At 43.8% G+C, this 72089-nt stretch overlaps 1 protein-coding gene across 1 annotated transcript; it reads left to right on the top strand.

Moving 5' to 3' along the window:
• The first annotated feature begins 18617 nt into the window (after window positions 1-18617).
• On the top strand, window positions 18618-49687 carry LOC120052606 (major facilitator superfamily domain-containing protein 3-like). Its single transcript, XM_038999657.1, has 6 exons — window positions 18618-18650; window positions 20202-20967; window positions 32592-32739; window positions 38717-38817; window positions 43359-43468; window positions 47469-49687. The coding sequence occupies exons 2-6, from the start codon at window positions 20277-20279 to the stop codon at window positions 47658-47660; spliced, it is 1242 nt and encodes a 413-aa protein (XP_038855585.1). The 5' UTR covers window positions 18618-18650; window positions 20202-20276; the 3' UTR covers window positions 47661-49687.
• Window positions 49688-72089: the final 22402 nt, after the last annotated feature.

The following is a 72089-nucleotide window of genomic DNA, read 5'->3' as shown; positions in this document are numbered from 1 at the left end:
AGTGCACAATTGGCCCAGTGTTGCTGGGGTAGACTGTCATTGTGAATAAGAATGTGTTCTTAACTGACTTGCCTAGTTAAACATAAAATAAATTGCTTTGATGACAGCTTTGCACACTCTTGGCATTCTCTTCACCAGCTTCATGAGGTAGTCACCTGGAATGCATTTCAATTAACATGTGTGCCTTGTTAAAAGTTCATTAGTGGAATTCCTTTCCTTCTTAATGTGTTTGAGCCAATCAGTTGTGTTGAAACAAGGTAGGGGTGGTATACAGAAGATAGCCCTTTTTGGTAAAATACCAAGTCCATATTATGGCAAGAACTGCTCAAATAAGCAAAGAGAAATGCCAGTCCATCATTACTTTAAGAAATGAAGGTCAGTCAATCCGGAACATTTCAACAACTTTCAAAGTTTCTTTTAAGAGCAGTCGCAAAAACCATCAAGTGCTATGATGAAACTGGCTCTCATGAGGACCGCCACAGGAACGGAAGACCCAGAGTTACCTCTGCTGCAGAGGATAAGTTCATTGAAGTTACCAGCCTTAGAAATTGCAGCCCACATAAATGCTTCACATAGTTCAAGTTGCCTAGTTAAATAAAGGTTAAAAATATTTTAAATTAAACAGACACATCTCAACATTAATTGTTCAGAGGAGACTGCGTGAATCAGGCCTTCATGGTAAAATTGCTGCAAAGAAATCACTACTAAAGGACACCAATAAGAAAATGAGACTTGCTTGGGCCAAGAAACACGAGCAATGGACATTAGACCGGCTGAAATATGTCCTTTGATCTGATGAGTCCAAATGTGAGATTTTTGGTTCCAACCGCTGTGTCTTTCTGAGACGCAGAGTAGGTGAACCGATGATCTCTGCGTGTGTGGTTCCCATTGTGAAACATGGAGGAGGAGGTGTGATGGTGTTGGGGTGATTTGCTGGTGACACTGTCTGTAATGTATTTAGAATTAAACAAGTGCTCAGCATATGTGTGAACTCCTTCAAGACTGTTGGAAAAGATTTCCAGGTGAAACTGGTTGTGAAAATGTCACGAGTGTGCAAAGCTGTCATCAAGGTGAAGGGTGGCTTCTTTGAAGAATCTAAAATGTATTGTCACGACTCCGACCGAGGCAGGCTCTCCTTCCCGTTCGGGTGGCGCTCGGCGGTCGTCGTCACCGGCCTATTAGCTGCCACTGATCCTTTTCTCCCCCTCCTTATGTGTTTATTGGTTACACCTGTTTTGTATTAGGTTTGTAATTAGTTGGGCTTATCAGTCAGCCGGCCCGCCCGTTTCTTTGTGCGGGATTGTTAGTTGGTAAGAGTGGTGTTTGTTTCGATCTACGTTGTTACTGGACTGTTTTCGGTCCCCCCCGTGTCTGGGGTTGTTTTATGAGAACACCCAGTGTATAGAAGGGTGGCCTAGTTTCTCAATGTTCATTAAAGAACATTTGTTATTGCACCTGCTGTTTCCTGCGCTTGACTTCGCACTCCGACACCCAGTCCTTACACATATTGTGATTTGTTTAACTATTTTTTGGTTACTACATGATTCCATATGTATTATTTCACAGTTTTGATATCTTCACTATTATTCTACAATGTAGAAACTAGTAAGAATTAAGAAAAACCCTGGAAGGAGTAACTGTGTCCAAACGTTTGACTGGTACTGTATTTCAGTCCAAGTCAAGCACTGTTGCTGATCCCATATCTTTATTTTATTGAACCTTTATTTAACTAGGCAAGTCAGTTAAGAACAAATTGTTATTTACAATGGCGGCCTACCACGGCCAAACCCTAACCCGGACGACGCTGGGCCAATTGTGTGCCGCCCTATGGGACTCCCAATCACGGCCAGTTGTGATACAGCCTGGAATTGAACCAGGGTTTGAGTGATTCCTCTAGCACTGAGATGCAGTGCCTTAAACTGCTGTGCCACTCGGCCTGTCTGCCTCGCTGTCTGGCTTGAGCTGTCACTATATATCTCCAGTGGAGACGTCATAAAATAGGCTACCTGAACACTTCTGTCTTACTCAAATACAGCTATGTCTGTTCTGAGCCCATTAGCATGGGAAACATTGAGGGCCCAGTTGAAACAATGTTACAAGTTCACTATAGTGTCAGCTCAAGCCAGACAGAGAGGAAGGCAGACAGTTGGAGGAGAGATTCATGTTTTTTACTGAACCAACTGCCATGCGTAGCAAATGTGATTCTTTTCATAAGGGTATTTATTTTCATCAGGATATTTTCTTCTTCAAATATAATTTTGGATTTGCCGGTATTTCACATTTTCAGACAGATCCGAGGTTCGTGGCCACCGAGCGTGATCCGACCCCCAGATCTCAGGTAATCAGGTTCGGGTATATCCGTGAAGACCTCTAGCTCAGAGACTGCTGTCAAAGAGACTACACACACACACACACTGGGCCAGGAGAAAAACTAAAATAGAGGAAGAGAGAAAAAGAGAGAGAGAGAACCTTTCACATGAAACAGAGAAGGAAATCAAAAACAGTTCTCAGAGAAGATTCTGAAAACCTCCTGGAGCGAGGGAACGCTAAGACAGCGCACACGTAAACGTTCTGACATTACTATGTGACAGCTAAACTTATGGCAGGAGAATGAGAGGGATAAACAGAGGTTGCTATGATGATATTCATCACATCTATATTCTATATTCCACAGCAGCGCTAACATCAACAGCTATCAGCTACTAATCACTATTCCCCACCAGCACCAGTTTAAACTGTCATACCCCATCAAAACCCAAAATATAAGCTTGTTTTACTCCTTTGTTTGTAAACAGTGTAGGCCTTATTGTAAACAAACACTGTATAGCCTCAAAGTATGGTTAGAACTCTAATTTTGATCTCATGGGAGGGTCAGTCCTTGCGTCCATAGCTCTGTCTATGAATTTGAGAGTGGTTACATTCCTCCAACCCCATCCCTGAGCTATTTACCAAAACACTGGATAGGGTAAAACCTTTGTGGTTGTTTGAACAGAGGATTGCCCTTTTAAAGCCTGCAGGTATGATGTGTTATAACATGTTATAAGCACTATAAGCCTTTATAATGTCTAATAATCTGCAGGTTACTGTTGCAGTTCATCATATTTCCTACACTGAAATAATCAACTCTTGATTCTTTACTCGTGGTTCTGTGTCTCTACCTCTTTCAGTGCTCCCACTGCTTCAAACTCATTCATTATTTAAAAGGGGAGTGCAGACAAACACAACAGGGCTGATTATTCAATTCTATAAATATTCTCAAAGCAACAATTGTCCATTTCAGTGGGGATTTCATTAGGCATCCACAAATTAGAAACTAGTAGAGAGGGGGGTAAGAGAGAAAGATAGACAGAGAGTGGGAGAAAGACAGATACAGAGAGAGAAAACGAGGGGTAAGGGAGAAGGACATAGAGAGGGGTAAGGGAGAAGGACACAGAGAGGGGTAAGGGAGAAGGACACAGAGAGGGGTAAAGGAGAAGGACACAGAGAGGGGTAAAGGAGAAGGACACAGAGAGGGGTAAAGGAGAAAGACACAGAGAGGGGTAAAGGAGAAGGACACAGAGAGGGGTAAAGGAGAAGGACACAGAGAGGGGTAAAGGAGAAGGACACAGAGAGGGGTAAAGGAGAAGGACACAGAGAGGGGTAAAGGAGAAGGACACAGAGAGGGGTAAAGGAGAAGGACACAGAGAGGGGTAAAGGAGAAGGACACAGAGAGGGGTAAAGGAGAAGGACACAGAGAGGGGTAAAGGAGAAAGGTGGAGAGATAAGTAATAAAGGCATCAGCATGCTGGCTGGCGACTAGCCGAACTCGACTAGGTGAACTGAACGAGTGTGCTAGCATACTCCCTTAAAATACATTCGCTTGAAAAACTAGAAAAAAGCTGTTCATCTTGAAAGTTTGTTCATCTTGAGACACCGTAGCCTCAAAATAGTCTGAATTAATCTAAGATAACTCCAGAAATCTGTCATTAATTTTGACGTTTTTGCCAAGGAGATCTTAGTCGGCAATTATACAAATAACTAAGATGTTTGGTGCAGTATTTCTCAAGTGAAAAAATGTGCATGAAAATGATTAATCTCTCGTTGAATGACAACAAACTGTCACGACTTCCGCCGAAGTTGGTGCCTCTCCTTGTTCTGGCGGCGTTCGGCGGTAGACGTCGGTTTTCTAGCCTCCACCGATCTACATTTCCATTTGTTTTGTCTGTATTGTACACATCTGGTTCCCCTTACGTTTTAATTATTTCCCTATTTAACCCTCTGGAGCCATCATGGTTTTGTGCGTGTCTATTGTTGTCAGTTGTCTCGTTTATGTGATTCTGGATTTTCGTTCTCCTTGTTGGAAGATTCATTTTTGAGTAAAGTTACTAGTATTACTCATCTTTGTGTACTGCGCCTGACTACACATTACCCACATCACCGAAACTATGACAGAAACACGCACCTTCAATGGAGTCAGCAGGTGCACACAGCCCTCCTCTACCTAGGGAGGAGCGCGTCCAAACCATGGAGCGATGGGAGAGAGGGATTTTCCAGCAACCCTATCATCATCACCCCAGCTCCCACAAAAACCCACACCGCTGTCCACCCCTCCTTCACCTGGATCCAGTGGGATTCGGCTCGCGCTCCCGAGGGTATACGATGGAACGGCTGCCGGGTGCCAGGGGTTCCTACTCCAGCTGGGGCTCTACCTGGCAACCGTTCACCCAGCTCCTTCGGGACGCGAGAGTGTAAACGCCCTCATCGCCTGTCTGACTGGTAGAGCACTCGAATGGGCCAACGCCGTCTGGGGAAGGGAAGGACCGACGTTGGACAATTATGAGGATTTTACCCTGCCGCTTCCGGGCGGTTTTCGATCATCCACCTGAAGGGAGAGCGGCGGGGGAACGCTTGTATCATCTCAGACAGGGGATGAGGAGCGCACAAGACTTCGCTCTGGACTTTCGAACTCTGGCCGCCGGCGCAGGATGGAATGAGCGGGCCCTGATCAACCACTACAGGTGTGGTCTACGCGAGGATGTTCGTAGGGAGCTAGCCTGCAGAGACACCACCCTTACCTTTGACCAGCTGGTGGACCTATCCATCAGGCTGGATAAGCTGTTGACCTCCCGCGGACGTCCGGATCGAGGTCCGTCAGTTCCATCCCCCAGCACCTCAGATCCGACGCCAATGGCGCTAGGAGGTGCTGCTATGAGGGGGACCGGAGGGGGGGCCATTCCCTGCACCACCTATGGCCGCAGAGGGCACACTGCTGGTCGGTGCTGGGGAGGTTCTCCTGGGAGTCGAGGCAGCTGGCAGGGCACTGGTGGATCATCCTAGGTGAGTTGGCCCCCGACTCACCCAGAGCTTCCTGTTTCGCACCTGTGTGTATGTATAGAATTTCCGAGTTTCCCCGCATTCCCAGCATAAGGTGCTAGTAGATTCAGGTGCAGCTAGGAACTTTATTGATCGTTCATTTGCAATTAGATTAGGGATCCCTATTGTTCCTGTTGATGTGCCCTTCCCTGTACATGCCTTAGATAGTCGTCCTTTAGGGTCGGGACTGATCAGGGAGATCACAGCTCCACTATGTATGATAACGTAGGGGGATCATAAGGAGATAATTAGTCTCTTTCTGATCGATTCACCTGCGTTTCCTGTGGTGTTGGGGCGTCCCTGGTTGGCCGATCATGACCCCACTATTTCGTGGAAACAGGGGGCTCTCAAGGGATGGTCACGTCAGTGCTCAGGGAGGTGTGTAGGTGTTTCCGTAGGTGCAACTACGGTGGAGAGTCCAAACCAGGTCTCCACCATGCACATCCCCCCTGAATATGCCGATTTGGCTCTCGCCTTCTGTAAAAAGAAGGCGACTCAATTACCACCCCATCGACGGGGGGATTGTGCGATAAATCTCATGGTAGACGCAGCACTTCCCAGGAGTCATGTGTATCCTTTGTCACAGGAGGAGACGGCGGCTATGGAAACACATGTCTCCGAATCTCTGGGACAGGGATACATTCGGCCTTCCACTTCACCTGCCTCAAGTTTATTTTTTGTGAAGAAGAAGGATGGAGGTTTACGCCCGTGTATTGACTATCGAGGTATAAATCAGATCACAGTGAAGTACAGTTACCCGCTGCCTCTCATAGCCAGTGTGACAGAGTCATTGCACGGGGCGCGCTACTACACAAAATTGGATCTCAGGAGCGCTTACAACATGGTGCGTATCCGGGAGGGGGATGAGTGGAAGACGGCATTTAGTACCACGTCTGGGCACTATGAGTACCTTGTCATGCCGTACGGGTTGATGAATGCTCCATCAGTCTTTCAATCCTTTGTAGACGAGATTTTCAGGGACCTGCACGGGCAGGGTGTAGTGGTGTATATAGATGACATTCTAATATACTCCGCTACACGCGCCGAGCATGTGTCCCTGGTGCGCAAGGTGCTTGGTCGACTGTTGGAGCATGACCTGTACGTCAAGGCTGAGAAATGTCTGTTCTTCCAACAGTCAATCTCCTTCCTAGGGTACCGCTTGTCCGTGACAGGGGTGGAGATGGAGAAGGACCGCATTTCAGCTGTGCGTAATTGGCCGACTCCAGAAGGTGCAGCGGTTTTTAGGGTTTCCCAACTACTACCGGAGGTTTATCCGGGGCTTTGGTCAGGTAGCGGCTCCCATTACCTCTTTGCTAAAGGGGGGACCGGTGCGACTGCAGTGGTCAGCTGGGGCGGACAGGGCTTTTGGTCACCTGAAGGCTCTGTTTACCTCGGCTCCCATGCTGGCTCATCCTGATCCCTCTTTGGCATTTATAGTAGAGGTGGACGCGTCCGAGACTGGGATAGGAGCTGTGCTGTCTCAGCGCTCGGGTACGCCACCAAAGCTCCGTCCGTGCTTTTTTTTTTGAAGAAGCTCAGCCCGGCGGAGCACTCATAGCCCGGTGCACTATATTCCAGCTCCCCGCATCGGCCGGGCTAGAGTGGGCATTCAGCCAGGACGGTTGCTGCCGGCTCAGCGCATCTGGCCTCCAGTGCGTCTCTTCAGTCCAGGATATCCTGCGCCGGCTCTGCGCACTGTGTCTCCGGTGTGTGTCCACAGCCCAGTACGTTCTGTGCCAGCACCCCGCAGTTGCCGGGCTAGGGTGAGCATCCAGCCAGGAAGGGTGGTGCCAGCTCTACGCTCCAGACCTTCAGTGCACCTTTTCGGCCCAGTATATCCTGCGCCGGGTCTACGCACAGTGTCTCCGGTGCGCTCTCACAGCCCAGTGCGTCCTGCGCCAACGCCCCGCAGTTGCCAGGCTAGGATGAGCATCCAGCCAGGACGGATTGTGCCAGCTCTGCTCTCCAGACCTCCAGTGCGTCTCCACGGCCCAGTGATGATCCATGGCACGAAGCCTCCAGTGATGATCCATGGCACGAAGCCTCCAGTGATGATCCATGGCACGAAGCCTCCAGTGATGATCCATGGCACGAAGCCTCCAGTGATGATCCATGGCACGAAGCCTCCAGTGATGGTCCATGGCACGAAGCCTCCAGTGATGATCCATGGCACGAAGCCTCCAGTGATGAGTCATGGCACGAAGCCTCCAACGAGGGCCCCCAGTCCGGAGCCTCCAGCGACGGTCTCCAGTCCGGAGCCTCCAGCGACGGTCCCCAGTCCGGGGCCCGCAACGAGGGTCCCCAGTCCGGGGCCCGCGGCGAGGGTCCCCAGTCCGGGGCCTGCGGAGAAGGTCCCCAGTCCGGGGTCGGCGACGAGGGTCCCCACACCAGAGACGCCACCAAAGTGGGGTGAGCCAGAGGTGGAGCGGGGTCTACGTCCCGCTCCAGAGCCGCCACCGCGGATAGATGCCCACCCAGACCCTCCCCTATAGGTTCAGGTTTTGCGGCCGGAGTCCACACCTTTGGTGGGGGGGTACTGTCACGCCCTGACCTTAGAGAGCCTTTTTATGTCTCTATTTGTTTGGTCAGGGTGTGATTTGGGTGGGCATTCTATGTTCTTTATTTCTATGATTTGTGTTTCTATGTTTTGGCCGGGTATGGTTCTCAATCGGGGACAGCTGTCTATCGTTGTCTCTGATTGGGAATCATACTTAGGCAGCATGTTTTGCCACCTTAGGTTATGGGATGTTGTTTTTGTTAGCTCTGTGTAGCCTTCAGAACGTGACGTTCGTTGTTGTTTTGTTTGGTGTTCGGTTTTAATAAAGAAGCATGAACACGTACCATGCTGCACCTTGGTCTCATCCTTCCGACGGGCGTTACAACGTGAGGGTTTATATTTCCTCCTGCTCGGTGTGCGCCCAGTGCAAGGCACCTAGACACCTGCCCAGAGGGAAATTACAACCCCTACCCATTCCACAACGGCCGTGGTCACACCTATCGGTGGATTTCGTGATGGATCTTCCTCCATCACAGGGAAACACCACGATCCTGGTTGTTGTGGATCACTTTTCTAAGTCCTGTTGTCTCCTTCCTTTGCCCGGTCTCCCTACGGCTCTACAGACTGCGGAGGCCCTGTTCACCCACGTCTTCCGGCACTACGGGGTGCCTGAGGATATAGTTTCTGATCGGGGTCCCCAGTTCACGTCTAGGGTCTGGAGGGCGTTTATGGAACTCCTGGGGGTCTCGGTCAGCCTCACCTCAGGTTTTCACCCCGAGAGTAACGGGCAGGTGGAGAGAGTTAACCAGGATGTGGGTAGGTTTCTGCGGTCCTATTGCCAGGACCGGCCGGGGGAGTGGGCGGCTTTCATCCCCTGGGCAGAGATGGCCCAAAACTCCCTCCGCCACTCCTCCACTAACCTATCTCCTTTTCAATCTGTACTTGGTTATCAGCCGGTCCTGGCACCGTTCCATCAGAGCCAGATTGAAGCACCTGTGGTGGACGAATGGTTTCGGCGCTTGGAAGAAACATGGGACGCTGCCCATGTGCGCCTGCAACAGGCCATCAGGCGGCAGAAGGCGAGCGCCGACCACCACCGCAGTGAAGTGGAAGGCCGTGTATGCACCGGGGGATTGGGTCTGGCTCTCGACCCGAAACCTACCCCTTCCCTTGCCCTGCCGGAAGCTGGGTCCGCGGTTTGTGGGGCCATTTAAAGTCCTGAGGAAACTGAACGAGGTTTGTTATAGGTTACAGCTCCCTCCTGATTACCGTATTAACCCCTCGTTCCATGTGTCTCTCCTCAGGCCGGTGGTGGCTGGTCAGCTCCAGCAGTCTAAGGTGCGGGAGGTTCCTCCACCCCCTCTGGACATCGAGGGGGCCCCGGCATATACTGTGTGAGCCATTATGGACTCAAGGCGTCAGGCGAGGGGCCTTCAGTACCTCGTGGAGTGGGAGGGGAGAGAGAGATGCTGGGTGCCGGTGGAGGACATCCTGGACCCTTCCTTACTGCAGGAATTTCACCGTCTCCACCCGGATCGTCCTGCGCCTCGTCCTCCGGATCCTCCCTGAGGCCGGTGTCGGCGCGCTGCTGGATCCGCGTGTCAAGGAGGGGATACTGTCACGACTTCCGCCGAAGTTGGTGCCTCTCCTTGTTCGGGCGGCGTTCGGCGGTCGACGTCACCGGTTTTCTAGCCTCCACTGATCTACATTGCTTTTTCCATTTGTTTTGTCTGTATTGTACACACCTGGTTCCCATTACGTTTTAATTATTTCCCTATTTAACCCTCTGGAGCCATCATGGTTTTGTGCGTGTCTATTGTTGTCAGTTGTCTCGTTTATGTGATTCTGGATTTTCGTTCTCCTTGTTGGAAGATTTATTTTTGAGTAAAGTTACTATTATTACTCATCTCTGTGTCCTGCGCCTGACTCCGCCTTACCTACATCACCTAGACACTGACACAAACACTTAATTGAAGAATCCCTACTGTTGACCTATAACCAACGAAGGGGCCGACCTCAGCTACCGTCTTCAGCTCGTGCACAAACAGTGGAAAAAAACTATGCCAAAGACCAAAACGAACTAAATTTCACAAAATGTCATCATAATATATGCATGAACTGTTACAAACTTTTTTAGATGGAATGCAGGCGGACTCAAGATAGAAAGATGGAGAGAGACAGATAAAGGGAGAAAGAGACAGAGAGAATAACAGAGACAGAGAGAGGGAGAGGGAGAAAGACAGACAGAGAGAATGACAGAGAGAGGGAGACAAAGACAGAGAGAGGGTGAAAGACAGAGAGAGAAAGAGGGAGAACGACAGAGAGAGGGAGACAAAGACAGAGACATAAAGAGGGAAAAGGTGGAGAGAGAAAGAGAGGGGTAAGGTAGAAAGATGGAGAGACAGAGAAAGAGGGGTAAGGGAGTAACATGAACAGACAGAGAGAGAGGGGTAAGAGAAACATGAACAGACAAGAGAGAGAGGGGTAAGGAAGAAACATGAACAGACAGAGAGAGGAGTAAGGGAGAAACATGAACAGACAGAGAGGGGTAAGAGAGAAACATGAACAGACAGAGAGAGAGGGGTAAGGGAGAAACATGAACAGACAGAGAGAGAGGGGTAAAGGAGAAACATGAACAGACAGAGAGAGAGGGGTAAGAGAGAAACATGAACAGACAGAGAGAGAGGGGTAAGAGAGAAACATGAACAGACAGAGAGGGGTAAGAGAGAAACATGAACAGACAGAGAGAGAGAGGGGTAAAGGAGAAACCTGAACAGATAGAGAGAGAGGGGTAAGGGAGAAACATGAACAGACAGAGAGAGAGGGGTAAAGGAGAAACCTGAACAGACAGAGAGAGGGGTAGAGAACAAAGGAATTTCCAAAGTTAGCCATCCCTGAGACTGGGTGTGGTATCTCGTATGTCTCAAGGTTGGAAATAAAGTTAGGTAGAGTGGGACTTTAGAAATGAAAACATAGCAATGTATCAACTTGCATATCAACATATCACAATATTTTTCAAATGTTTTGACTGCATGGCAGTGTTTGACGGTATTCTTTGTTTCTGAATAATACAAGCTATAAATATGTTTTATGACTAGTGCATAACCCTAGGATGGCAACAGATTCATTCTAATTGGTTCAATGGTCTTTCTCCTTTCTGATTGTTTTATACTCAAAACCGGTATACCTTGAAATATGATACATCACCCAGCCCTAACTACATGCCACCAGTGTATTGACCAATGATTGATATCTATGCTGTTGACGAAGCAAACAAACACTGACTATGCAATGTAGGGGAGCAGTGTTATGGACAACCAAACAGGGTCACTGGTTGGTTTGGCTCCAGTATTGAAAAAGTCCTGTTATACCGTCCCAATACTGTCCTCTCTCTTTAGGCCTCTTTGCCTTTATTCATCGCTGTCTCTGTCTCCCTCTGGGCACCATGTGGTGGTTCTTCATTAATTCATCGCCCCTTCAGCCTCCCTGCCGTCCTCCCTTTTCCCTCTTAAAAATTACCCCACATGCCCCCCCCCTCTTCCCCTCACCCATGCTCTGCCATCATCTCTCCCGTGTCTCATAGTCTATCCTCCCAGTATGGCTGTGCATGGAAGGGAGGGGACTAGTTTCCACAACAGGAAAATAATCCTGCAGCAACAGGAAATTGTAATTATTGTGTGGATTATAATTAACAACACAACATTCAAAAACAAGCACATGTATATAGAACATGTTTTCCCAACACCCAAACACACACACACACCAGTGTGATGCTGCGTCTTCCATTTCAATTTCCATTAAAAAAACACCACAGACACAGACACTCTAATCCTTACATAATCCCCTCCTGCTGCCAAACACCAAACTCTGTTCATATCAACTCTTGCTCACACACACACACAATATATAAATGTATGTACCCGTTTCTTTGTACATAAATGCTATTCACACAGCTCAAAATGTCATATTTTCCAAAAACAGGATTTTAAGTAGGCTAGATTCTGGACTCACTATTAAATCCCTGGTAATAACCCACTCATTCCCTTTATTTATCAACAGATTAGTTGATCAGTATAGATCAGGGTCGTCACTACCACAGCCACAAAGCCTGCTTAACTTCTACAATTTCTCTTCTTAAAATGTGATTTTAACACTAACCTTTACCACACTGCTAACATTATGCCTAACCTTAAATTAAGACCAAAAAGTTAAGTTATGTTTTCATACATGTTTATGATATAGCCATTTTTTACTGTGGCTGTCGTAACTTGTGGAAAACCTAGATCTGGGCCCTCTTAGACATGAAAACAGTGACATCTCATGGTACGAAATGAGTCCACAGCTGAATGGAGAAAAGACGACTCAGTCTTGCTTACCTCACAAATGAGGTTACAGGTCATCTGAGTTGTGTTCATTTAGGCACTAAACGGAAGAAAACTGACTGAAACAGCGAGGGGATTACTTGGATCAGACCAATATGAAACACTTAATTTTGTTCACCATTGCAAACTGTTTTAATATGTTTTCTTTTGCATGCCCTAGTGAACACGACCCAGAGAAAGAGATGTTTACAATGGCGTCATCAAGGTTGTATTCATTATTACCAAACGGGAGAAAACAGACTGAAACAGGGAGGGACTATGAGAGCTTGTCCAATAAGAAACGCTTGTTTTCATTTTCCATTGCAAAATGTTTTGCTCCATTGTGCACTAATGAATATAACCCCAAAAGGTTTTGTGTGCTTTCTCATAGGAGTCAAACAGACACTACCTGTATTGAAAACTCCTCTGTCCCTTGAACTCGATGACCTAAACCACACTTACATAGAGAATGAGTAGAGAACACGTTAAGGCTATTTTAATGAAAAATGTGGTGTTCAAATGCTGGGAAAGTACTGATGCAACACAGGAAAACTTCAACCAGTCTCTACGGTAAAGCTTTTCAACGTGGAGATAAATTATGAAGTGATGGAGGGGTTTTCAACATAGATATAATATATGGATTAATCGCTGTGCTTTTCAACACAGGCACATTGATGCAGTAATTGCCTAGACCTGTAGGATTACTATTGGAAGAAAACATGTTTTGGCTAAGTCATTTATGGAATAGTGGGTTTCTTATGTAGTAGCCTTGTAGTGGATCAGCTTTAGTGTACAGTAGCTGAGAGTGCAGGTTAGTATTAAGACTTTTAGCTACTTCTCCATTTGGTACAGTAGGTGAGTGTGCATGGTTGTCAGACTGACTAGCAGATTTACCCAGTTTGTATGTGAGAACGTAGATCATGGTCCAGGGTGTCCCAGGTACTGACAGCAGCTTCCGCCACACCCTCCAGGGATGCACAGCGTCCGACTGGACCCCCCTCCTCCCCTCTGCCTGGCCCCTCAACAGCTCATTGTCCGGCATGGGGTTCCCCTACACAAACAGCTCTGAATAATACTGAGTGTTGTTGGCCTTTTAATGTGGTCAAACTGCTTAAAATGGGGTGCCTGGACACTATAGGGTACAAATATAACAATATACAGGAAAAAAAAATATTTGTTCCGATGTAAATGTGGGCTCTAACACACTTTATAATGCATTCATTCGTTGCAATCCCTCGTCGAATAAATCCATTGAATTAGTGAAAAATCTACACTGAGTATACAAAACACCTGCTCCTTTCATGACATAGACTGACCAGGTGAATCCATGTGAATGCTATGATCCTTTATTGACGGCACTTGTTAAATCCACTACAATCAATGAAGATGAAGGGGAGGAGACAGGTTATTTAAAGAAGGATTTTTAAGCCTTGAGACAATTGTGACATGGATTGTGTAAGTGTGCCATTCAGAGGGTGAATGGGAAAGAAACATATTTAAGTGCCTTTGAACAGGGTATGATAGTAGGTGCCAAGCACACCGGTTTGAGTCAAGAACTGCAACGCTGCTGGGCTTTTCATGCTCAACAGTTTCCTGTGTGTATCAAGAATGGTCCACCACCCAAAGGACACCCAGCCTACTTGACACAACTGTAGGAAGTATTGGAGTCAACATGGGCCAGCATCCCTGTGTAACGCTTTTGACACCTTGTAGAGTCCATGCCCCGACAAACTGAGGCTGGTCTGAGGACAAAAGGTGTTTCTAATGTTTGGTGTACTCGGTGTATATCGATATCAGTTGCATTTTTCGATTTGATATTGATATTATATCAGTTTCTAGAAAATACATTCCTTCGACTTCATGGCGTGCAAATCAATCCCAGAACAACAGCAAAGGACCTTGTGAAGCTGTTGGAGGAAACGGGTACAAAAGTATCTATATCCACAGTAAAACGAGTCCTATATCGACATAACCTGGAAGGCCGCTCAGCAAGGAAGATGCCACTGCTCCAAAACCGCCATAAAAAAGCCAGACTACTGTTTGCAACTGCACATTGGGACAAAGATCATACTTTTAGGAGAAATGTCCTCTGGTCTGATGAAACAAAAATAGAACTGTTTGGTAATAATGACCATCGTTATGTTTGGAGGAAAAAGGGGGAGGCTTGCAAGCTGAAGAACACCATCCCAACCGTGAAGCACGGGGGTGTCAACATCATGTTGTGGGGATGCTTTGCTGCAGGAGGGACTGGTGCACTTCACAAAACAGATGGCATCATGAGGGAGGAAAATTATGTGGATATATTGAAGTAACATCTCAAGACATCAGTCAGGAAGTTAAAGCTTGGTCGCAAATGGGTCTTCCAGATGGACAATGACCCCAAGCATACTTCCAAAGTTGTGGCAAAATGGCTTAAGGACAACAAAGTCAAGGTATTGGAATGGCCATCACAAATCCCTGACCTCAATCCTATCGAAAATTTGATTTGTGGGCAAAACTGAAAAAGCCTGTGAGAGCAAGGAGGCCTACGAACCTGACTCAGTTACACCAGCTCTGTCAGGAGGAATAGGCCAAAATTCACCCAACTTACTGTGGGAAGCTTGTGGAAGGCTACCCGAAACATTTGACCCAAGTTAAACAATGTAAAGGCAATGCTACCAAATACTAATTGAGTGTATGTTAACTTCTGACCCACTGGGAATGTGATGAAAGACGTAAAAGCTGAAATAAATAATTCTCTCTACTATTATTCTGACATTTCACATTCTTAAAATAAAGTGGTGATCCTAACTGACCTAAGAAAGGGAATTTTTACTAGGATTAAATGTCAGGAATTGTGAAAACTGAGTTTAAATGTATTTGGCTAAGGTGTATGTAAACTTCCGACTTCAACTGTATATCCCTTGATTTTGGTGAATGTGACTGAGGTAAGTACAAATGTCTAACATCATCAATACATTGGGGTGGCAGGTAGCCTAGTGGTTAGTGTGTTGGACTAGTAACCGAAAGGTTGCAAGATCGAATTCCCGAGCTGACAAGATAAAAATCTATGGTTCTGTCCCTGAACAAGGCAGTGGTTCTGTCCCTGAACAAGGCAATTGTGTAGGTTAACAGGAAGAAAAAAACAATATCCTGATATGCCTTGCTCATATCAATATAAAACGGTATCGATATCATATCAAATTATCGATAAGGGGCCCACCACTATATGAAATAAATAAAACATTTATATTTAAATATAATATCATTATTAAGCATATAGCTTCATTTCATCAGTCTGCTGTATCATTCAAGCTTAAAACCTTAACGTATTTCAACTAAGTAGTTTCCTTTCCGATAACTCATGTAAAACATAGTATTGCTTGCTATTGTGAAAAGGTGTATTCACATTGCCCTCTCACATGACTGCTTTAAAGAACAAGCACACATAAACACCATAACTGCAACTGTTTTAAGCTTGAATGATACAGCAGACTGATGAAATGAAGCTATATGCTTAATAATGATATTATATTTAAATATAAATGTTTTATTTATTTCATATAGTGGTGGGCCCCTTATCGATAATTTGATATGATATCGATACCGTTTGATATCGATATGAGCAAGGCATATCAGGATATTGGTTTATTCTTCCTGTTAACCTACACAATTCTGTAATAAAGCATATATCACTGTTCCTACATGCACAAAGTCCTCTCACAGACCTGACAGTCTGCTTAGCAAAAACAAACACGAAAACAAAACAGGCAGCTTATAATAATGAATTTCCTGCTGATGAGCCATCAATTGTGGAAGGGCTTCCCATTCTATTAAAACTGGTTAGGTAGATTTATACCGCCAGAACACACCGGGCTCAATGGGCAATCCACAAACAGTTTGCTAAGTGGCGGCAGCAAGCTGATTGGTCTGCTGTTAGAGCCAGTAAAGGCCGTTTTACCTCTCTTGAGTAGCGGAATTACTTTGGCTTCTCTCCAGGCCTGAGGACAAAGACTTTCCTCTAAACTCAGATTAAAGATATGACCGATAGGAGTGGCTATAGAGTCAGCTACCATCCTCAGTAGCTTTCCATCTAAGTTGTCAATGCCAGGAGGTTTGTCATTATTGATCGATAACAATATTTTTTCCACCTCTCCCACACTAACTTTACAAAATTCAAATTTGCAATGCTTTTTCTTTCAAATTTGCAATGCTTATCAGATATATACTGTACAAAATATGGAAAAAAGCAAACCCAACAAGATAAAAAAATATACATTCAGCAGTCCATTAATCAATTGTTGTGTGTGTGTGTGGTCGGCAGGATCACTGGACAGAGAGTAACAGACCCAGCAACTGATCCCAACTGCGTCACGGGATCCAACCTAAAAAGTTAGCTACCTACTATAAAACGTTAAAACAACTAACTCTCCTTCGTTCCGCGTTCAACAGGATTATGATGACAGCTTTAAACACTCTTGGCATTCTCTCAACCAGCTTCATGAGGAATGTTTTCCAACAGTCTTGAAGGAGTTCCCACATATGCTGAGCACTTGTTGGCAGCTTTTCCTTCATTCTGCGGTCCAACTCATTCCAAGCAATCTCAATTGGGTTGAGGTTGGGTGATTGTGAAGACCAGGTCATCTGATGCAGTACTCCATCACTCTCCTTTTTGGTCAAATAGCACTTACACAGCCTGGAGGTGTGTTGGGTTATTGCCCTGTTGAAAAACAAATGATAGTCCCACTAAGCGTAAACCAGATGGGATGGCGTATCATTGCAGAATGCTGTGGTAGCCATGCTGGTTAAGTGTGCCTTGGATTCTAAATAAATCACAGACAGTGTCACCAACAAAGCACCCCCACACCATCACACCTCTCCTCCATGCTTCATGGTGGGAACCACACATGCAGAGATCATTCGTTCACCTACTCTGCATCTCACAAAGACACGGCGGTTGGAACCAAAAATCTCACATTTCCACTGGTAATTTCCACTACTAATGTCCATTGCTCGTGTTTCTTGGCCCAAGCAAGTCTCTTCTTATTATTGGTGTCCTTTGGTTGGTTTCTTTGCAGTAATTCGACCATGAAGGTCTGATTCACACAGTCTCCTCTGAACAGTTGATGTTGAGATGTGTCTGTTACTTGAACTCTGTGAAGCATTTATTTGGGCTGCAATTTCTGAGGCTGGTAACTCTAATGAACTTATCCTCTACAGCAGAGGTAACTCTGGGCCTTCCTTTCCTGTGGGGGTCCTCATGAGAGCCAGTTTCATCATAGTGCCTGATGGTTTTTGCGACTGCACTTTCAAAGTTCTTGAAATTTTCCGGATTGACTAACCTTCATGTCTTAAAGTAATGATGGACTGTCATTTCTCTTTTACCAAATAGGGCTACCTTCTGTATACCACCCGTACCTTGTCACAACACAACTGATAGGCTCAAATGCATTAAGGAAAGAAATTCCACAAATTAACTTTTAACAAGGCACACCTGTTAATTGAAATGCATTTCCAGGTGACTACCTCATGAAGCTGGTTGAGAGAATGCCAAGAGTGTGCAATGCTGTCATCATGGCAAAGGGTGGCTACTTTGAAGAATCTCAAATATAAAATATATTTTGATTTGTTTAACACTTTTTTGGTGACTACATGATTCCATATGTGTTATTTCATAGTTTTGATGTCTTCACTATTATTATACAATATAGAAAATAGTAAAAAATAAAGAAAACCCTTGAATGTGTAAGTGTATACAAACTTTTGACTGGTACTGTACATTTTACTTCGACACCTAAACCTAATTTCTCTCTATAAGAAAATATGTAATCTATTGGCCTGTAGTGTATTGCATTGTGACCAATGGAGTGTGTGGTGTAAAAAGTGTTGCTGGGCATATAGACCTCTGTCCACCGTGACATAACACCATATATATATTATACAGACTGATAATTCCTTTCAATTCTTTTACTGCGGCAAACAGAATTGTTTTTTTCTATATAAGACAATATGTATTCCATATACAGTTATTCCCATTGCGGCCAATGGAATGGGTTGAGTAAAAGGCCAGCAACACTCTGTATTATTCAGAGCCCCATGAAATGACACCACACATACAGTATATACATTCTACAGACCCTACTGAGTTTTTCCTACAATACTTTTACTGCGACACCCAGAATAGTTTTTGCTCTATAAACCAATATGTATTCCATATGGTGATTTGTATTGTGGCCATTTATTTGACAGTGTAACAAGTTTTAAAACCCACATTTAATGCAAATGTCACTTAAATATGAACAAATAGGAATCATTGTTAATGTTAAGACAAATACAGGTTATTGACACGTTTCTACTATTACTTGGGGGACTTTTATTTTGAAAAATTCAGAAATTCCGTGACCCGGCTGTACTCTGTTAGTGTTGCTGACGAGACGCTGAAAACAGGTTCTCCCTTTCCAGTATGTAGCCAGCTAGCTAACGACACAACTATCATAACAGATTGCACTCAGATTAACGTTTTATAATATAATATTTATACAAATTCACCACGGAATTTGCTATCTATTGGCACGCGCTGATACTTAACTAACTCTGAATTGGTAGTATGACAGCGTTAGCTTGAATACTAGCTATTTGGCCATGCATGTTTATTGGTTTTTGCGTGTGGTATAACTAGCCAAGTTACCGAGACATCAGTTTAGCTTGCTACTATCTTAAGGTCAAGTTTGGGGCGTAAACGGATATCTACACTGTCCCATGTGTTATACGTTTAATTAAAAGGAAAATGAACTAGTTATGAAAGTTAATTATTGCTTGTGAATAAAGCTTGACAGCTGTCTGATGCATCAGTTTGCCAAAATCTATACTGAACAAAAATATAAACGCAACAATTAACGATTTCCCTTAGTTACAGTTCATGTAAGGAAATCAGTCAATTGAAATAAATTCATTAGGCCTTATCTATGGATTTTACATGACTAGGCAGAGGTGCAGCCATGTGTGGGCCTGGAAGGACATAGGCCTACCCACTTGAGATCCAGGACCAGCCAATCAACATGTGTTTTTCCCCACAAAAGGGCTTTATTACAGACAAAAATACTCCTCAGTTTCATCAGCTGTCGGGGTGGCTGGTCTCAGACAATCCCACAGGTGAAGACGCCGGATGTGGAGGTCCTGGGCTGGCATGGTTACACGTGTAACCATGCCAGCCTGCGGTTGTGAGGCCGTTGTGAGGCCGTTCTCTACCATAACCCGCCTACTTTGGAGGCGGGTTATGGTAGAGAAATGAACATTCAATTCTCTGGAAAGAGCTCTGTTGGACATTTCTGCAGTCCATATGCCAATTGCACACTCCCTCAAAACTTGCGATATCTGTGGCACTGTGTTGTGTGACAAAAATGCACATTTTAGAGTGGCCTTTTATTGTCCCCAGTACAAGGTGCACCTGTGTAATGATCATGCTGCTTAATCAGCTTCTTGATATGCCACACCTGTCAGGTGGATGGATTATATTGACAAAGGAGAAATGCCCACTAACAGGGAAGAGAAACAAATTTGTGCACAAAATTTGAGATCAACATTTTTTTGGTGCATTTAGAAAATTTCTGGGATCTTTTATTTCAGCTCATGAAACATAGGACCAACAGTTTTCATGTTGCATTTATATTTTTGTTCAGTGTATAATGTGCTTCTGCCTGAGTTTCCTTCATTTAATACATATACTAAATCCCAAAACTATTTATCAGGGGAATAACATTTGCTCATGATTTTATTTTTATATATGTTATAGTATTTATTTTTTCATGTACCTTGGCAGTCGGAAGGTAGACAAGGTGACAGATACAGAGGGAGAAAGAGTATAGGGAGCAAGGTGGAATTTGGAACCCCGTCACTAGCTTGCATGTGTGGTCTGGAGTCTGCCGGACTAACTAGACCAGACTCCGGCACCCATTTGTTCATGTTTTCTGTCAGTGAAATGATCCCCTCTCTCTCTTCCCCATCTCTCCTAGGCTGATCGACCCATTTGATCAGCTCCTGGTGGAACATCGTCATGACCTGACGAATTGTCCCTTTCCTATTTAATCATGAATGACAAGCTGTTTTTTCTGGGCCTCCTGTACTTTGTGCAGGGGATCCCCTATGGTCTCCAGTCCTTGTTGCTCCCTGTCTACCTCCGTGGGGCGGGCCACTCCCTCACCCACATCGGCTTGACCAAAATCCTCTACTTCCCCTGGGTGCTCAAGGTCCTCTGGGCACCCCTGGTGGACCGTGTGGGCACCAAACGGTGCTGGCTGGTGGCCACGGTCTCTGGCCTGGCGCTTACTTGTCTCTCCAGTGCCGCTCTGGCCCCGGAGGCCCACATCTGGGGAGTGGTGGGGACTCTGCTGGCCATGAACGCCCTGGCATCGATTCAGGACATCACAGTGGACGGGGCCGCTGTGGGACTGCTGAAGGGCCGCAGCGAGCTGGGCCTGGGCAACATGGCTCAGGTGGTGGGCTACAAGGCCGGCTCGGTGTTCGCCGGGGGCGGGCTCCTGGCTGTGATTGACGTGGCTGGGTGGGGCCCTATGTTTATGCTGTTGGCCTTTGTGTACTTCGGGGTGGCACTGTTTGTGTGGGGGGCCCCTGTGCTGGACAATGAGCTGTTGAGGGGCCAGGCAGAGGGGAGGAGGGGGGTCCAGTCGGACGCTGTGCATCCCTGGAGGGTGTGGCGGAAGCTGCTGTCAGTACCTGGGACACCCTGGACCATGATCTACGTTCTCACATACAAACTGGGTAAATCTGCTAGTCAGTCTGACAACCATGCACACTCACCTACTGTACCAAATGGAGAAGTAGCTAAAAGTCTTAACACTAACCTGCACTCTCAGCTACTGTACACTAAAGCTGATCCACTACAGGGCTACTACATAAGAAACCCACTATTCCATAAATGACTTAGCCAAAACATGTTTTCTTCTAATAGTAGTCCTACATTCATTAATGCAAAACGTAGCAAAACATTTAGCAACGGAATACAAAAAAAAATAGTTTGTTATTGGACAAGTTCCCATAGTCCCTGCCTGTTTCAGTCTGTTTTATTCCATTTGGTGCCTATTGAATACCAGCCTGATGACCTGTAGCCTCATTTGTGAAGTGGGTGGCAGGTAGCCTAGCGGTTAAGAGCGTTGGGCCAGTAACCAAACGGTCACTTGTTCAAATCTCTGAGCTGACTTGGTGAAAAATGCAATCTGTTTGTGCTCTTGATCAAGGTACTTAACCCTAATTTCTCCTGTAAGTCGCTCTGGATAATATCATCTGCGAAATGACTAAAATGTAAAAATGAAGTAAGCAAGACAGAATCATATTTTCTCCATTCAGCTGTGGTCTCATTTCTTACCACTGTTGCCATATCCAAGAGGGCCCTGAACTATTTACTACAGCCACAAAGTAAAAAAATGCTATATTGTAAAAATGTACTTTTTGGTCTTAATTTAAGGTTAGGCATAAAGTTAGCAGTGTGGTTAAGGTTAGGTTTAAAATAACATTTGTGTCTGGGGTAACTAACGATGACCCTGATCTAGACTGATCATCTAGTCTGTTGATGAATACAGGGAATGAGTGAGTTATTCCCAGGGATTTGGTAATGAGTCCAGAACCTACTTAAAGTTACATTTTTGGAAAAAATGACATTTTGAACTCAGTGAATAGCCTTTATGTACAAAGTAACAGGTATATATTAGGGCTAGTGAGATGTTAGGAATGTTGTCCTTTAAAAAATGTATTTGTGTCCAAGTTTATATTTGCAAGGGAAAACGTTCTATGATCAACACAGTTCGGTGTTAAGCAGTGTGTGTGTGTGTGTGTGAGAATGGGTAGGAACAGAGTTTGGTGTCTGGCAGCAGGAGGGGATTATGTAAGGATTAGAGTGTCTGTGTGTCTGGTGTTTTTTTCATGGAAACTGAAATGGAAGACGCAGCGTCACACTGGTGTGTGTGTGTTTGTTTGGGTGTTGGGAAAACATGTTCTATATACATTTGCATACATGTGCTTCTTTGTGAATGTGTGTGCCATTGTTTTTCCTGTATGTGTTCGTATGTGTTTGAGAGAGAGTGTGTTAGGGGTGGCACAGTAATTGGATGATCCCAGGCAGACACTAGACAGGACAGTAAGACAGTTTGTTTGAGAGGTTCACCAGCATCGTCATCATCACCACTGTCACCATCTCCATAGCAATAATTTTCATCATCGCCATTATCGTTAACATCCTCATGATATTATCGTTAACATCCTCATCCTCATGATGTTATCAATATTAACATAATAATCATATCTAATATAATCAGCATTTACAAATAACCGGCTTAGTTGTTCGCTCTTTATTTCAGAATAAAAAAGTCATACTGTTTGTGTGCAACTGTCGGGTGAAACCCGTGTGAATGTGAGACTGTTTGTGTGTGAGATTTTGGAGTGAAAGGTCTGCCTTAAACCCCCCCTCCCCCAACACACAAACACACTCATCTCATCTCAGACCCCTCTCTCCCACACACTATTAATGAACACAGTGAGTTTGCTCTGTGTAGAACCGCACAACCAATGAGAGGGAGCCGTTTGGATGACCCCTGTGTCATCTGAGGTCGCGGCCATGGGACTTGCTGTCTGGGCAGAATCCCAGAGAGAGAGTCGGGGGCAAAAGGGATAGAAGGAGAATGAACCTGTGTATTGTAGTCCGGGGAACACCGGTGGAGGGATGGGCTAGTATTGGTAGATGGGAAAGTGATAGAGCTGCGCTTATTGGGTTTAGTACCCACTGATCTAGGATCAGATTAACCTACCCTACAATAATAACATTAACCACTAATCAAACAGAGAAAAACTGACCCTGTATCAGTCAGTGGTTAACTTGCGGCCAACATCTACAGATGTAAGATCTTAATTTGATCACCCTGTTGTTGCAGGTAATTTCCACTTTAAAACGTCTTTTCTCCATTCAGCTGTGGACTCATTTCGTACCATGAGATGTCACTGTTTTCATGTCTAAGAGGGCCCAGATCTAGGTTTTCCACAAGTTACGACAGCCACAGTAAAAAATGGCTATATCATAAACATGTATGAAAACATAACTTAACTTTTTGGTCTTAATTTAAGGTTAGGCATAATGTTAGCAGTGTGGTAAAGGTTAGTGTTAAAATCACATTTTAAGAAGAGAAATTGTAGAAGTTAAGCAGGCTTTGTGGCTGTGGTAGTGACGACCCTGATCTATACTGATCAACTAATCTGTTGATAAATAAAGGGAATGAGTGGGTTATTACCAGGGATTTAATAGTGAGTCCAGAATCTAGCCTACTTAAAATCCTGTTTTTGGAAAATATGACATTTTGAGCTGTGTGAATAGCATTTATGTACAAAGAAACGGGTACATACATTTATATATTGTGTGTGTGTGTGAGCAAGAGTTGATATGAACAGAGTTTGGTGTTTGGCAGCAGGAGGGGATTATGTAAGGATTAGAGTGTCTGTGTCTGTGGTGTTTTTTTAATGGAAATTGAAATGGAAGACGCAGCATCACACTGGTGTGTGTGTGTGTTTGGGTGTTGGGAAAACATGTTCTATATACATGTGCTTGTTTTTGAATGTTGTGTTGTTAATTATAATCCACACAATAATTACAATTTCCTGTTGCTGCAGGATTATTTTCCTGTTGTGGAAACTAGTCCCCTCCCTTCCATGCACAGCCATACTGGGAGGATAGACTATGAGACACGGGAGAGATGATGGCAGAGCATGGGTGAGGGGAAGAGGGGGGGGGCATGTGGGGTAATTTTTAAGAGGGAAAAGGGAGGACGGCAGGGAGGCTGAAGGGGCGATGAATTAATGAAGAACCACCACATGGTGCCCAGAGGGAGACAGAGACAGCGATGAATAAAGGCAAAGAGGCCTAAAGAGAGAGGACAGTATTGGGACGGTATAACAGGACTTTTTCAATACTGGAGCCAAACCAACCAGTGACCCTGTTTGGTTGTCCATAACACTGCTCCCCTACATTGCATAGTCAGTGTTTGTTTGCTTCGTCAACAGCATAGATATCAATCATTGTCAATACACTGGTGGCATGTAGTTAGGGCTGGGTGATGTATCATATTTTTTGGTTGAGTATAAAACAATCAGAAAGGAGAAAGACCATTAAACCAATTAGAATGAATCTGTTGCCATCCTAGGGTTATGCACTAGTCATAAAACATATTTATAGCTTGTATTATTCAGAAACACAGAATACCGTCAAATACTGTGTAACGTCCTGACCAGAGTTCTTATGTGTTGTGCTTGTTTTAGTGTTGGTCAGGACGTGAGCTGGGTGGGCATTCTATGTTGTGTGTCTAGTTTGTCTGTTTCTGTGTTCAGCCTAATATGGTTCTCAATCAGAGACAACGATTGACAGCTGAGGGCGTGGTGCCGGAACTGGAGGTACTGGGCTGGAGACACACACCACAGGGAGAGTGCGTGGAGGAGGAACAGGGCTCTGGAGACGCACTGGAAGCCTGGTGCGTGGTGTAGGCACTGGTGGTACTGGGCTGGGGCGGGAAGGTGGCGCCGGATATACCGGACCATGAAGGAGTACACAAGCTCGTGAACACCGAGCCTGTGTTGGGATTTTGTGGGTGGTTGTTTTCTGTGTCAGTGTTTGTGCCACACGGGACTGTGACGGTTAGTTTGTTTGTATTTTTGTATAGTGTCTTGTTTTCATGTTCATTAAATCATGGAAACTTACCACGCTGCACATTGGTCCTCCGATCCTTCTCGCCTCTCCTCGTCCGAGGAGGAGGAAGAGCTAGACTGCCGTTACAGAACCACCCACCTAACCCGGACCAAGCAGCGTGGAAACGGGCAGCAGCGACAGCAGTAGCGGTACAAGGAGGAATGGACATGGGAGGAAATCCTAGACGGTAAAGGACCCTGGGCAGAGCCAGAGGAGTGTCGCCGCCCCAAAGCGGAGCTGGAGGCAGCGAAGCGGAGAGGCGGCATTATGAGGCGCTAGCAAGGCAGAGCGGCTGGAAGCCCGAGCGGCTCACCCAAAAATGTATTGGGGGGGGGGCTAAAGGGGAGTGTGGCGAAGTCAGGTAGCAGACCTGCGCCAACTTCCCGGGCTTACCGTGGAGTGAGAGGGCGTCGTACTGGTCAGACACCGTGTTATGCGGTGGAGCGCACGGTGTCCCCAGTACGCGTGCTTAGCCCAGTGCGGGCTATTCCACCTCGCCGCACTGGCCGGGCTAGAGTGGGCATCGAGCCAGGTGCCATGAAGCCGGCTCAACACATCTGGCCTCCAGTACGTCTCCTCGGGCCGGTGTACATGGCACCAGCCTTACGTAGGGTGTCCCCGGTTCGCCAGCATAGCCACCTAACCCGGCCCAGAGCGGGCTATTCCACCTCGCCGCACTGGCAGGGCTACGGGGAACACTCAACCTGGTAAGGTTGGGCAGGCTCGGTGTTCACGAGCTTGTGTACTCCTTCATGGTCCGGTATATCCGGCGCCACCTTCCCGCCCCAGCCCAGTACCACCAGTGCCTACACCACGCACCAGGCTTCCAGTGCGTCTCCAGAGCCCTGTTCCTCCTCCACGCACTCTCCCTGTGGTGCGTGTCTCCAGCCCAGTACCTCCAGTTCCGGCACCACGCACCAAGCCTCCTGTGCGTCTCCAGAGCCCTGTACGTACTGTTCCTTCTCCCCGCACTCGCCCTGAGGTGCGTGCCCTCAGCCCGGTACCACCAGTGCCGGTACCACGCACCAGGCCTATAGTGCGCCTCGAGAGTCCAGTGTGCCCTGTTCCTGCTCCCCGCACTAGCCTTGAGGTGCGTGTCTCCAGTCCGGTACCACCAGTTCCGGCACCACGCACCAGGCCTACTGTGTGCCTCAGCAGGTCAGAGTCGGCCGTCTGTCCAACGCCGCCTGCACTGCTCGTCTGCTCAGCGCCGTCTGAGCCATCCGCCTGCCCAGCGCCGTCTGAGCCATCCGTCTGCCCAGTGCCGTCTGAGCTGCCTGCCTGCCCAGCGCCATCTGAGCCATCCGTCTGCCCAGCGCCATCTGAGCCATCCGTCTGCCTAGCGCCATCTGAGCCATCCGTCTGTCCCGAGCCTTCAGAGCCGCCCGTCTGTCCCGAGCTTTCAGAGCCGCCCGTCTGTCCCGAGCCTTCAGAGCCGCCCGTCTGTCCCGAGCGTTCAGAGCCGTCCGTCAGTCAGGAGCCGCTAGAGCCGTCCGTCAGTCAAGAGCCGCCAGAGCCTGGAGCTGCCAGAGCCGCCAGCCAGTCAGGAGCTGCCAGAGCCGCCAGCCAGTCAGGAGCTGCCAGAGCCGCCAGCCAGTCAGGAGCTGCCAGAGCCGCCTTCCAGTCATGAGCTGCCCGCCAGTCATGAGCTGCCCGCCAGTCATGAGCTGCCCTCCAGTCATGAGCTGCCCTCCAGTCATGAGCTGCCTTCCAGTCATGAGCTGCCTTCCAGTCATGAGCTGCCCTCCAGTCATGAGCTGCCCTCCAGTCATGAGCTGCCCTCCAGTCCGGAGCTGCCACTCAGTCCGGAGCTGCCACTCAGTCCGGAGCTGCCATTAGTCCGGAGCGACCATTCAGTCCAGAGCTGCCTCTCTGTCCTGAGCTACCTCTCTGTCCTGAGCTACCTCTCTGTCCTGAGCTACCTCTCTGTCTTGAGCTACCTCTCTGTCCTGAGCTACCACTCTGTCCTGAGCTACCACTCTGTCCTGAGCTGTCTCCTCTATCTAGGGGGGACCTTTATGAAGGTTCCTAGACCAGGGTCGGGGGCGAGGGTCGCCACTCAAAGGACGCTAAGGAGGGGGACAAAGACAATGGTGGAGTGGTGTCCTCGTCCTGCGCCGGAGCCGCCACCACGGACAGATGCCCACCCAGACCCTCCTCTTGAGTTTTAGGGGTGCGTTCGGAGTCCGCACCTCAGGAGGGGGGTACTGTAACGTCCTGACCAGAGTTCTTATGTGTTGTGCTTGTTTTAGTGTTGGTCAGGACGTGAGCTGGGTGGGCATTCTATGTTGTGTGTCTAGTTTGTCTGTTTCTGTGTTCAGCCTAATATGGTTCTCAGAGGCAGCTGTCAATCGTTGTCCCTGATTGAGAATCATATATAGGTGGCTTGTTTTGTGTTGGGATTTTGTGGGTGGTTGTTTTCTGTGTCAGTGTTTGTGCCACATGGGACTGTGACGGTTAGTTTGTTTGTATTTTTGTATAGTGTCTTGTTTTCATGTTCATTAAATCATGGAAACTTACCACGCTGCACATTGGTCCTCCGATCCTTCTCGCCTCTCCTCGTCCGAGGAGGAGGAAGAGCTAGACTGCCGTTACATACTGCCATGCAGTCAAAAGAATGTGATATGTTATTTTGGCCATATCGCCCAGTCCTACATGGAATGTTAGGACCCCTGATTGATGGAATGGTGTGGATCTCTTGGTACTATGGAGCTCTGTAGTGCAACAGCTTTCTGTAGAAAGGTTAGAGAGGACAGTTATAGTTCATGTGGTTATGGGAGTAAAACATAGTTGGTAACGTAAGAGCATTTTAGCAAAGTGACCCATCTGGGTAGGGTGGGTGGGGTTCAAGTTTTTTCCCCATGCTTCAGCCTAGTTCCTTAGGGGTTCAACAAACTCTGTGACACCCTGCAAAGTGCACACCTGTAGGGATTGCTGTTAGTGTGTGTGTGTCAATAGGGCTGGTCATGTGAGGGTGTGGGGTGTCTATTGTCTATGGAAGGTGTACGTAGAACTGTAGCTTACTGATTTACTGGGCCTCTCTCTCTGTCGTGTTCCCAGGGTGTGTTTTGTGTCTTGTTTTCTCCTAAGTGTCCTCGTGATCCCATCTGATCCTGGCCTCTAGTGTCTGAGCTTCATGTGATCACTCTGTTACCTGACCATTCTGTGTCCTAATTGACCCTTCACCCCACCTACCCTCTCATGCTGATCCCTCCTCCTCTTCTCTCTCTCACTATTTCTTTCTTTCTTTCTTACTCGTACACAAACACCTCTTGTTTCCCATCAGCAACCTGTCAACCCTCCTCTCCCCATCACCCCTCCTGTACCAAATTCCTCATTCTCCTCAGTCTCATTCTTCCACATTTTGCCCATTTTTCTGCATCCCTCCTCCTCTATAAACCCTGTCTCTCTCCATAAATCATTCTCACTATCTCTCTCCCTTACCCCCTTCTCTCTGTCTGTTCATGTTTCTCCCTTAACCCTCTCTCTCTGTCTGTTCATGTTTCTCCCTTACCTCTCTCTCTCTGTCTGTTCATGTTTCTCCCTTACCCCTCTCTCTCTGTCTGTTCATGTTTCTCCTTTACCCCTCTCTCTCTCTCTCTGTCTGTTCATGTTTCTCTCTTACCCCTCTCTCTCTGTCTGTTCATGTTTCTCCCTTACCTCTCTCTCTCTTGTCTGTTCATGTTTCTCTCTTACCCCTCTCTCTCTGTCTGTTCATGTTTCTCCCTTACCCCTCTCTCTCTCTGTCTGTTCATGTTTCTCTCTTACCCCTCTCTATCTGTCTGTTCATGTTTCTCCCTTAACTTACCCCTCTCTCTCTGTCTGTTCATGTTTCTCTCTTACCCCTCTCTCTCTGTCTGTTCATGTTTCTCCCTTACCCCTCTCTCTCTGTCTGTTCATGTTTCTCCCTTAACCCTCTCTCTCTGTCTGTTCATGTTTCTCTCTTACCCCTCTCTCTCCGTCTGTTCATGTTTCTCTCTTACCCCTCTCTCTCTGTCTTTTCATGTTTCTCTCTTACCCCTCTCTCTCTGTCTGTTCATGTTTCTCCCTTATCCCTCTCTCTGTCCGTTCATGTTTCTCTTTTACCCCTCTCTCTCTGTCTGTTCATGTTTCTCTCTTACCCCTCTCTCTCTGTCTGTTCATGTTTCTCTCTTACCCCTCTCTCTCTGTCTGTTCATGTTTCTTCCTTACCCCTCTCTCTCTGTCCGTTCATGTTTCTCTTTTACCCCTCTCTCTGTCTGTTCATGTTTCTCTCTTACCCCTCTCTCTCTGTCTGTTCATGTTTCTCCCTTACCTCTCTCTCTCTGTCTGTTCATGTTTCTCTCTTACCTCTCTCTCTGTCTGTTCATGTTTATCCCTTACCCCTCTCTCTCTGTCTGTTCATGTTTCTCCCTTAACCCTCTCTCTCTGTCTGTTCATGTTTCTCCCTTAACCCTCTCTCTCTGTCTGTTCATGTTTCTCTCTTACCCCTCTCTCTCTGTCTGTTCATGTTTCTCCCTTATCCCTCTCTCTGTCCGTTCATGTTTCTCTTTTACCCCTCTCTCTCTGTCTGTTCATGTTTCTCTCTTACCCCTCTCTCTCCGTCTGTTCATGTTTCTCTCTTAACCCTCTCTCTCTGTCTGTTCATGTTTCTCCCTTACCCCTCTCTCTCTGTCTGTTCATGTTTCTCCCTTACCCCTCTCTCTCTGTTTTTCTCTCTTATCCATTATTTTTCTCTCCACCTTTTCCCATTTTCTGTCTCTGTTGTTCTCTCTCTCTCTGTCTTTCTCCCCCTCTGTCTCTATCCCACTCTCTGTCTCTCTATCTTTCTCCCATACCCCCCTCTCTACTAGTTTCTTCTTTGTGGATGCCTAATGAAATCCCCACTGAAATGGACAATTGTTGCTTTGAGAATATTTATAGAATTGAATAATCAGCCCTGTTGTGTTTGTCTGCACCCCCCTTTTAAAGAAATAATGAGTTTGAAGCAGTGGGAGCACTGAAAGCTGTAGACACAGAACCACTGGTAAAGAATCAAGCATAGGAGGTTGGTGGCACCTTAATTGGAGAGGACAGGGCTCGTGGTAATGGCTGGAGTGGAGTGAGTGGATTGGTATCAAATACATCAAACACATGGTTTCCATGTGCAACAGTAGCCTGCGGGTTATTAGACATCATAAAGGCTTTAAAAGAACAATCTGTTGTTCAAACAACAACAAAGGTGTTACCCTATCCAGTGTTTTGGTAAATAGCTCAGGGATGGGGTTGGAGGAATGTAACCACTCTCAAATTCATAGACAGAGCTATGGATGCAAGGACTGACCATCCCATGAGTGACTAACTGCCCCTCCCTACCTTCAGGCTATGCTCAAACCCTACACCCCAACCTGAGCACCTCTGGTCTCTTGGCCCTCCCACCCCTACGGGAGGACAGCTCCTGCTCAGCCCAGTCCAAGCTCTTCTCTTCCCTTGCACAACCCAATGGTGGAACTGGCTTCCCCCTTAAGCTAGGACAGCAGAGCACCCCCCCCCCCCCCCCCTGCATAAAAATGCATTTTGTGAACTAACACTTTTCCTCCCTTACTAACTCTGACTTTGCTGATAGCTACTATATTGAGATAAAATGTACTTACTATGACAGTGATATGTGGTTGTCCCACCTAACTATCTTAAGATGAATGCACTAACTGTAAGTCACTCTGGATAAGAGAGTCTGCTAAATGACTCAAATGTAAAAATTAAATATGACATCAAAATTATAGTTATAACCATATTTTTTGGCTATTTTGATGCAGTGTTTGTTTACAATAAGACCTACACTGTTTACAAACAAAAGAGTAAAACAAATGTATATTTGGGGTCTTGATGGAGTAAAAGAATTTAACTAAGCTCATGAGGCATTTGAATTACACTGAGTGTACAAAACATTAGGAACACCTGCTGTTTCCATGACATAGACTGACCAGGTGAATCCACGTGAAAGCTATGATCCCTTATTGATGTCACTTGTTAAATCCACTTCAATCAGTGTATATGAAGGGGAGGAGACAGGTAAAAAAATGCTTTTTAAGCCTTGAGACAATTGAGACATGGATTGTGTGTGTGCCATTCAGAGGTTGAATGGGCAAAACAAAAGATTTAAGTGCCTTTGAACAGGGAATGGCAATAGGTGCCAGGCACCCCGGTTTGAGGGTTTTTCACGCTCAACAGTTTCCCATGTGTATCAAGAATGGTCAACCACCCAAAGGACATCCAGCCAACTTGACACATTTGTGGGAAGCATTGTAGTCAATATGGGCCAGAATCCCTGTGAAACGCTTTCAATAGCTTGTAGAGTCCATGCCCTGACAAATTGAGGCTGTTCTGAGGGCAAAATGGGGTGCAACTCAATATTAGGTATGTGTTCCTAATGTTTTGTACACTCAGTATATATTCTTCAAGAATCAATGGGTGTATATCGATCATTTCAAAGTCAAAAAATTGATGTAGCAATGGCAGATTGCCCATTTAAGTAATGTCTTGCCGTAATGACAAATGCTCAAACTATCTACCCTGTTGGATGATAAAAAGTTCCCCAGGTTTCAACCGGTGATGGTGGGAAATAGTGAGTAGTACAGTAGCTGATAGCTGTTTATGTTAGTGCTGCCTTGGAATATAGAATATAGACGCTGAATGAATATGTCATCATAGCAACCTCTGTTTATCCCTCTCATTCTCCTGCCATACATTTAGCTTGGCTGTCACATAGCGTTGTCATAACGTGTACGTTGTCGTAGCGTTCCCGTGTGCCAGGAGGTTTTCAGCGTCTTCTCTAAGAACTCTTTTTGATATCCTTCTCCATTTCATGTGAAAGATTCTCTCTCTATTTTTGTTTTTCTTCTGGCCAAGTGTGTGTGTGTGTGTGTGTGTGTGTGTGTGTGTGTGTGTGTGTGTGTGTGTGTGTGTGTGTGTGTGTGTGTGTGTGTGTGTGTGTGTGTGTGTCGTCTCTTTGACAGCAGTCTCTGAGCTGTCACTCAACACTCCGTCTCCCTGTCTTTGTGAAGTCACTCTCCATTAATAATGGCGGCAGCGCTGAATATTTTACAGCGTCGTTCGGCAGAACATTGTCCCGCCTTCGAAACCACACAGCGACAGAGACACTATTGTCTCACTGACAGACTTTTATTTCACCCGAAAGCTCTGTGACTGAGGCTTGTGTTATCTGAGGAAGTTTTACATTAGGCCCTTTTGAAAAATTACGCATGTTATTCATTGTTGTTTTTTTTACATCTATTATTGATAATATCTAGGAATAGTGTATGTTGTTAGATTAAGAAAGCACCAATATAACATTGTCCAGTCTATTAAAAGTAACTGCTTTGTTCACTGTCACAGTGTTTAAGAAAGTTGGAGTTGTCATACACAGTGAAGACATCCACTATTGTTTTCTTCTTCCTTTTTTCCTTTAAATAGCTCTGTCACAGGAGGTGGATTGTGGGTGTTTTTGAGTGTGTTTATTTCCAACAATGGCTAATCCATCGTAGTTGACTCTTGGCTATGTTGTAGATAAAACGACTAAAACTACAGATGAACAGATTTGTGTTTAGAGTCTAACTCTCTTTTGTCTAACCTGAACTCCAACTGGTTTGTCCTCTCTCTCTCTCTCTCTCTCTCTCTCTCTCTCTCTCTCTCTCTCTATCCACAGGTGAGCAGGGTGCGGTGACCATGTTCCCTCTCTTCCTTTTGGACCATCACATGACAGCCCGGGAGCTGGGGTTCTGGAACGGCATGATCGCCATGTGCTTCTCAATCTGTGGCTCCTCCCTCGGTGGCCTGCTGCTCTCCCAGTTCAGGTAGCGTTCAGAGGCAGCACTCTCCTGTTAGCGTTCAGACGTAACACTCTCCTGTTAGCGTTCAGACGTAACACTCTCCTGTTAGCGTTCAGAGGCAGCACTCTCCTGTTAGCGTTCAGACGTAACACTCTCCTGTTAGCGTTCAGACGTAACACTCTCCTGTTAGCGTTCAGAGGCAGCACTCTCCTGTTAGCGTTCAGAGGCAGCACTCTCTTGTTAGCGTTCAGAGGCAGCACTCTCTTGTTAGCGTTCAGGGGCAGCACTCTCTTGTTAGCGTTCAGAGGCAGCACTCTCTTGTTAGCGTTCAGAGGCAGCACTCTCTTGTTAGCGTTCAGAGGCAGCACTCTCTTGTTAGCGTTCAGAGGCAGCACTCTCCTGTTAGCGTTCAGAGGCAGCACTCTCTTGTTAGCGTTCAGGGGCAGCACTCTCTTGTTAGCGTTCAGAGGCAGCACTCTCCTGTTAGCGTTCAGAGGCAGCACTCTCCTGTTAGCGTTCAGAGGCAGCACTCTCCTGTTAGCGTTCAGAGGCAGCACTCTCTTGTTAGCGTTCAGAGGCAGCACTCTCTTGTTAGCGTTCAGAGGCAGCACTTTCTTGTTAGCGTTCAGAGGCAGCACTCTCTTGTTAGCGTTCAGAGGCAGCACTCTCTTGTTAGCGTTCAGAGGCAGCACTCTCTTGTTAGCGTTCAGAGGCAGCACTCTCTTGTTAGCGTTCAGAGGCAGCACTCTCTTGTTAGCGTTCAGAGGCAGCACTCTCTTGTTAGCGTTCAGAGGCAGCACTCTCTTGTTAGCGTTCAGAGGCAGCACTCTCTTGTTAGCGTTCAGAGGCAGCACTCTCTTGTTAGCGTTCAGAGGCAGCACTCTCTTGTTAGCGTTCAGAGGCAGCACTCTCTTGTTAGCGTTCAGAGGCAGCACTCTCTTGTTAGCGTTCAGAGGCAGCACTCTCTTGTTAGCGTTCAGAGGCAGCACTCTCTTGTTAGCGTTCAGAGGCAGCACTCTCTTGTTAGCGTTCAGAGGCAGCACTCTCTTGTTAGCGTTCAGAGGCAGCACTCTCTTGTTAGCGTTCAGAGGCAGCACTCTCTTGTTAGCGTTCAGAGGCAGCACTCTCTTGTTAGCGTTCAGAGGCAGCACTCTCTTGTTAGCGTTCAGAGGCAGCACTCTCTTGTTAGCGTTCAGAGGCAGCACTCTCTTGTTAGCGTTCAGAGGCAGCACTCTCTTGTTAGCGTTCAGAGGCAGCACTCTCTTGTTAGCGTTCAGAGGCAGCACTCTCTTGTTAGCGTTCAGAGGCAGCACTCTCTTGTTAGCGTTCAGAGGCAGCACTCTCTTGTTAGCGTTCAGAGGCAGCACTCTCTTGTTAGCGTTCAGAGGCAGCACTCTCTTGTTAGCGTTTAGAAGCAACACTATCTATAGTGCCCATTTTAGCGTCCCTTTCTGTGCACAGATATCACCCACATTGGGTGTGTGTGTGTGTGTGTGTGTGTGTGTGTGTGTGTGTGTGTGTGTGTGTGTGTGTGTGTGTGTGTGTGTGTGTGTGTGTGTGTAATGATTCTCCTCTTCGTCTGACGAGGAGTAAGAAGGATCGGACCAATGTGCAGCGTGGTAAGTGTCCATTTTAATATATTAAAACTGAACACTAAAAAATACAAAATAACAAAGTGAATGATACAAACGAAAATCGAAACAGTCCCGAAAGGTGCAAACCCATAACCGGAAACAATCACCCACAAAACACAATAGAAAACAGGCTACCTAAATATGGCTCCCAATCAGAGACAACGACTGACACCTGCCTCTGATTGAGAACCATACTAGGCCAAACACATAGAAAATTACCTCCAGAACAAAACATAGAAAAACAACATAGAATGCCCACCCCAACTCATGCCCTGACCAAACTAAAATAAAGACATAAAAAAAGTACTAAGGTCAGAACGTGACTGTGTGTGTGTGTGTGTGTGTGTGTGTGTGTGTGTGTGTGTGTGTGTGTGTGTGTGTGTGTGTGTGTGTGTGTGTGTGTGTGTGAGAGTGAGAGTGAGAGAGAGAGAGAGAGACAACCTCACCTTTGGCCTTGATGGCCTTATCCAAGATGCCTGCATCCCCATCGGCACTGAAATGTGGGTAGGGAGTCACAGTGCCCTGATTGAGTTGGGTCTGAGACAGAACAATTTCACTTAGCTGCCATGCAGTGAATCAATGGATACCTTCACAAAATGTAGAGAAGAGTTCAGAAGCAAAGAGAGAAACATCCCATACAAGGAATAGGGATAGAGTGGGAAAGAGAAGGAATTGTGCAGTTTGTTTCTCAGACTCTCTGTTGCTATCCTCAACATCCGTCTATTTTTCTCTCACTCTTCCTCTGTCCTCCTTCCTACCCTTCCCCCTAATTTTTATCCCCCTAATCTTTATTAAACATATTTTGATTTGTTTAACACTTTTTTTGGTTACTACATGATTCCATATGTGTTATTTCATAGTTTTGATGTCTTCGTTAGGACTCGGGCAGAATAGTCACATTTTCACACACAGAGGTGCGTTCACCTGACACTGTACACCCACTCCAGATTCCCACAGAATGACTCACCACCACTCTCCCCCACCTCCCAACACACAAGCACACATATACACACTACACAAAGCTAATCCACCAAGCCGTCTCAATGCTCTCAAATCAAATTTGAACATTTATCCTGGGCCCCATCAGAAACGCCTGAGTGGTCAGAGACTGACCGCCTCACACAGATCGCCATCGGCAACCCGAGAGCCTATATGGTATCGCAGCCCGGCCCGTGTGAGGTGTCAGTAGCGAGGCAGGTTCTCCTCTCACCCCATCACTACTGCAACTCCTCAGAGAGCCAGATTTGAAAGAGTGTCATTGAGAAGGAGAGAATAAAAATGAGGGAAAGAATGTTTTTAGCATGTGAATGACAGCAGATTGGTTTTCTGGTGGAAAGGGTAAAGAAGGAGAAATGAGAGAGGTGTTGTAGAGCCTGTAGACGTAAAGACTGACAGAATGGACAGATACTATTTGGTATCAGATTTAAGTATAGTTGGTCTATTTCTCATGTCATAGTTAAATCAAACTAAGCTGTGGTAATGTCCATGTGGTAATGTCCTTGTCAGATGGTATAGATGTCAGATACCAGACAGTGACACGTGTCTGGTTTGTCTGATTGACAGGATCCTTTGGGGACTGATTGGCACAGAGGTAATCCCTGGGAGATACACACACACACACACACACACACACACACAACACAATGCTCTAAGGGGGTGAGAAGTGGGGAGCTCCTTGGGTTATTGATTACCCCATGCCTATCGGGAGACACAGCTCTTAGACTAACAAGGAATCAATTAGCGTCTGGGGACACGTCGTGTGTGTGTGTCACGGTTTCCGTTAGCCGGTAATAGCCGGCTTATGGCCAATATATATTTTTTAAGCTGATAAATAAAATTTGCACCGGCCAATTGTCTGGGAGAGAAAAAAAAATCCCATAGCAAAATAATGCCTTTTAGCCTATTCATTGATGGAAATGCCAGTTGATGTAAATACATTTGACCAGTCATGCTTATTGGTCTATGGGTTAATTTCCATAATTTAGTGGAATTAAATTGGCATGTGTATATTTTTGTTAGTCGTTATGATTCTTATTTATCACACACGCACAGCATACAGAGCCTAGCATACAGAGCCCAGCATACAGAGCCCAGCATACAGAGCCTAGCATACAGAGTCTAGCATACAGAGTCTAGCATACAGAACCTAGCATACAGAGCCTAGCATACAGAGCCTAGCATACAGAGTCTAGCATACAGAGCCTAGCATACAGAACCTAGCATACAGAGCCTAGCATACAGAGCCTAGCATACAGAGTCTAGCATACAGAGCCTAGCATACGGAGCCTAGCATACGGAGTCTAGCATACGGAGTCTAGCATACAGAGTCTAGCATACAGAACCTAGCATACAGAACCTAGCATACAGAGCCTAGCATACAGAGCCTAGCATACAGAGCCTAGCATACAGAGCCTAGCATACAGAGTCTAGCATACAGAGTCTAGCATACAGAGTCTAGCATACAGAACCTAGCATACAGAGCCTAGCATACAGAGCCTAGCATACAGAGTCTAGCATACAGAACCTAGCATACAGAGCCTAGCATACAGAGCCTAGCATACAGAGCCTAGCATACAAAGCCTAGCATGTAGAGCCTAGCATACAGAGCCTAGTTTAAGCTGAACATCTTTGACAGCACGAGACCTGCAGCTACAGCTCCTGGTGCTGCTGGAGGGAAATGTGCTTTTATAAGCCCAATCATTGTGCAACAATTCTAACTAAAATCTCATGTTAAAAACAATTTTGATAGCATGATAAAAAAGAGATACTATTTTTATTTCTCAACTGGTATTTGAAGTGCACTTCCCATTCGCCATTCTAAGTGCCTATAATGGCAGGTAGGCTTCAGTGCGTCACACACCACTTTGCAATGAGCTGGAGGCCGTATGCATTTGGAAAACATATACTAAATAGTTTGAAACCTGAACATTATACTACATATTATGAGGCATGTTTACCATTCTTTAAAGTAGTCTAGCCAAAATAAGACCAAATGTGGATGCAATTATTTTATAAAAACTTTATGTTATTGAAACCAGTAACCTACAGTGAGCTCCAAAAGTATCGGGACAGTGACACATGTTTTGTTTGTTTTGTTTTGGGTCTGTAATCCAGCACTTTGGATTTGAAATGATACAATGAGCGAGTTTAAAGTGCAGACTGTCAGCTTTCATTTTAGGGTATTTTCATTCATAGTGGGTGAACCGTTTAGAAATTACACCACTTTTTGTACATAGTCCCTTCATTTTAGGGGACAACAAATATTGGGACAAATTCACTTATGTGTATTAAAGTAGTCCCATATTCCTAGCACGCAATGATTACATTATTTACCATTCATTTTTAAACGGTTCACCTGATATGGATGAAAATACACTCAAATTAAGCTGACAGTCTGCACTTCATAGTCATTGTATCATTTCAAATTCAAAGTGCTGGATTACAGAGCCTAAACAAATAACACATTGGGGTTAGTAGATTGACATAGGCTTGTGGTTTGGTTGTTCATTACTCGTCTTGTTGGCTGAGCAAAAGTAAATGTGGGAGTTATTCTAACATCTTTAAATGGAATTCGGCAAGAAGACCCACACCGTTCATCCTTGAGGTTCATGATTTGTTAAGATGAATTACTATAATTTAAATGTGATTTCTGTCATTCTGAATACCGTGGGTGGACGCCCTGATCATGTTACGTATGGGTTTGGTAAATTTCTCAAATGTCAGGTATCGCAGTGCTAGCTGTGCCACAAGAGATCCTGGTTTGATTCCAGGCTCTGTCGCAGCCGGCCGCGACCAGGAGACCCATAGGGCGGGGCACAATTGGCCCAGCGTCGTCCGGGTTAGGGGAGGGTTTGGCCGGCAGGGATGTTCTTGTCCCTTCGCGCACTAGTGATTCCTGTGGCGGGCCGGGCGCAATGCACGCTGACACGGTCGCCAGGTGTACGGTGTTTCCGCCAACACATTGGTGCGGTTGGCTTCCGGGTTAAGCGGGCATTGTGTCAAGAAGCATTGTGGCTTGGCTGGGTTGTGTTTCGGAGGATGCACGGCTCTCGACCTTCGCCTCTCGCGAGTCCGTACGGGAGTGGCAGCGATGGGACAAGACTGTAACAACCAATTGGATACCACGAAATTGGGGAGAAAAAGAGGTTAAAAAAATTCTCGAATGTCCAGTAAATTAAAATGCTGCCAGTCAAATGTCCGGTGCCACATTTTCCTCATGGAAACCCTGGAGTGTGGGTGTGTGTGCTACTGTAGAAGGAAATATGGTGTTTGTTTTTGTTAGCATACACATACTACACAGTATTCTTTGCCTGTGTGTGTGTCAAATGGCATTTGTGACTGGTTGTCTGTCTTGTGTGTCTCCACAGTATTGGCTCTCTGATGAGGCGGGTATTTGTGATGCGGACTGTCAGCATGGTGTTCCAGAGCTCCCTCCTGACCGTGCTGGAACCTTCTCCACTCATGAAAGGTGAGAGAAGACCAGACCGCACTCTGACCACAACTTGACTAGGCAGCATTGACCACGTTTACATGCGCACAGTATTCCAGATAGTAGCTCATATCCCGCTTAAGGTCTTGTTCGGGATAAGCTGTTTACATGCACCTTTGATATCCTGCTCACGAGTATCCCTGTATCCATGAATAAACAGAATATTCCTCATTGAAGTTCAGATGGGTTAAATGGAATAGTAACTGAAATCTGGACACTGACTGTAGGTCTATAACCTCTCACATGTAGAGTAATATAATATTAACTCCTGCAGAATTTCAGCATTTCTTACAGTAAAATTAGACAACAAATGTTAATTTTGTGTCTGGAACAGGAGTGGAAAAGTCTGATTTCTTTCTTTTAGTATCTCTTGAGAAAATGTGAATGTGCGTGTAATGTTTTGTCTTTGACACTGTTATGCAAGCAGACAGTATTTCAACCACATAAAATATGCAGCCAAGACGAACTGTCTTATCAGAAAGTCTTATCAGAAACTTGTTTAGTCGTTTTCTTAGCTTTTCCTTTCCTTAAAACCAGTCAAACTGATGGCATTTGGACATTTTGCACAGGACCAATTGCACAGTTATTGTGTTTTCTCCCCGGTTCCTAAACGAAACAACTTTACTGGTGTTAACTAGATTAATGTATTCATTCTATTGAAATAAGAGATTATTCTGGTGAGCACTACTTTATTTAGTGTTCTGGGGCAACAAGTTATGACAGAAGCAAAGCTGCATGTAGGCTATCAAACTACAGTTTACAAACAAATGGCCTACCAAATGTCGGAAATTATAAGCAGAAACTTGATTTGAAATATCGGAAATGAATTATAGTAGGCAAAATTATTATGGAATTAATAATGGTGGATGGAACTGCACAGGTAGGCTACTTGTTAAGTGATTTGTTTGATAATCAGATAAAAAGATCATCACACAACACCATAGAATGCACAACACCCATGATATGCACAACTGAGCCTGAAAATCAACAGTAAATGGCATAAGATGTTTACGTGCTACAGTATCCCATCAGCATATCCCAGGCATCTTATCTGGCTTTCTTATGACCGTGATACAAGCTTTTTGCGGTTATTGTAAACGGGATGCGTCAACTCAAAAATAGAATACTTGAGTATCCCGAATAATAACGGGATATTGGTGTGCATGTAAACGGGGTCAATGTCATCAGTTCACTAACCATGGACATACACCATTGACTCTAACCAGCATGTCCTTTTCCACTGATCTAGACCTGTCCGTGTCTCTAGTCCCCCACAAGCCACATCTGTTTGTCTATCCGTAGCTCGACATCTTTCTTTCACCTTGCACAAAGTGGGAGCAGGAGGCAGGTAAATGTGTGACTGATGAATGAAGGCAGGCACCTCCATGTGACCTCACTGACTCACACAGGTAGTCAAGACTATTATGAACAAACCCACTGGGCTCGCAGATCCATCCGCTTTGCTACACATGATGGACTTTACTGGATACCCATCGTATGCATCTACAACGGCCACACTCTAACCCCCTGACCCCATGGCGAAACAAATAACACATTGTGTCTTATGTTACCCATCCACATTTAGGCCTATACATATAACATTTTGTCACGTGTAACCCATCCACATTTAGGCCTATACATATAACATTTTGTCACGTGTAACCCATCCACATTTAGGCCTATACATATAACATTTTGTCACGTGTAACCCATCCACATTTAGGCCTATACATAAATAAAAAATATATGTGTAACCCGTTCACATTCAGGCCTTCTTGATTGAACCTTTATTGAACCAGGTTTGTCTCGTTGAGATAGAAATACATTTTTCAATAGAGACCTGGTACATAAGGCCTATACATACAACACACACACATACAGTGCTTTCAGAAAGTATTCATACCCCTTGACTTATTTCACATTAAGTTAGTCTCGAGGGCGGTAGGTAGCCTAGTGGTTAGAGCGTTGGGCCAGCTAGATCGAATCTGTCGTTCTGCCCCTGAACAAGGCAGTTAACCCACTGTTCCTAGGTCGTCATTGTAAATAAGAATTTGTTCTTAACTGATTTGCCTAGTTAAATAAAGGGAAAATAAAAAATAAATAAGTTGTGTTACAGCTGGAATTCAAAATGGATTTTAATTTTTTTTTATTACCCATCTACACACAATACCCCCATAATGACAAAGTGAAAACATGTTTTTAGACATTTTTGCAAATGTATTGAAAATGAAATACAGAAATATATTATTTACATAAGTATTCACACTCCTGAGTCAATACATGTTAGAATCACCTTTGGCAGCGAATACAGCTGTGTTTTTCTGGGTAAGACTCTAAAAGCTTTGCATACCTGGATTGTACAATATTTGCACATTATTATTTTTTTAATTCTTCAAGCTCTGTCAAGTGGTTATTGATCGTTTCAAGAGACATAGATGTTTAAGCCGATTTAAGTCAAAACTTTAACTAGGCCACTCAGCAACATTCAATGTCATCTTGGTAAGCAACTCCAGTGTATATTTGGCCTTGTGTTTTAGGTTATTGTCCTGCTGAAAGGTGAATTTGTCTCCCGGAGTCTGTTAGAAAGCAGACATTTTCCTCTAGGATTTTGGCTGTGCTTAGCTCTATTACGTTTATTTTTATCCTAATAAAAACTTTCTAGTCCTTGCCAATGACAAGCATATCCATAACATGATGCCGCCACCACCATGTTTGAAAATATGAAGAGTGGTACTCAGTGATGTGTTGTGTTGGATTTGTTCCAAACATAGCGCTTTGTATTCAGGACTTAAAGTTCATTACTTTGACTTTTTTTTTTGCTAATTTACTTTAGTGCCTTATTGCAAACAGGATGCATGTTTTGAAATATTTGTATTTCTTCTGTCATTTAGGTTAGTATTGTGGAGTAACTACAATGTTGTTGATCCATCCTCAGTTTTCTCCTATCACAGCCATTAAACTCTGTAACTGTTTTAAAGTCACCACTGGCCACATGGTGAAATCCCTGAGCAGTTTCCTTCCTCTCCAGCAACTGAGTTTAGAAGGACGCCTGTATCTTTGTAGTGACTGGGTGTATTGATACACCATCCAAAGTGTAATTAATAACTTCACCATGCTCAAAGCAATATCCAATGTGTGCTTTTTATCTACTAATAGCTGCCCTTCTTTGTGAGGCATTGGAAAACTTCCCTAGTCTATGTGTTTGAAATTCACTGCTCGACTGAGGGACTACAGATAATTGTATGTGTGGGGTACAGAGATGAGGTAGTCATAAAAAAATATATGTTAACCACTATTATTGCACACAGAGTCTATGTAACTTATGTGACTTGTTAAGCACATTTTTACACCTGAACTTATTTAGGCTTTCCATAACAAAGGGGTTGAAAACGTATTGACTCAAGACATTTCAGCTTTTAATTTTTTATTCATTTGTAAACATTTCAAAAAACATAATTCCACTTTGACATTATTGAGTATTGTGTGTAAACCAGTGACACAACATCTCAATTTAATCCATTTTAAATTCAGGCTGTAACACAACAAAATGTGAAAAGGTCAAGGGGTGTGAATACTTTCTGAAGGCTCTGTATGTGGTGGAAGAAGAGGTGCGTGAAGAGGTCAGTTTACAGCGCTTTGAGCATCTCTCACAAACATCCCATTTTAATCGACTAAATTGAAGGAAAGCTGAAAGCAGAACAGAAGCTTTCTCAGTGACCTGTTTGAACCTATGTTGAGCTGTTCACTCTGGAAACGGAGGCCTCCCTCTTTAGAGCAGGAACAATGATGTGAAAGATTAAAAAATGTTTTGCTGTAAAATTCTCAATATTACATGAGTGCCCCATTTTCTCACTCTGATACGCTGAGTTAGTGTCTCGCTCTCTGAATCCTGTGAAATGGAGAAGTCTTATTCTGCAAAACTCGACATCTCCGGTGAATAATTCAACGTCAGTGGGAGCTGAGAGACACTCTGTGTCGCCTGTGTTCTGCTGTCTTCTGAGAGGGAACAACTTGTTTGGGGGAACGCGAGGAGACAGCACCCCCCTCACTTCCACCTTTGTTGTCTCGGTTCAGCGACAGATCAGACTCCACTGATATACGCTGTGCCACTGAGCTCTCCTTCTCACACCATCCATCCAGTAGGGACTCTGAGTGAAAAGAAAGAGGCAAATTTAGATAACACCACTTTAAGACAGGATGCAGCAGGTAGCCTAGCGGTTAGAGCGTTGGGCCAGTAACTGAAAGGTCACTAGTTCGAATACCTGAGTCGACAAGGTGAAATATCTGTCGATGCGCCCTTGAGCAAGGCACTTAACCCCTAATTGTTCCAGGGTCGCTGTTGATAATGGCAGACCCTGGCCTTGACCCCACTCTCCAAGGGTCTTAGGGAGAGTGGTATATGCAAAAAACACATTCCCAATTCACGTGTGAAATAGGACAAATATAAGCACCCATAATGTTACGCAATATTGTGTTGAGTTTGAGACAGTGTCAAGGCTGTTACTGTGTTTTCCCCTCAGGTATGGCAGTGTTGAGTTTGAGCATTCAGCACTTTCTGGGCGGCCTCATCACAACGCTCACCTTCACAACCATGATGCACTGCACACAGAGAGCGGAGGAGAGTGTACAGGTAAGAGTCACCCTCTACACACCTGTCAACCTAGAACATTGTTTCCCATGGCAAAGTCAGGTCCTTTATGTGAGAAACAAGTATTAAAGACAGATCTGAATTTTTTTCAGTGATATTAAATAATCACATACAGTTTAAGTCGGAAGTCTACATATACTTAGGTTGGAGTTATTAAAAACTTGTTTTTTAACCACTCCACAAAGTTAACAAACTACAGTTTTGGCAAGTCGGTTAGGACATCTACTTTGTGCATGACACAAGTAATTTTTCCAACAATTGTTTACAGACAGATTATTTCACTTATAATTCACTGTATCACAATTCCAGTGGGTCAGAAGTTTACATACACTAAGTTGACTGTGCCTTTAAACAGCTTGGAAAATTCCAGAAAATGATGTTATGGCTTTAGAAGCTTCTGATAGGTGAATTGACATAATTGGAGGTGTACCTGTGGATGTATTTCAAGGCCTACCTTCAAACTCAGTGCCTCTTCGCTTGACATCATGGGAAAATCAAAAGAAATCAGCCAAGACCTCAGAAAAAAATTGGAGACCTCCACAAGTCTGGTCCAAGCGCCTGAAGTTACCACATTCATCTGTACAACAAAATGTACAACAAATACACCATGACAGCGCAATACACAAGGGGTGGAACAGTGGCAAAGGTACCCACAGGACAAACAGAATAATATTAGTCTGAGGAGAGATTAAATAGCATTAATACAACAAAAATAATTCTAAACACACCTTTAGTTTACAAAGTTAAACAGATGTATTTTTTCTTCATAAAAGTAAAAACATTCAAAGAATGGAAAAAAATTACATTTCTGGTCATCAACACATACTTGAATAAATCCTTTATTGGTTCAGCACTCCTTTACTCCTGATGTGAACGTTACTCTTCTGCTCCATGTTTTCAATGTTTCATGTTTTCATCTAAACACATTGATCTGTTTCACTCCTCCTTGGTTACTAAATGATTCCATATTTGTTATTTCATAGTTCCGACGCCGTCACCATTTTTCCACAATGCAGAAAACAGAAGAAAAAAATCTAGATAAACACCTGAATGAGCAGGTGTCCAGACTCTTGACTTGTACTGTATATCCACATCTATCTGTGAAAGACAAATAATTTAGTGTACATTTTGTTTACTTTCTGCTCACTTTATTGCATTAGTGAGCCCTCAAATGATACTTTAGCCTAATTTGCTACATAGGTCATCTGCCTTTTTTACAATTATTTTCCATTGGACAAAAGATGTAACCCACAAATGTTTGCTTAGGTTTTTTTTGCCAAACTAACATTGCCTTACTGTATTTAAATTATTTTATTTGATTTCAACTAACTTATGTTTTAATTAAATGTACAATATCAAACAAGATAATATAAAGCATAAGACAGTTAAGTATATTCTTCTGTATATCAAATTATATATACATTAACTTAATTTCCTTTAGACTCAGACATTAGTTAGAATCTAAAAAGGAATTGGAGATTCCTGCAAAAATATTATTTGAAGATGAAGCCCAGCCCGGCGGAGATACAATCTTCGGCAAAATCATTCGCAAGGAGATTCCTGCAAAAATATTATTTGAAGATGTGCATGGATGTTATCTGCATATGAGAGTTTTATGGCTGAGAGCTCCTATACTCAGCATAAACAGAGGTTGCGTTTCATAAAGACCTATGCATGCTGCATGGACAGGTTTTATACATTTCAAACAGGACATGTAAATACCCTCACAAATGCATGGAAGCGGATTTGAAGAGCACTGGATTTGACACAATATCTTTTGTGAAGGGGCCTTTTTCGAACATTTGCTAAAAACCTGTATGCTACCCAGCCAGCATAGATGTTATCTGCATATGAGAGTTTTATACAGAATTCAGAATTTCTTGCCATCTACATCCTCTCCTTCTAAACCGTAAAATTGGCCAAATAGGGAAAAAATAGCCAATACCTTTAACAAAGAGAAGCTGTACTGACACCGGGTGGAGAACCAACTTGTGACTTAAGTTAGCTGGCAGCACTAAAGATTTCTTTATGACAACAAACTATTGCTCCTTTATGTCATCTGCACAAGTACAGCAAGTTGTTTACCTTCATTGGAAGATAACCAAAATGTAAAAAAATTCACTGAAACAGTATCAAACAATTGTAATTAATTAGGCAATTGTCCAAAAGAAACTGTATACTACGGCAAATATAACTTAGTTTGGCCTAAATTAATGTACCAAACTTTTCAATGCAACTATGAGAGAAGACACACATGTAAATATACACATTTCGTTTCAGTCATCAGACTAATATTATTCTGTTTGTCCTGTGGGTACCTTTGCCACTGTTCCACCCCTTGTGTATTGCGCTGCCACATTCAATAGTACGCAAGTATAAACTCATTGAAAATAAGAATTTGTTCTTAACTGACGTGCCTAGTTAAATAAAGATAAAATGATCTTTACCAAAAAACTGAACTCCATTGGTTACATTTTTGTCGTCAACGGACAATTATGTTCAACTTCAAATCATGTTTTAAAAGGTAAAGTCATTCCTTGAGATGTGTCAGAAATCAAGTGCTATTTGTCATGGGGATGCATTTGCTCAATTGTTAACATTTTTGCATGTGGCCCAATCTTTGAGCGTATGCACACATTTACAGAGTGAAGCTCGCATCCTTTTACCTCCACTTGGAGGAGATGATTTTTATAGAAGACAAAATTCTCTGAAACCCGGCGGCCTCTGGAATGGTCTGATATGTTAGCGAGCAAAATGGAAACTCCTGGAGTTAGATTATATCCTACGATGTCAACAGGCAGGACAGGTAGCCCTCCTCACAGAAACAACACCCACCCTTCAGCTGGGACTAACAAGGCCATTTTCTTCTCCTAGCTAACTCTCTCTCCCCTTTTACATATCTATATTTCCCTCTCTCTCCCCCTCTTCTTTGACATAACTTATTTTGTCCTGTTTAAACTGGGCCATCGCTGCCTGGAGGTGTTCTGTCCGCAGCCTCTCAATCGGCACTCAATCAATTCTGAAGGGGACGAGTTACCACAGTTCTACCAAGGAGTCGTTGACTAGGAAAACTACGCCAAGGAGGATACAGGGCTGTATCTGGGCAATTAAGGAAGAAAAACATAATGAAACAAAGCTAATAACCTCTGGGGTTAATTTGAAATGTTCTCATGACAGTGACACATATAGCTACCTTTTTAAGGTCATATCCAGTGACAGAAAGCTGATACCATGAGTGCTTGTCGATGGCCCAGGAGAGAGAAACGGAATCTCTTAAGCAAGTTAGCCCGAATAAAAGCACTTCACTTAACTCGGGTCTACAGGCACTTCAACTGTGTGAACCTGGCTCAAACCAGCACTTTTCTCAATACTGAGACCCAACAAAGATGCCTGGGTAATGTCTCCTTTACAGTTTTCTTGTTTCGTCGCCGGTGACATTTTCCGAGTCAGGTAACTGGCTAAATTACAGTTAGCCACACAGGAGCTATGTTACATGGCGTCAAAGGCACAACTAAGGAAGACCTTGTCGCCTTTTCACCGCCCCAAAGTTCTAATGATCTAAGTCATCTGCTCACCATGATCACTCCCTCCCCTTATTGATTAAGATCCATCTCACTTTGATCATGTGGATTTAGGGATAGCCAGAACTGTACTGATAACTATGCATGCCACAGCGGATGTCTTAGTGGTTTCTGCTGAAATTAATCCATTCAGTTAAGAGGTTAGCAGTTTACATTGTTTCATTTGTAGAGTCTTTATGTCATACACCTGAGTGTATGGAATAGGGTTGCCATTGTGTGAACATTTAGGTGTCAGTGGAGGGTGGAGACCCATGGAGATGCGTTGGCTATGTTGCCTTGTTGTGTTGCTGTGGGCCTGAGAGGTGGAGTCTGGGATGTTAGGTAATCTGTGTTGGTGTGGTCTCTAGTTTTTTCTCTCTCTGAGCTCGTCCCTACCTAACCCTCTCCTCTTCTCTCTACAGGCCACCCACTACAGTTTCCTGTCCACTCTGGAGGTACTGGGGAAACTGATGTTCGGTGCCCTGGCAGGGGGCCTGGTGGACTGGGTGGGTTTTCCCACCGCCTTCCTCCTTTTCCTGGTCCTCTCTGCCGGGACAGCCCTCCACATCTGGAAGGCCACAGACACAGGGGCGCTCAGGGAAGAGCCCAAGTGATCAGCTTTTTGTTCTAGCCCTTACTAACACATCAGATCAAGCTACTCAAGGGGTCGATGATCAGTTGAGTCGTTGAACAAGGTGTGTGAGTGTAGGGTTGGAACAAAAACCTCCACACCCTATAGGTGTCCAGGACTAGAGATGGTGATCACTGAGATTGAGGAGGAGGAGGAAGAAGTGTGTTGCATGAGTGCGAAGCAAATTCTGTCGTACGTCGGCGTCCTAGAAAAACTCTCACTTTTTTTAAACATAAATTGAACTTTTCACAGAACATTCCACTCCATGTTCTGTGAAAGATTAATGAATCTAATACTAATATAAGTCATTCAAAAAGCCTTGTGAATTCCCATTAATATATGGCAACAACAACATTGTTTCAGATTCCTGAAAAGATAACTTTTTTATACAAGATTTTTCCAGGACACTGATGAGTAGCTATATTGAGTTGGGGGGATTGGATCAGTAGCATAAGGGATAGGGAGGGAAATAAATAAATGGGAAAGCTGTTAAGGGGTTGTTGGAGGACATACAGTACCATCTGAGCCATTTTCATATTTGCCAAGGCTGCAGTAAAATTTTATCCAGCAGTTATACTTAGCCATTGATTAGCCAGCGATGAAGGTTATATATGTCATATCAGTTTCCTTTTTGAACTTGTTCTGTGGTGACATTTTTGAATGAATCCCTACTACCTCTTATCAACACTGTAAGATACGCAGAAGAAGCTAGTGAGCTGTAAAGTACAACATTTGCTAGCTAGCGTGAAATTTCGATTAGAGGTAGCTAGCTTGAACCATTACTCTGCTAGCCTAGGTTAGTTGTTAGCGCAATTAGAGAGAACCAGGTCAGACTTTATTTATATAGTCCGGATTTTAAATCTGTAGATGCTCTACAGATGGTCATACTATCAACAAACTATCTGTTGATAAGCAACTGCTTGCTATGGTTACTGTTAGGTTTAGGGTTAAGGTTAGGGTACGGTCTAAGCTTAGGGTTATGATAACGGTTTAGGTTACAGCTAGGGTTAGTAGATAGTTAGTTGAAATGTTACTGATGGTCTATATCTACAGATGGACTATCCAAATAAAGTATTACCGAGAACAGTACTGTAGCCTTACATTTTGTATGGTGGTTAGTTTTCCAAGATTGGCAACAAAAAAAATTAAAAATATATATTGTACATTTTTATGAATTCTGGGGGGAAATTATATTTATATGTAATTTTTCATAGATGCTGGTTGTTTAACTACCTGCTGATATTGCTTGTTTGAGTTGTTAAATAATGTGTAAAGTTCTTAAGAATAACACACACCTTATCTAATCACAGCAGTTGAAGCAACTTAGATTGTGGTGCAGTTCATTCGACTGATGAGAGGCGTCTACTGGCAAAAGGACTGAAATATTCAACCAATGCCTCACACTGATTGAATACCATCTGTCTTTTGTTTACCGTATCACACATTGTGATGGCTGAATTACAATATAACAGATAGTCACAGGGATGAAAATCACAGGGGACAAGCCAAAGGGATGACAGTTCACAGAGGTGGCATAGTGACACTAGGCCTCGGCAGTTTCAGATAGGGACAGCCGTGGGGAGATAAAACCAGAGCAGCCATGTTATGAACTGTCATAATCAGCAAGGTCACTTTGACCAATACAGCCAAGTCCACACTAATGTAAAGCACCTGTTGCAAAGCACACCCCTGCCTCTGACACATGCTGAGAGATTGTCACTAAATAAAGCTGCTGCCCAAATGTCATATCCTGTAATAATCCTCTACCTGAACGTACCTGTTTTTAATACCGTCACTTTGGCATCAGTCTAAAAAAGAATCATAGTAAACACCTGTACATTTGAAAGATAGAAGCATAAAGTGAATATATCATACCGGTTATATCCAGTGGACTGAATGGGATTGAGGCTAGCCATTGTTGGGGACATTACACCATGCCAAATCTTGGGACACAATTATGTTTTCCTCACACACGTCTCTCATATATCCACACCCTATGTCATTTTGGATAAAGATCTCATTACATCAGGGTCCTCCTGATAACCATAGCTCTTTGTGTGTGTGTGTGTGTGTGTGACTCCATCTCTCTCATATACCTCTCCCCTTGCTCCATGCAACACACCCACCACATTCTAGCTACAGCATTGATATTTCTCAGAAATCACAGGTGGTATTGGCATTTTCAACACACATTGATCAGGTTTGGTTCTCTGTCGGGGAATCAAAACACAGGTGTTTGGAACAATGACTACATGAATGACCATTTAATCAATAGACCCATTTAAATTCTAACGTAACATCGAGCGATGATGTCGCGTGTTCAGTTTTCCTGCAGTACATCACTGTTGAGTATTACATTGCCTAATTTGTCTGTTTCAAGTCAGTTGTAATCCGTGTATTTGCTACAGGTGTTATGTATCAGATTAGGGAAAACCCAACACTTGTCTTCATCTGTACAATAGGTAACCTGGCAGAAAATCCAGATAACCCCTACCAGCCCAATTTTTTCCCCTTGCCAGTTTAAAGGGCATGGCTTAACACACTTCCCAGATCATTTAATATATGATTTTGGAAAATGATACAGATACAACAAAGATAAATGACACGAAGATACATATTCATTCGACTCCCTTGAATGTGAGACAGAGTATCCTGATGAATCGCTTCAGTTCAATCAATCATACAAAGGCAGTTAACCCCTTCAAGTCCCTGGCCCCTTGTCTTCTCAGAGTTGATGATTTGCTACAGCACTGGCTGATGGACAGACATGTAATCATGGCATCGTTAGAAAGGGCTTTTCACAACACCCTGAACACTGTGATGCGGCCCTCAGCCAACGTGCCACGACAGGTTGTCTATGAGACACAGAGGGGGTTATGGGATGGAGTAGTAGTAGAGGGCAGAGGAATGAAGGGATGGGGAGGTGGGGTGCAGAGAGGGGTGGTTTGAAACATGGGGCGTCTTCTGCTATGGCCCTAATGGCTCAAACGAGGTTGTGAGAGAATAGGGTTGAGGCCAGGGATGGGGGCGAGAGGGGCCCACGACCCACTGTGAAGTGACTCAAGCACAACACCATATGAGCTGGCAGCCTGTCACATCTCCACCCATCAGAAAGGACTCTATAGGACCCTCTCTATTGGACTTTTCCCTACAGACCAGCTTCTATCACTTTATACAGTAGTACTTCAGTATACGAACTAACTCCCATTACCAAACACCTCGCCATAGACAGCTAAGATAACTAGGTGTTTGGTTTTACGTACACCATAGACATGAGATTACATAACCCCCGTGGCCAGGTAGGCTCGATCAGATCAGTGTACAGTGTCTGCTGGTTTCCTGCTACAGGTGTGGATGGACAGGCATTCATCATGCGCAGGAATGTGTTTTCAAATATGGAGAGCAGTGAAAAAGGGAGGTTTCCTCTCACTAACATATAGAGATTTATCAAAACAAACATATGTAGGTAACTCTTAAAAAAACATTGACACAGGCAATCCTCGTTACCTGGATACCTACTTTAAAAAAAATAAACAATGTTAATTTGGACGCAGTAATTGCAGTGTTTACTGCAAAATATCTACAGTTGAACTACAAAATGACGGCACTATTGCAGTTACAAAAGTGAGGATGCAGTAATTATACAATATTAATTGATCTTTTGCTTCTGGGCGTGTAACTGTGTGCCCCTTATTCTGTCCAATGAGGTATTTTTAGAAAATATGTCCGTTAACGTGTCCATTAAAGGGGCAATCTGGGATTCCAACAACAACAAAGCGGTTACTCCACCACTGGAGAAATGTATCCACTTTCCAATTCATAGACAGAGCAATGGATGCAAGGACTGACCATCCACAGCTGTGGAATGTTGTGTTTGGCGAGCCATCATTGGCCTGCAATCTCAGTCTAATCTTCTTTGATTGTAACTGCCAGTGAAAGTTTTCACTTTATCTCTGATTCAGTCTTGTTACTCAGAGCAATAGATCTTCTCACAACAACCCTGCTGAGAACTGATCACTGATCATTTTGTCTTCAGTAATGATTCTTATAACACTCAAGCGGCATATTCTTTCATCTGTTTGATAGGCTATTAATAGATTTTGTTTTCATGGAGTCGATTAACTTCTTTGGGACTGGGGGGCAGTATTGAGTAACTTGGATAAAAAGGTGCCCAGAGTAAACTGCCTGCTACTCAGGCCTAAAAGCTAGAATATGCATATAATTAGTAGACTTGGATAGAAAACACTCTGAAGTTTCTAAAACTGTTTGAATGATGTCTGTGAGTATAACAGAACTCATATGGCAGGCAAAAACCTGAGATAAAATCCAACCAGGAAGTGGGAAATCTGAGGTTTGTAGTTTTTCAAGTCATTGCCTATCAAATATACAGTGTCTATGGGGTCATATTGCACTTTCTAAGGCTTCCACTAGATGTCAACAGTCTTTAGAACCTTGTTTGAGGCTTCTACTGTGAAGGAGGGGGGAATGAGAGCTGTTTGAGTCAGGGGTCTGGCAGAGTGCCATGAGCTCAGTCTCGCGCACTTTCGTGAGAGTTAGCTGCGTTCCATTGCATTTCTACAGACAAAGGAATTCTCCTGTTGAAACATTATTGAAGATTTATGATAAAAACATCCTAAAGATTGATTCTATACTTCGTTTGACATGTTTCTACGAACTGTAATATGACTTTTCGTCTGAACTTTCACCTGGACTTGCCCGCGCCTCCTGAGTTTGGATTTGTGTACTAAACGCACAAACAAAAAGGAGGTATTTGGACATAAATTATGGACTTTATCGAGCAAAACAAACATTTTTTGTGGAACTGGGATTCCTGGGAGTGCATTCTGATGAAGATCATCAAAGGTAAGTGAATATTTATAATGCTATTTCTGACTTCTGTTGACTCCACAACATGGCAGGTATCTGTATGGCTTGTTTTTGTGTCTGAGCGCAGTACTCAGATTATTGCATGGTGTGTTTTTTCCATAATGCTTTTTTGAAATCTGACACAGCGGTTACATTAAGGAGAAGTTTATCTATAATTCCATGCATAACATTTGTATCTTTTAGGAATGTTTATTATGAGTATTTCTGTAAATTGATGTGGTGCTCTGCAAAATCACCGGATGTTTTGGAAGCAACATATTACTGAACATAACTCGCCAATGTAGACTGAGATTGGGATATTAATATGAACTTTATCGAACAAAACATACATGTATTGTGTAACATGAAGTCCTATGAGTGTCATGTGTCATCTGATGAAGATCATCAAAGGTTAGTGATTAATTTTATCTCTATTTCTGCTTTTTGTGACTCCTCTCTTTGGCTGGAAAAATGGCTGTGTTTTTCTGTGACTAGGAGCTGACCTAACATAATCGTTTGGTGTGCTTTCGTCGTAAAGCCTTTTTGAAATCGGACAATGTGGCTGGATTTACAACAAGTTTATCTTTAAAATGGTGTAAAATACTTGTATGTTTGAGGAATATTAATTATGGGATTTCTGTTGTTTTGTATTTGGCGCCCTGCAATTTCACTGGCTGTTGGCGAGGTGGGACGCTACCGTCCCGAATATCCCAGAGAGGTTAAGCCATGACACAAGATACCAAATTAATTGATGATGAAATATGTAGACTACAGTACATTTGGAAAGTATTCAGACCCTTTCACTTTTTCAACATTTTGTTATGTTACAGCCTTATTCTAAAAGTTTTTTTTTTTAATCCTCATCAATCTACACACAATACCCCATAATGAATTTGAATTTTTTGCAAATATATTAAATATAAAAACTGAAATATGACATTTACGTAAGTATTCAGACCCTTTACTCAGTACTTTGTTGAAGCACCTTTGGCAGCGATTACAGCCTCAATTCTTCTTGGGTATGACGCTACAAGCTTGGCACACCTATATTTGGGGAGATTCTACCATTCTTCTCTGCAGATCCTCTCAAGCTCTGTCAGGTTAGATTGGGAGCATCGCTGCACAGCCATTTTAAGCTCTCCAGAGATGTTCGATCCGGTTCAAGTCCGGGCTCTGGCTGGGCCACTCAAGGACATTCAGAGACTTGTCCCGAAGCCACTCCTGCATTATCTTGGCTCTGTGCTTAGGGTCGTTGTCCTGTTGGAAGGTGAGCCTTTACCCCAGTCTGAGGTCCTGAGTGCTCTGGAGCAGGTTTTCATCAAGGATCTCTCTGTACTTTGATCCGTTCATCTTTCTCTCGATTCTGACTAGTCTCCCAGTCCGTGCCGCTGAAAAACATCCCCACAGCATGATGCTGCCACCACCATGCTTCACCGTAGCAATGGTGCCAGGTTTCCTCCAGACGTGACGCTTGGCAGTCAGGCCAAAGAGTTCAATCTTGGTTTCATCAGACCAGAGAATCTTGTTTCTCATGGTCTGAACGTCCTTTAGGTGCCTTTTGGCAAACTCCAAGCGGGCTGTCATGTGTCTTTTACTGAGGAGTGGCTTCCGTCTAGCCACTCTACCATAAAGTCCTGATTGGTGAAGTGCTGAAGAGATGGTTGTCCTTCTGGTGGGTTCTCCCATCTCCACAGAGGAACTCTGGACCTCTGTCAGAGTGACCATCAGGTTCTTGGTCACCTCCCTGACCAAAGCCCTTCTCCTCCGATTGCTCTGTTTGGGCAAGCGGCCAGCTCTGGGAAGACTCTTGATGGTTCCAAACTTCTTCCATTTAAGAATTAAGGAGAACACTGTGTTTTGGGGGACCTTTAATGCTGCAGAAATGTTTTGGTACCCTTCCCCAGATTTGTGCCTCAACACAATCCTGTCTCGGAGCTCTACGGATAATTCCTTCGACTTCATGGCTTGGTTTTTGCTCTGACATGCACTGGCAACTATGGGACCTTATATAGACAGGTGTGCCTTTCCAAATCATGTAGAAACATCTGAAAGATGATCAATCGAAACAATTTCGAGTCTCATAGCAAAGGGTATAGCATTTTTTTTAAACTGTTTTCACTGTCATTACGCGGTATTGTGTGTAGATTGATGAGGAAATGTTAATTTATTCCATTTTAGAATAAGGCTGTAACAAAATGTGGAAAAAGGGAAGGGGTCTGAATAATTTCTGAATGCAATTGTTTTATTTGTCAGTTCATTGACCCGAAGCCAAGGTTATGGGACATCAAAAACCTGTTCCCAACTTACTTGAATTTTATATGGTATTGCGGTGAAACCTTTTGAGTTCAAGTGAAACTGCTACATTTCTCAATTTATACTAATCAATTTAAGCCATTGATGATTTTTAATGGGTGAAAGACAAATTCTTTCATTTCTTTAAGTAATTGTATTTTCATATTTTGTAGCAGAGCCGCGATGAGTTGGTTATAATTTTGTATTGAGCATGCACCGCCATACACTGTTGTTAGTTGCTTGTGTGACAATTTTACAGTTCTTGTTTACAATGTCCTTCATAAATATTAATCTTCCCGTAATTGGATAGGTTTTTCCATCTCCATGGTTTCAAGATTCTATATATTTTGCTACATTTGATATGAAAGTTAATAGTTGCAAAATTGCTCAACTTTTCCAGGATATGTACTTCACCATCCACCCATTTAAATCAAGAGACCACATAGCAATTTAAAGTAATCCGTAATATAGTACACTTATCATAGTTGGGTTTTAGTCCAGAGAAACTGGAGAAATTATCCAGTTCCTCAATGAGGCTCTTCAAGGTTGAAGATTAAGGACTCAAGAGAGAACTTGAATCATATGCGTACATTGATACTCTAATTCCTTAATTTTTGGTCCCTTAAATGTTATCTTTAGATTTGATTGTTAAAGCCAACAATTCAATGGCCATAATAAATACTGTATGTATGGTGACGGAGGGCAACCTTGTTTTATGCCTCTTGACACTTCAAAGTTCTCAGATGTAACCATTATAATTTTTTTATATAAATAATTGTTGTACATGACTTTTACCCATCTTGAGAGATTCTCTAAAGATTAAAAAATCCAGGCACTTATAAACAGATTCTAGACATACTGTATCAAATGCTTTCTCAACATCTCCTATAAAGATTATACCTGGTTTCCCTGCATTCTCAAAGTTTCCCATTATTTCTAGTAGTTGTCTAATATTGTCTCCAATATATCTTCCTTTTAAGAATCCTGTCTGATCGTGATGAATAGTGTCCTGTGAGGGGGCAAGTGCCCCTGTGCCCCATATGGGCATGACGCCTCTGCTATCTCATTGGAATATTCATGCAGATTAGAGTACACCTCTAAAAATAGCTGACTGATTATGTTGGCAGAGAGTACAGATTCTATATGGAAATGACTTCTGTACAAATTAAATGACTATGGAATCTAATACTCTACTTGAATGCACATATTCCACTAGTACACACGGTACAGAAACCAGGATCTGATTTCAAGTCTGAAGATTAAACTGAGAATCCACGATATGATGGTGCCACGAGCAGCAGGATGAACCGAAGATATTGCAGATGAGTTCCATGCAAGACGCTGTACTCACACAGAGTATTTGCACATGTGCACGGGTGCACTTCCCTCTGCTGCGGGTCAACAAAAGCCAAGAAGTTTAGCTTCGCACTCTTAGTTGTTGTGGAAGTCGCCCCGATACTGTCGTTTACTTTGTGCATCACTATCTTTAAATTCCTCCAGTAATGTAACATATTTTAAATTAAACATGGTCAGATATAATTAGAACAAATCACTAGCTAGGCCTGTGCTACCAAAATGAGGGTGAACAGTGCACAGGTCCTGTCACCATTGGCTAAGGAAGCCACCCTAGTGTGATGCTCCCAATTCTTAAAGGTCTGTCTTCGATGACCTCCAAGGACCATTTGTCACTCACCAGAAGAGATATTGCATCACCAGCCCTAGCTGGATAGGTTTACTAATTGAATTTAAATCATGTAGAAATTGGTGCAATCGTCATGTGACCTGTGCTGCATGTACATCCGCCTGCATACGCCTGGTGAGAGCCAACTCGGAGGGAATGGAAAATTCCACTGCTGCTACTGTATCTATCCATCACCTGCCTCTGTTCTGTAACTAAGGCAGGCCAGTCCCGGTGCCAGGATGAAGGGACTAAGGGGGCAGTTGAAATCGGCAAGGGGGATACATTTTTGGGAGTTCTTGCATTGGAATTATATTGAATTCTGCTTACATCACGGTATACCACAATAAACATAAAGTTCAAATGCAGACACTCCGAGATCATTGAGTGCTTTTGAAGTGACAGGTTGGCGTGAAATCTGTTGCCTATATCAGCTGCACTGTATCAGCTTAAAATAGCAGCAGTCATAAGGACAAAGATTCAGCAGGAGGCAGGCAGGTAGAGGTGCTAATGAGTGTTGGATTTATTTACACAGTGCTGGTGTTTCAAAGATGATGGTAATACATATATATATATATATACAAAGTTCTGACTTCAAAATATCTGCATTCAAAAGAAAAAGCCTCTCATCAGGCAACACCTGTCTTAACCAATAATGAACAGGTGGAGTCTACCAGGCTCAGATACAGCCGCCCCTTGAGTTACCCAAAAGGGAACTAACTAGAACACCCCAAACGGGCAATGAAATACATTTGGCCACACCTATTCTTGGCGCGCAGGCCAGGGATATCTATGCACACTAAAGGGTGCAAGTTCACACAACATTAAACATGATGGAGAAACCGAACACATGTGAAGTTACTGATAATCCCAACATATTCACCCATTCATTTAGAATGTTTGGTTTCGGGAATGTTGATAATTCATGAAATATAATATACATTCATACCATTCTCTCCATACAAATACAACAAAACAATTGACAGTAAACTGGTAGATGCAATTAAATAAACCAAAAGTTCTTAATCACAAGTATTGCACCGTTTGTGTGCTCTTCAAACAACATGTCCACTTGGAAAATGAGAATGGTATGAATGTATATTATATTTAATGAATTATCAACATTCCCAAAACCAAACATTCTAAATGAATGGGTGAATATGTTGGGATTATCAGTAACTTCACATGTTAATATATATTTCACAGGGCATTGACAAAAATTGACAAACATTGACAAACATTGACACAATGAAACAAATAGTGCGCACGAATTGGTAGGAGTCGAGAGAGACGTGCGCAATAGTCGAGAGAGATGTGTCTATAGACTGTCTTCACCACACACCCCTCCCCTTATTCTGGTCTCGACATTTGAAATGATGCTCGAGGCACATTCCTCACACATAAGCAGTAACCTCAAACATTGTCAGGAAGTAGCAGTGGTCATTTTGACTTCAACTGAAATCATTACGGTTCAGTATTTCTGATTTAAAAGCACACACTACCCAAAGTAATGGACATGTGACAGCAAGGCAGAATGGCACATTCCAAAAGAGCACTGGGTACATGATACATATTGACCAACATGGTATGTCCATTTGGTGAATGTAAAAGTTGCCCTGAGGCAGATGAACACTTTGCCCAGGCCCTAAACACTATCCACTAACCTTTTGATGCGAGGGCACAAACTTCTCCGTATGGGCCTTTGTTGAAGTACGTAAGGGAGCATTCTCTCCCAAACGATGCACAGTGGACACTGGGGGTTGTCTCCAGACCCCCCAGCAGTGACACTTCTTCCGTGCCACACCCAGGAACATTTTACGGTGCAATAATTTTCTCTCCAAGCCCCAGGAAAGGGTCAGAGCATACCCTCTCCTCTCCAGGCTCCGGAGAGAGCTCGATCATAATCAATTCATTGTCAGTCAATGTTGGGATGAAAACTTCCCACACCATAGAGCGCCCACCATAGGAACAGCATAGGAGTAGGAAGGAGACAGTTCGGCCTCCATCACGACGTCCTCACCAGGGCCCGACTGGTAAACTTGGCCTCGCCATTTTAAATCAAAATATTACAGGCGGAGGCATATCATTTTATTCACTTAGAAGCGTTTTTCCCCGCTTTTTATGGAAACCCAAAGGAGTCATACCTAACCACCCCAGTGGCTTTCCATAGCCCCAAATAGACCATTTGCCATGGTGTGCTCAAATTCTCTGTATGCTGGGTGTTTGTGGCCGTCCTGTCATGAGGTGGAAAAGTGACAAATTATTTTAGGTCTGAGTTGAGCAGGCAAAGTAAAGTAGAGGAAGACAACAGTTTCAACAAACGTATTTTAACAGGGCATGGCTTTCTGATAGTTAGATTTTACAAATGTTCCATAAATGGCATTCTCTTACTTTTAAGTTGAAAAACCATGCTAGTTGAAATGACAAGCATACAAACCAAACCAAACAAAAAGGGGCACAGAAAGTGGTGCAGTCCAGGAGGCAGGCTTTCATTTTTTCAAGATGTCAATTTAGCACAACCACCATGTGCTCTCACCAAGCTAAGCGGCTACATCAGCGTTTTCCAAACTCATTTTTTGCCCAAACACTACACAGCTGATTCAAATGATCAAAACTTGATGAGTTAATTTGAATCAGCTGTGTAGTGTTAGGGCAAAAAACTAAACTTGCACCCAGGGGGGGGGCAGGACCGAGTTTGGGAAACCCTGCACTACATACTGAGACAAAGACAAAGGGTGCGTTCCTCAGCCCAGGTGTTGCTGATGCATGCCAGATCTTACAACGCCTGGATAGGTATTTTATGTATCAGGTAAACCACACCTTATGTTATAGCAATCTGGTGCCTGACAGAACAGTCGATGACTTGGCATACAACTATTATTTGATGCATGCTACGTCTGAGCAGGGGATCCCGACCACAACCTTGGTTCCTCCATACTGCATTCACTTCCTGTGTGCGGACGCCTGGAAGACAAAGACAAGGGGGTTTAAATAAACTGACTTAAAGTCACATGATCTGTCGATTAACCAATAGAACTGCTAGTTAGGTAAAACATGCAAATAAGTCACACCTGTCAGAGTCCTGTCTCTGGGTGTTTGAATCTGTAAACCCAGAGGAGACTGGTGGGATTTGATGGTACTTTAGTGGCTCTGGATTTGGCTGCTGCACCCTTTCTCCTGAGTTTTTCATTTTCCAAACCCGTTGATGCTGCATATATATATATATATATATATATATATATATATATATATATATATAACTAAAACGCTTCCCTCTACATTCTACAGACAATGTGTGTGTGTATGTGTGTCAGATAGACCTATACTGAGTGGATCTGTAAAACTAATAATAATACAACACATACAGTATTATATATTGCTGCTGTTTCAGAGAGAGAAGGGCATCCTGGCCTCCAGGTCACCCTGAGCCTGCACAAACTCACAGACGCACACACACACAGACACACACACACACTCTGTATCATCCCCAGTCACATGGTCTCCACCTCATTGACTTCCTCAAGTCATCACCATCCCCTGCTAAGAGTTATTAAATAGTCCCCGCCATCATAGCTGCCCCTCCATGACATAACCTTACCCCAGCCTTTTGTATAAATAATAAAAACATGAATCGACAACGCAATCCAAAGCAGAGTAACTCATTTTAATATAAAGGACATGGATTGTACTCTATACCATCTACTGCATCTTGCCTATGCCGTTTGGCCATCGCTCATTCATATATTTTTATTTACATATTCTATTCATTCCTTTACACTTGTGTGTATAAGGTAGTTGTTGTGAAATTGTTAGGTTAGATTACTTGTTAGATATTACTGCATGGTCGGAACTAGAAGCACAAGCATTTCGCTACACTCGCATTAGCATCTGCTAACCATGTGTATGTGACCAATAACATCTGCTAACCATGTGTATGTGACCAGTAACATCTGCTCACCATGTGTATGTGACCAATAACATCTGCTAACCATGTGTATGTGACCAATAACATCTGCTCACCAAGTGTATGTGACCAATAACATCTGCTCACCATGTGTATGTGACCATTAACATCTGCTCACCAAGTGTATGTGACCAATAACATCTGCTCACCAAGTGTATGTGACCAATAACATCTGCTCACCATGTGTATGTGACCATTAACATCTGCTCACCAAGTGTATGTGACCAATAACATGTGATTTGATTTGACGTGGATGTTGTAACACCTTTCGGAGTTCATACAGGGAAATCTAAACATAGTCTGGTCCCAAGATGATGATGGTGAGGATGATGAAGAGGAGAAGGGGAGGGAAACAAAGTGGCAGTGTGCGGTGATAGGATCAGACCTGGAGAGGTGTCCATGTCTCTTATTATTCTAAATCAAACAAAAGGTCAACATCTGATGATCCGGCTCGCCCCTTACCTCCCAGCTTAGGTTACCCAGCAGGCCATTCTGCCGTCCGCGGGACAATAGCCGCGCAAAAAGACGACACCTCTTCCCCCTCGGGGGACTCCGAGGCGACAAAATGGAAGAAACAACACTTTTGTTTGCTGAGATCAAAACATGTTGCAATCTCTACCTCCCTGTTCCTTCCCCGATGGTAGACGATGCAACAGTCTGAGAACCCTCTCTCTGTCGTTCTGTTCCTGCGTTTTAAATAAATGTTTTTTATTTGGTCTGTTTACTATTGTTTTGGGGTGTTAATGTATAGCTTACAGTTTGGCACCGGCTGAATGGGGCCTGAATGGGGCCTGATTGGAACCATAATGGGGCCTGATGGGGCCTGTCCTTTCCCTGCACGTCTATGTGATACGCATATAAGGTTGGTGTTATTGACCACCTCTGTGTCCCATCTTCATTGTTACTGTGTGAAATGAAATAGCTTCGAGGTACAAAAGAATCACGGGCATCCCTTCCTCCTGAACCTACTCTGGATGATGACAGGCAACGAATTCACAGAAAGCCACAAAACAGTTGAATTGTCATTTACTAGCAATATTGGTTTCTATATATTGCAATACTGCAATACTGTTTTCTATATATTGCAATACCGATTTCTATATATTGCAATACTGCAATACTGGTTTCTATATATTGCAATACTGCAATACTGGTTTCTATATATTGCAATACTGCAAAACTGTTTTCTATATATTGCAATACCGATTTCTATATATTGCAATACTGCAATACTGTTTTCTATATATTGCAATACTGCAATACTGGTTTCTATATATTGCAATACTGCAAAACTGTTTTCTATATATTGCAATACCGATTTCTATATATTGCAATACTGCAATACTGTTTTCTATATATTGCAATACCGATTTCTATATATTGCAATACTGCAATACTGTTTTCTATATATTGCAATATTGCTATACTGGTTTCTGTCAAACAAAAATTTGCTTCAACACAGATCTTCCAGCTTTATTCCATAATCAGACAGTTGTTCTATCCTAAAAGTAAATAACGGACTATAACTGACAGTCTATAACCGTGTGACTAAATATGTCAGGACAACATAGGGAAGATGTCAATTGGATACTCATCGTGTTTTCTCTCCTCATCTCCTTCTCAAAACACATTAGATGAGAAAGCCAGAGGTCCCTCTCCTTTGACCTTCTCCTCCAATGGGTTTTGAGAATCAGACGAGGAGGGAGAAGAGAGGACACGAGGTGTATGCAATTGAGATCTTCACAGAGATCCATGCATCAGTCACAACAATGGTAACTGTGGCAGGAGGGTCTCCCCTCTGCAGGGAATATCCTGCCAATCTGGCACCTGCAGTGGGAGGTCTCTCTCTTATCAGCACTGGTGGGTGCAGATCACTCGTCTTTCTCTCCTTCCCTCCTCTGCTTCTTTCACCACATTCCATCCCTCTCACCTCGTTGAAAATGAAAACTCTGCCGTGTTCTGCCTGATGAAAAGTCAGTTGGGTCTTCCTGAATAAAACTCATGTGAGTTCAACGACAACACGGTAAGAAAGAAATCAAACTGCCAAAACACAGAGAAATGCATATGGTGCATTACATAGGACTATGTTGGTTTCATGTTATCGTCTTTTCAATGGTCTCAAACTATACAGACCTGTTGCTCTGCAATCTGTCTCATCAGCGTGGGGCCTATAAGCTTCCCTCCTTCCCCTATCTCTTCACCTGCTATGCATACAGGTAGATAATGACGGAGGGGGAGAAAGTGCAAAGTGGAGGTTTATTGAGTGCACATGTACTGTAAGCACCTCTAATCGCCCTTCAAAGCACTTGTTGTGTCATTAGAACATTCACTAGAATAACCCTCAGCCATCATACATTCCCTGACAAGAGGGACCTGCTCATTCCCCCTTGGCAGTCCCCGAGAACAGTAGGCTTGGTAAACCTGGAAAATCTTCTTCCATTTTGGCTCCAAAGGGGCAGTGGTCATATGTAAACAAAGCAGAAATAATGAGATATTTACTTTACATTTCCAGCATGTGTGTGGGCTCGGACACAAGATTTATTAGGAACGAATGGATATTTAAGTGCTTGCAGGCAAGCATTAGGCACACACACACACACACACACACAAACACACACACACACACACACACACACACACACACACACACACACACACACACAAACAGACTGATACAGACACACATGCACACTCACACACAGGCAGATGCACATTATTGTTTAGATTCATGTTATCATTAACTTCTTATGGCTGCAGGGGCAGTATTGAGTAGCTTGGATGAAAGGTGCACAGAGGTGCCCAGAGTAAACGGCCTGCTCCTTAGTCATAGTTGCTAATATATGCATATTATTAGTAGCATTGGATAGAAAACACTCTGAAGTTTCTAAAACTGTTTGAATTATGTCTGTGAGTATAACAGAACTCATATGGCAGGCAAAAACCTGAGAAAAAATCCAAACAGGAAGTGGAAACTCTGAGGCTGGTAGATTTTCAACCAAGCTCCCATTGAAATCACAGCGAGATATGGATGAGTTTTCACTTCCTACGGCTTCCACTAGATGTCAACAGTCTGTAGAACTTTGTCTGATGACTCTACTGTGAAGGGGGCCGGATGAGAGGAGAATTAGTCAGGTCTGCCATGAGGTGACCATTCTTTGACCATGCGCGTTCACATGAGAGGGAGCTCCATTCCATCGCTCATCTGAAGTCAATGTAATTCTCCGGTTGGAACGTTATTCAAGATTTATGTTAACAACATTCTAAAGATTGATTCAATACATCGTTTGACATGTTTCTACGGACTGTTACGGAACTTTTGGACATTTCGTCAGGTTTTAGTGAACGCGCTTCCCTGACGTTGGATTTGTATACCAAACACGCGACAAAAATAGCTATTATGGACATAGATGATGGACATTACCGAAAAAACAGAACATTTCTTGTGGAAGTGGGAGTCCTGGGAGTGCATTCCGACGAAGATCAGCAAAGGTAAGTGAAGATTTATAATGCTTTTTATGAGTTTGTTGACTGCACAATTTGGGCGGGTAACTGTATGGCTTGCTTTTGTGGCTGAACGCTGTTTTCAGATGATTGAATATTGTGTTTTGCCGTAAAGCTTTTTGAAATCTGACACAGCGGTTGCATTAAGAACAAGTGTATCTTTAATTCTATGTAAAACATGTATCTTTCATCAAAGTTTATGATGAGTATTTCTGTTATTTGACGTGGCTCTGCAATTTCTCCGGATATTTTGGAGGCATTTCTGAACATGGCGCCAATGTAAACTGAGGTTTTTGGATATAAATATGAACTTAATCAAACAAGACATATATGTATTGTGTAATATGAAGTCCTATGAGTGTCATCTGATGGAGATCATCAAAGGTTAGTGATTCATTTTATCTCTATTTGTGCTTTCTGTGACTCCTCTCTTTGGCTGGAAAAATGGCTGAATTTTTCTTTGAGTTGGTGGTGACCTAACATAATCGTTTGTGGTGCTTTCGCTGAAAAGCCTATTTGAAATCGGACACTTTGGTGGGATTAACAACAAGATTACCTTTAAAATGGTATTAGACACATGTATGTTTGAGGAATTTTAATTATGAGATTTCTGTTGTTTGAATTTGGCGCCCTGCACTTTCACTGGCTGTTGTCATATCATCCCGTTACTGGCATTGCAGCCATAAGAAGTTTAATGGAAGTGTTGTTATTTTGCGATCTCTCGCTCTATACATGGATAACTGTATATGTTCTTCAAGGAGGAACAAAGGCTTACACAGCCATGCTCAGAAACACCTGACCTAATCTAATTCAGCAGCAAAAGCCTCTGACAGCAGTCGACAAACATCCAGCACAAAATAACATTCTTACAGTAACAAAGCACACACAAATAAAGAGAGAGAGAGAGAGAAGAGAGAGAGAGAGAGAAAGAGAGAGAGAGAGCATATCAGGTTAAAAGATCAGAGAGGCAGTGTTTTGCTGCTGTAGACAGCTGGACGTGGGTTCTCTAATCTGTCTAAATATGATCTGCCCAGAGAGGGCTTGTCAGAGTGAGCAGAAGGCCCAACCATGGGGTTGTGACAGCCAGACACAGGATGGGACTAGAGGAGCGCGCTGTGTGTGTGCATGTGAATGTGTGTGTGCCCACACTGTTCCTGTGTAGGCTGTGTATGAGGATGTCCTTCAGACAGAGTAACGGGCCCGGTTCATGAAATCAATGCCTCTAATGAGTAGGGTTGCTTCATGGGAGGAGTTACAGGAGCTGTCGTGTCTATGTGTGTTTTAGGAGGGCAGTGTGTGTGTGTGTGTGTGTGGGGGGGGGGGGCATGTGTATGTTCTCTATCTGATGGAGGGTGGGGGTGTCTGGGGGTGATGTGTATATGTGGGACGGTGGGGGGTTTGTGATGGGGCTTGAGTTTGTGTGTTGGGAATGTGTTTGCGTATCTATGTGGGGGGGGGGGTGATGTGCGCTGGGTTTGTCAGTGTGGGCTAAGTAAACTGATTCAGACAGGCTTCCGGGCTGGTAATGGGAACTGTTGGATGGTGATGGGAATGCTGCTTAATTGGGGTAATCGGCTGGCTTTTAGGGACCTGCTCGTTAGGGGCGCCCAGTCTCGTCCTCGCGCCTCCCTCGCCATGGACAGACAGACAGCTGAAGTGACAGCCTCATCTCTCCCAGCACCTCTCCATGTCCAACGAGACTCCCTCCCATAGTCTCACGCGTCAAGCCCGAGTTTGCCAGGGATGTCCTATAGTAACATTAACGATGTTTAACAAGGCTTAATGTCTCCCACTCCAAATTATATTCATTCAGTGAGATTGAGTGTTAACAATCTCTCTATGATCATGTCTTCTATTGTGTATCTCCGCTGAGGAGAAAACCAGGCTTGTTATCTTGGAAGTCAAAATCAAGTGCTGGAGTCTGGTTAAGTGGTAGCACAAAGACATTGCTTGAGTTTGATCTGAGGGTCTATAAACATGAATGGTTGCTATGCAGACTGGCTAACCTTCTTCTACCTTGTTAGCTAGCCATCTACAGCTAACAAAATCATGTCAAACTCGTCAGCTGGAATGACAGCAAACTAGCTGCATTTTCGTTTTCTGTCAGCTATTTTCTATTGACAATTATTTGAATATATCAATAATAATTGTGCTGGTACTTGATTTCACCAGGCTCAGAAAGGTTGTTGTCTTGTCAGGACAACGTCAGTCTCTATGGTAAAGGGAGATTACATTTCTAAATTGAAACATTGTTGCTGAGGTCACAGCGGCAGACCGCAAGGTTAATACAAACCCTCACTGTTGTAAACCAAATACTAGGTTAGAAGCGAGGATAAATAGTGTGTTAATAAGAGCTTAATTGCTTTTCTTTTGTCATTTGCCATGGCAGGTCAAGAACAGTGCAGTGATACTTCAGATAGAACATTAAACAAGTATTTTTGTGTCGTACCTGTGGTATATCATCTGATACATATGGCTGGAATGCTGTTTCTGCCAATTAGCAACCAGGATCCCAACTACCCGGTTTATACATGTTACATATATGACATATGTTGTATACAATATATGACAAATATGACATATGGCATATATCTATGCGTTCTTTCAAAAGCCATGCTTGAAGTTATTGTTACACAAGTTATTGAAACATCTAAGTAAGCATGAGTGGAGCTGTGCAAGAGTTGGTCTCAAGGAGAACACTACATAGGGAAACCTATAACTGGCTGTGCTGTTCCTCCCTATTGTTTCTGAGATCGCTGTATTGTTGTAATTGGACAGAGAGATTTATTTTTTATTTTATTTATTTATCCGTTATTTTACCAGGTAAGTTGACTGAGAACACGTTCTCATTTGCAGCAACGACCTGGGGAATAGTTACAGGGGAGAGGAGGGGGATGAATGAGCCAATTGTAAACTGGGAGATAGAGAGGCTCAGTCTGCATCCTGCAAGAGGACGTTTTATTTATTTCAAAAGCCACTACTAAAGCATTGATGACTTACTCCATGGGCACTATGGCCTAACCTTGACCTTGTAGCAGCATGCCTCTGCTTACTACATTCCTCCCTGTTGTCTATCCACATTATCACATTATCCATGCATTCAGAATTATGTTTAATTCCATGTCTCAACCTCGTCTATGGAATGAGAGAGGAGGAGGAGATGGGAAATTAGTCTTTGATTCCTGTCCCCCCTCTCTTAAAACAAAAGGGGTTTTATCTGTGTTGTTATCGGACGGTCTTAAAGCGTAAGTAGAGATGCCGTCCCCACTGACGCAAGGTCAATACATATTGTTTATGGAAAACAAAAGGATAATTGTGATGTCATGTCTAGACAAAATGCAAATTAATATGAGTTTATAAACCTCTGCGAGCGGGTATACAGTATTTACGCGGCCACGCAACACAACGCACACACACAGACATACACAACACACACACACAGACATACACACACACACAGACACACACACAGACACGTGTAGACGAAGTGTAATGATTATGGTAATGATAACAATCATCCTCCTCATCACCAGCATCTCCTCTGCGATTTAAAAAATGTATATGAATTAACTGTAATCCACAACTATTCATCAGATTACTCATGGCTGGTGGGGGGTGGGGTGCATCTGCAGATCTTTAAGGTTTGGGATAGGGTAAAAAAAAAATTTTTTTAAACGTGTGCCTATTACTGGGATTGAACAAGCAACCCTCAAAGCCGAAGCTCACGGTTTATGGCCATCCGCCATCCCCCTCCAGAGAAAACCATAGAAAGCCTACTTGATGGTAATAGCTCTCACCGTTGCCCCTAGTGGCCGGTCTTAAAGGCATCTCCCGACGTCCCTTGTGCCTGGACAGACGTCAGATTTCTAAGTGGCACATGAAAACACAACCCACACACACAAATAAAATAAACGCCACACACATACACACATAAGCAAAGATACCCAATCATGCCCGCAAACAGACACACACGTACACACACGCACATGTTGGTTTTACTATGGGGACCAAAAAATGTACCCCTATTCCAACCCTAATCCAAAATCATATTTTCCCTAACTCTTAACCCTAAACTTAACCCTAATCTTAACCTGAAACCCCTAACACTAACACTTTGAAACATAACACCTAACCCTAATTCTAACCCTGACTCTAAATTTAACTCTAATCCCCACTTTTTCTTGTTTTACTATCGTTTCTTGTTTTACTGTCCTTGTGAAGACTTTTGAAACCCAAAAGGATAGTAAAGTTAGACCACACACACACAGTCTTGAACCGCTGACCTTGTGGGGACACACAATTCAGTCTCATTCAAAATACTATTTTCCTTGACCCCTAACCCTAGCCCGTACTCTTACCCTAACCTTAACCTTAACCCTAACCCCAAAATCTAACCTTAACCTTAACTCTAGCTCCTAACCCTGACCCAAAATCTAACCCTAGCTCCTAACCTTAACCCTAAACCTAATTCTAACCCTAATTCTAACCTTAACACTAAGCCCCCTAGAAATAGCATTTGACCTTGTGGGGAACAACAAAATGTCCCCAGCCAAATGTTTGTTTGTTTACTATTCTTGTGGGGACTTTTGGTACACAAAAGAATAGCTAAACACGTCCACCACACACACACACACACACACACACACACACACACACACACACACACACACACACACACACACACACACACACACACACACACACACACACACACACACACACACACACACACACACACACAAACTACACGGGCATTTTGAATTAATAGGGTACCATTTTGGAACGTCTCTGTGGGTTTAACTGTTTGATTTGCATACTACAGTGCATTCGGAAAGTATTCAGACCCCTTGACTTTTTCCACATTTTGTTTTACGTTACAGCCTTTTTCGAAAATGGATTAAATTGTTTTTACAATCTACACACAATACCCCTTAACCTCTCTAGGGTATGTGGGACGCTACCGTCCCACCTGGCCAACATCCGGTGAAATTGCAGAGCGCCAAATTCAAAAACACTCATAATAAAAATTCATAAAACATACAATTGTTATACATCAGTTTAAAGATTAACTTCTTGTTAATCCAACCGTTGTGTCAGATTTCAAAAAGGCTTTACGGCGAAAGCATACCATGCGATTATTTGAGGACAGCGCCCAGCACACAAAACATTACAAACAGTTACCAGCCAAGTAGAGGAGTAACAAAAGTCAGAAATAGCGATAAAATTAATCACTTACCTTTGATGATCTTCATATGGTTGCACTCACAAGACTTCCAGTTACACAATAAATGTTTGTTTTGTTCGATAAAGTCCCTCTTTATATCCAAAAACCTCCGTTTTGTTGGCACGTTTTGTTCAGTAATCCATTGGCTCAAAGGCAGTCACAACAGGCAGATGAAAAATCTAAAAAGTATCAGTAAGGTTCGTAGAAACATGTCAAACGATGTTTATAATCAATCCTCAGGTTGTTTTTAGTCATAATAATCAATAATATTTCAACCGGACAATAGCTTCGTCAATATAAAAGAAAAACAAGAAATGCGCGTTCTCGGTCTTGCGCAGTAAACAGCTCTGGGACTTTCCAGTGTCCACTCACTCAGAGTGGTCTTACTCCCTCGTTTTTCAGAATACAAGCATGAAACAATTTCTAAAGACTGTTGACATCTAGTGGAAGCCATAGGAAGTGCAATTTGAGTCCTAAGTCAATGGAATCTGTACAGGCAGTCAATGGAAAACTACAAACATAGAAAAATCCCACTTCCTGGATGGATTTTTCTCAGGTTTTCGCCTGCCATATCAGTCCTGCTATACTCAGACATTATTTTAACCGTTTTGGAAACTTTAGAGTGTTTTCTATCCAAATCTACCAATTATATGCATATCCTAGCATATCCTAGATGTTCGATCGGGTTCAAGTCCGGGCTCTGGCTGGGCCACTCAAGGACATTCAGAGACTTGTCCCGAAGCCACTCCTGTGTTGTCTTGGCTCTGTGCTTAGGGTCATTGTCCTGTTGGAAGGCGAACCTTGGCCCCAGTCTGAGGTCCTGAGGGCTCTGGAGCAGGTTTTCATCAAGGATCTCTCTGTACTTTGCTCCATTCATCTTTCCCTCGATCCTGACTAGTCTCCCAGTCCCTGCCGCTGAAAAACATCCCACAGCATTATGTTGCCACCACCATGCTTCACGGTAAGGATGGTGCCAGGTTTCCTCCAGACGTGACACTTGACTTCAGGCCAAAGTGTTCAATCTTGGTTTCATCAGCCCAAACAATCTTGTTTCTCATGGTCTGAGAGTCTTTGGGTGCCTTTTGGCAAACTCCAAGCGGGCTGTCATGTGCCTTTTACTGAGGAGTGGCTTCCGTCTGGCCTCTCTACCATAAAGGCCTGATTGGTGGAGTGCTGCAGAGATGGTTGTCCTTCTGGTAGGTTCTCCCATCTCCACAGAGGAACTCTGGAGCTCTGTCAGAGTGACCATCAGGTTCTTGGTCACCTCCCTGACCAAGGCCCTTCTCCCCCGATTGCTCAGTTTGGCCGGGAGGCCAGCTCTAGGAAGAGTCTTGGTGGTTCCAAACTTCTTCCATTTAAGAATGATGGAGGCCACTGTGTTCTTGGGGACCTTCAATGCTGCAGCCATTTTTTGTACCCTTTCCCAAATCTGTGCCTAGACACAATTCTATCTCGGAGCTGTACAGACAATTCCTTCAACCTCATGGCTTGGTTTTTGTTCTGACATGCACTGTCAACTGTGGGACCTTATATAGACAGGTGTGTGCCTTTCCAAATCATGTCTAATCAATTGAATTTGCAACAGGTGGACTCCAATCAAGTTGTAGAAACATCTCAAGGATGATCATTGGAAACAGGATGCGCCTGAGCTCAATTTCAAGTCTCATAGCAAAGGGTCTGAATACTTATGTAAATAACGTATTTCTGTAAAAAATTAAAATATGAATTTGAAAAAAATATAAAAAATCATTTTTCGCTTTGTCATTACGGAGTATTGTGAGTAGATTGATGAGGAAAATGTTTTATTTATCAATTTTAGAAGAATGCTGTAATGTAACAAAATGTGGAAAAAGTCAAGGGGTCTGAATACTTTCCGAATGCACTGTATGTGAGGTTCCAAATAGACTGAATCAGGGAATCTGTGTTCCGTTGCAAAAGGTTTTAAAATGTTTTCCTTTGTGTGCCCTGATAAACCCGTTTCCACAGCTTTCGGACATCTGTTGGCAAGTGAGAGGCAACGGAGCAAGTTACAGTTTCATTGAGAACAATTGAGAGCTATTGTTAGGTGTGTATTGATTTTGATCTGCTGTAAAAGCGGAACAGTTTCCCCTCCACTTTGGAGATGCAGTGAGGACTGGGGCAGTGTAGACAGATGGTTGTCATTGTATGAGAGCTTGTTTGCACATTCATGTAATAGAGGCAGAGGAACATACCAAACATATGTAGTGGACAGCAGGACTCATTGAGTCGAACTAAAGGCGGCACGTTCAACCAAAAACCATATACAAACACACACACACACACACACACACACACACACACACACACACACACACACACACACACACACACACACACACACACACACACACACACACACACACACACACACACACACACACACACACACACACGAGAGAGACATTGTTTTTCCCAACCCTAATGTTAACCCCAACCCTAAACCTTACCCTCTAATTGTAACCCTAACCCCAACTTTGGAGAATTTGTCAGAGATAGTGAGCTGGTGAAGGGACTAGGAGACAGATGAAGAGAGAAAGACAGCCAGAGATAGTGAGCTGGTGAAGAGGACTAGGAGACAGATGAAGAGAGACAGACAGAGATAGTGAGCTGGTGAAGAGGACTAGGAGACAGATGAAGAGAGAAAGAGACAGCCAGAGATAGTGAGCTGGTGAAGAGGACTAGGAGACAGATGAAGAAAGAAAGAGACAGCCAGAGATAGTGAGCTGGTGAAGAGGACTAGGAGACAGATGAAGAGAGAAAGAGACAGCCAGAGATAATGAGCTGGTGAAGAGGACTAGGAGACAGATGAAGAGAGAAAGAGACAGACAGAGATAGTGAGCTGGTGAAGAGGACTAGGAGACAGATG

Source organism: Salvelinus namaycush, chromosome 1, assembly GCF_016432855.1.
Source record: "Salvelinus namaycush isolate Seneca chromosome 1, SaNama_1.0, whole genome shotgun sequence".
NCBI classification, from domain to species: Eukaryota; Metazoa; Chordata; class Actinopteri; order Salmoniformes; family Salmonidae; genus Salvelinus; species Salvelinus namaycush.
Note: the sequence above shows the minus strand (reverse complement) of the source record. Positions and strands in the feature narration are given on the sequence as shown.

Bases quoted from the DNA above. Each gene is read 5' to 3' on its own strand.
- LOC120052606 (XM_038999657.1), top strand. From the start codon at position 20,277: ATGAATGACAAGCTGTTTTTTCTGGGCCTCCTGTACTTTGTGCAGGGG. The intron at 38,818-43,358 runs GTGAGAGAAGAC...TTTTCCCCTCAG, and splicing joins ACCTTCTCCACTCATGAAAG to GTATGGCAGTGTTGAGTTTG. The intron at 43,469-47,468 runs GTAAGAGTCACC...TTCTCTCTACAG, and splicing joins GAGCGGAGGAGAGTGTACAG to GCCACCCACTACAGTTTCCT.